The following is a 72089-nucleotide window of genomic DNA, read 5'->3' on the forward strand; positions in this document are numbered from 1 at the left end:
AAGGATCTCTCTGTACTTTGCTCCGTTCCCCACGGCATGACGCTGCCACCACCATGCTTCACCATAAGGATGGTGCCTGGTTTCCTCCAGACGTGACGCTTGGCATTCAGGCCAAAGAGTTCAATCTTGGTTCCATCAGACCAGAGAATCTTGTTTGTCCTTTAGGTGTCTTTTGGAAAACTCCAAGCGGACTGTCAAGTGCCTTTTACTGAGGAGTGGCTTCTGTCTGGCCACTCTACCGTAAAGGCATGATTGGTGGAATGCTGCAGAGATGGTTGTCCTTCTGGAAGGTTCTCCCATCTCCACAGAGGAACTCTGGAGCTCTGTCAGAGTGACCATCGGGTTCTTGGTCACCTCCCTGAACAAGGCACTTCTCCCCGATTGCTCAGTTTGGCCGGGTGCCAGCTCTAGAAAGAGTCTTGGTGGTTCCAAACTTCTTCAATTTCAGAATGATGGAGTCCACTGTGTTCTTGAGGACCTTTAATGCTGCAGACTTTTTGTTGGTACACTTACCCAGATCTGTGCCTCAACACAATCCTGTCTCGGAGCTCTACAGACAATTCCTTCGACCTCATGGCTTGGATTTTTCTCTGACATGCACTTTCAACTGTGGGACCATATATAGACAGGTGTGTGCCTTTCCAAATCATGTCCAATCTATTGAATTTATCACAGGTGGACTCCAATCCAGTTGTAGGAACATCTCAAGGGTGAGCAATGGAAACAGGATGCGCTTGAGCTCAATTTAGAGTCTCATAGCAAAGGGTCTGAATACTTATGTAAATAAGGTATTTCTGTTTTCTATTTGTAATACATTTGCAAACATTTCCAAAAAACTGTTTTCGCTTTGTCATTATGGGATATTGTGTGTAGATGTATGAGAAAATGTGGGGAAATGGAAGGAGTCTGAATACTTTCCGAATGCACTGTGCATCTGACATTACATACGGTAGGTACATAATGACACGTCAAACTGTGCAAGGCTGTGTGTAAAGTGTAATATACTATAATGTCTGTCAGACCTGAGGACCTGTCGTGGTAATAGTAGACGTTAGAAGAAGATAAGAATGTTCTTTGTGTTGATCCAGAGGTGTGTCACAGTCTCTCCATCTCTTTCAGAACAGAGGCACATGAAGGGGAACAGTGTCAGAGGCCAGCCAGGGGATTTTGCACCCCCAGATAACAGCTAACAGTCTGGTAGTAAACCTCTGTTTACGAGACGGGAGCTCCTGCCTCTATGGTATATGCCGCTGTATTTTGGATTCGTTCATAGATTAGTTAAAGTATCAGCGCATTTGCACTAGAACCCCCCCCCCCAAAAAAAACAACCTTTGTCACCCTTTGGCCAGTTTGTTTGTTTTGAGTCACAGAGGCTCCACCACACACAAGTGACAGGGTCCCTCACACATACAGTACGTGTATGATAAACAGACCTAAGTCTTTCATCTGTTAGAATAATGTTGCTGTGGGCTGTTGATCATGTCAGTATTTTTCTCGTGTTTTCCAAAAACCTAGTTAATCAATCAGCCGTGGTTATTTATACATGGCTGTGAATTACATTTCCAATGAATTGGCCTGTATCCAAGGACTTTTTACTGAGTCCAAGCAGATGTTTAAAAATATATCTGAGGTAATGTTTTTCGTTCTCGCACGGGCTCTGGAGCTTTTGGAATTTCCCTCTGATGTTTACTTTGCTTTTAGACGCTAGCCAAAATGGACAAGATACTTCTGTGTATCGTCAGTCAAATTGGTCTTATAAGTAAACTGCAGGATCAAAATTATGTGAACACCTGCTCGTCAAACATCTCATTCCAAAATCATGGCCATTTGTGCACACTGAAACCGTAAAGGGCCTTACCCAAACTGTTGCCATAAAGTTGGAAGCACAGAATTGTCTAGAATGTCATTGTATGCTATAGCGTTAAGATTTCCCTTCACTGGAACTAAGGGGCCGAGCCCGAACCATGAAAAACAGTCCCAGACCATTATTCCTCCTCCACAAAACTGTACAGTTGGTACTATGCATTGGGGGCAGGTAGCGTTCTCCTGGCATCTGCAAAACCCAGATTCGTCCTTCGGACTGCCAGATGGTGAAGTGTGATTCATCACTCCAGAGAACGCGTTTCCACTGCTCCAGAGTCCAATGGCGGCGTGTTTTATACCATTCCTGCTGACGTTTGCGCATGGTGATCTTAGCCTTGTCTGAGGCTGTTAGGCCATGGAAACCCATTTCATGAAGCTCCAGACGAACAGTTCTTGTGCTGATGTTGCTTCCAGAGGCAGTTTGGAACTCGGCAGTGAGTGCTCGGACTCGGTTGCAGATGGCCATTGTTTGTTGTCCATTCCTTTCAGAGAGTATACATTTATGTCAGCACCACCATTGTTCCGCTCTGGTAGCTGTGCAGTTATTACAGTCATGTCAATGGATTATTGAACTATCAAAAGAAACATGCAGTGTTTACAATCAATGTCACTTCTGGGCTTTCCTTTCACACTGGGCCATTGGAGCTGTAGTTACTCTGCAATGTCTGTCCTTTCTCTGAAAGCAAATAGGACTGGGTTGCGCATATGCTGGGTCTGTGTTCATGTGTTTTCTCCTGGCCCTCCCTCCCCTCAGAATATCTCCACAACTCAATCTTGTCGACAGCATCTGCTCTGTAAATAGAAAAGGACATCTCATAGATCCCTGTCAATTTGTTTCCTTATACGCATGTTGGAAGAGAGTACTTGTCATCCTGAGACATAATATTCAGACTGACTCAGTCTCAGGGCAGGTTGAGCCACAGGTGCATCCTCTCACCCTGTCGCAGCCTGGTCTCAGCCCAGTCTGTCTGGTGATCCCCCCCCTCTACAGCACACTGAAATTATTTAGTAAAACCCTGAGGCCTCAGGGGCATTGAGACGTTCTCTCCCTGTCATTGTGGTCTGCTCAGTGTGGCTGTGATTTGCTGATGAGGGCTGAATATGTCCCTGTACTGTGTGAGTGGTGTTGACTGTGTCTTAAATCACAGTGGCGGTGTGCCCGTGCAATGTGAAAGGAAACTGCAGGACCGCCGTTAAGCAGCAGCAAAGGCATGCCAACTGTCCAGTCCACCGTCGGCATCCTACTGGGAACCCTGGGGGTCATAGGTAAGAGTAGCTGCTGTTGGATTGTAGACTGAACACCTTTAAGCTACCAAGTTAAAACGGCAAGGTTAATCAATCAATCAAATGTATTTCTAAAGCCCCTTTTATATCAGCAGTTGTCACAAAGTGCTTGTACAGAAACCGAGCCTAAAGTAGAAGCAAACTGGTCCTTTGTGTAATTTTGTGTCACGATGATCTGAGTTTACTTAGGATCTTTTTTTCAGGATCTTACACTTGAGTGAGTCATGGGAGATTTTGGTACGGTTGGCTTGATTTTATCTTTCTTATTTATCCCAGGAATCATTCTAATCGTTGTGTTTGTGAGGCTGTCCTACCAGAACCCCAAACCGCCGTGCAAAACCAACCAGGAGAGAGAGCCCCTGAGGATCTCACTGTGAGGGTACTACCTGCATATGTCTCTGACTTTGCCCTTAGTAGAGCAATGATATAGTGAGAATGTTTATTCAGTAATGTGCATAGTATTTACCTAGTGGGTAGTTCTTGGATTGTGGTGGTATTTAGGCAGTGCATCTGGGGAAAAAAATCTACTTAATTTTTCTAGATTATTTTTATTTATTTACAGTAAATGTATTTGGGTACATCTTCTCAGTCTAAATCAACTAATGGCAGCTTAATGACTTTAAATAATTTTCACAATTATGATAACATTATACCACCAGTAGGAGTAGTAACACCAATGACGATAACACCAATGATACATTTTAGGCAAATGAGGATTTTCTGAAATGGAGGCCACATATACTAAAATCTAAGGTCATTAACCCTTTAAAAATCCCTTACTAAAGAGATATGATTAATAATTCTGCTCCCAATGTAATTTCCCTTCATTTACATAGAGTAACACCAAGTGACACTTTAGATTTATACACACCAAATTATCAATGAAATCCTCAAATGTATGATATACTAAAAGGGTATGATTAGCTTGTAATTGTATTTAAAATAGACCACTCCCCCGTTAACAGTTTGCCACTGGAGGGAATCCGCTTGCGCGTTGTGGACCACACCTTCCAAGTCGTTTATTATTTTGCATAGAACGCATGCCTATCGTTAATCATCCATTATGTAATGAAAGATTTTCAAGGCGGTAACACCAATGACATAAAACTGAGGGACACATTATATTAGTAAATACATTTGTATTTTAATAGCATACTTTGATTTTATAGATCTATACAGTATGTTTAATACTTTTGTTTACTTTCAAGCAGTAAATATAATAGATAGATATCTCTAAATCCTCAAAAACATGTCAGAAAACAACCAGAGTCATACAGTATACTGTATATAGAGTTTGGCCAATGTAATCTCTTTCTGAACGTTCTGAGAGTGCCACTTTTTCCTCCATAGCCATTGCTAAGTGATAATCGACGCATCTACGTCGTAATGTTTATTTGGGATTATTTTTAAAACCTCTGAAGATGTTCAGTGAAAGCAGATATGCAATTGGTTGACACCACAACACAGTAAAGACTCGGATACACATAGTCCTGAATGCTAATCATTAAAAACTTCTGTAAAAATTGCTGCTCTGTTTTGCTTGTTTACAGACCCATCATGAAAAAGTACTACTGAATTACTACACAACTTACTAGTGGTTTATGTAGTAATTTAAGTAGTAATGAGTGATACATTGGGACATTTCACTACTGGTGAACACAAATTATTTCCTACTCAAATCACTACATAATTCTCCCTTAATGACCACTGTATAACTACTGAGCATTTGGGTATCTACTACATTACTGCTGTACAGTATGCCTACTCCATCCCTATTGAATTACTACTGCCATATGTGTGTGTAGTGTTGTGTCACTACGGATCACTACTGAATTGCTCCAGGTCCTTTTTCATTTCCAACATAAACCCTTTGGAAAAAATTGTATTACTGTTTACCTATTCAAAATCACTATTGAGATCTTGTTTCACTACTGTGTCACGACTGTATAACTGTTGTTATGTCATTAAACAATGATATATGCATGTTTTATTTGTATTAGATGAATGACATATTAAATTACACATTTACACTTGTTTTGATAATCCATTTGAGTCTTCATTCAGATTTGCCTCAATTTCTTCAGATCCTCTTTTTTTTGTTGCAGCCACATTTCTCCACCACGTCACCTTTTAGAAAATAAAGAGAAGCAGAAGAGACAACCAATAATAAGCCATTATCAATCATCTGCTAACAGAGGTCACATAAGACAGCACAGAAAAGCATTCTTCTTATGTCAAAAGAGGTAAGTAGAATGAGTAAATATACCGATATGAACATACCCAACATTTGCATACAAACACACATACGGATTAACTAGCATGACATAAACAGGCTACATATCTACGTTTCCATGTGGCTAGCAAACAGCTAAGCTAAACTCAATACATCTCTATGACAACGGCTATCAGCTAATACCGTTTTGGTTAGCAATCTTTTTGATGTAGTAAAAAGTTATAGAAAATGGCTAAGCAACGGCATGAACGTATAAATAAAAATAAAATATAAAAGCGGTGCCAGCATAAGAGCTGTGAAAGACAGAATGACGAAGGATGGGAGAGGATTACATTCGGGATTGTCAAAAACAGTCGCTACGTCTTCCTGTTTTGCCTTCTTCTGAGGTTGCGAAGAACCGGGGTAGTCTGGCTGTAGTGTTGTGATACTTATTTACTACCAACATCAAGTAGTAAAAACTCTACTTGACTGCTATAGACAAGCCTGTGTAGTAAAGCTGTAGTGTTTTGAATACTTATTTAGTACCAACAATAAGTAGTAGTAATCTCTCCATGATTACTCCCGGAAATGCTGTTGTTTTCCTAGGGAATACTACAAAACTCTACTTGTGTATCTTGAGTAGTGCATAATCTACACGTTCACTACACACTCCCTACTACACACATAGGATTTGTGTAGTGATTCAGTAGTACTTTGTCATGAGAGGTGGGTCATTTCATAGGGAATTGTCGGGAGACACTCTCGTATAGTTACATCAACAAAACATTGTGAATAAAGGTGCTAACAAGTATTTTGTTGGATAATGTATATTATGTATAACATGCGTATCCCGTACATACGACTAAGAAAACTTGAAACCAACCATTATAAAAACCTGGCTAAAACTCTCGTAATATATAGCTCTGACTACAACTCTACTGGGTCACAACTAGGACAAGGCCATTTTCTATCCCTAAATACTTTAAATAATGCATAAACATAAGGCAGTATAAATGGCATGTATTATATTTGATCATTGACAAAAACATATTTGAAATGTAACTATTTGTAATTTTAAAGTGTTTTTCATGGTTTTAAATGCCACCTCAATTCAAGAACCACCCTAGTTGTAGACTTTTGGCATTGCTTATCTACAGAATATATGACACATTTGTTGAGTTTAGTTATAGTATCTGTCATAGTTTGTGACACACACAATACCTAGTTGTTCTCGCAATTACAATATTATCATTAAGATTGCGTCATACTGCTATGCATTATGTTACATTTACTTGTTATTTATTTATTTTAGCATGTAGCTATTTCAAATATTGACAAGTAATGATTTGTAAGAATCCGTAGGTTTTTCCTGTTTAATGTTGATTTTAAACCTTGTAATTAAATGCACAACGACAAATTGAATCTATTCTTTGCACCATATCATTCAACTGATTACATTTCACATTGTAATACAGTGCCTTGCAAAAGTATTCATCCCCCTTGGCGTTTTTCCTATTTTGTTGCATTACAACCTGTAATTTAAATGTATTTTTATTTGGATTTAATGTAATGGACATAGACAAAATAGTCCAAATTGGTGAAGTAAAAAAAAAAAATAGCTTGTTTCAAAAAATTCAAAATGGAAAAGTGGTGCGTGCAAATGTATTCACCCCCTTTGCTATGAAGCCCCTAAATAAGATACGGTGCAACCAATTACCTTCAGAAGTCACATAATTAGTTAAATAAAGTCCACCTGTGTGCAATCTAAGTGTCACATGATCTCAGTATATATACACCTGTATATAAAGGCCCCAGAGGCCTTTTAAAGGCCCCAGAGTCTGCAACACCACTAGGCAAGGGGCACCACCAAGCAAGCGGCACCATGAAGGCCAAGGAGCTCTCCAAACAGGTCAGACGCAAAGTTATGGAGAAGTGCAGATCAGGGTTGGGTTATAAAAAAATATCAGAAACTTTGAACATCCCATGGAGCCCTAATAAATCCATTATTAAAAAAATTGAAAGAATATGGCATGACAACAAACCTGCCAAGAGAGGGTTGCCCACCAAAACTCACGGACCAGGCAAGGAGGGCATTAATCAGACAGGCAAGAATGAGACCAAAGATAACCTGTGAAGGAGCTGCAAAGCTCCACAGCGGAGATTGGAGTATCTGTCCATAGGACTACTTTACACTCCACAGAGCTGGGCTTTACGGAAGAGTAGCCAGAAAAAAGTAATTGCTTAAAGAAAAAATAAGAAAACACGTTTGGTGTTTGCCAAAAGGCATGTGGGAGACTCCCCAAACATATGGGAGAAGGTACTCTGGTCAAGTGAGACTAAAATTGAGCTTTTTGGCCATCAAGGAGAATGCTATGTCTGGCGCAAACCCAACACCTCTCATCACCCCGAGAACACCATCCCCACAGTGAAGCATGGTGGTGGCAGCATCATGCTCTGGGGATGTATTTCATCGGCAGGGACTGGCAAACTGGTTAGAATTGAAGGAATGATGGATGGTGTTAATTACAGAGAAATTATTGAGGGAAACCTGTTTCAGTCTTCCAGAAATTTGAGACTGGGACAGAGGTTCACCTTCCACCAGAACAATGACCCTAAGCATACTGCTAAAGCAACACTCGAGTTGTTTAAGGGGAAACATGTAAATGTCTTGGAATGGTCTTGTCAAAGTCCAAACCTCAATCCAATTGAGAATCTGTGGTATGATTTAAAGACTGCTGTACACCAGCGGAACCCATCCAACTTGAAGAAGCTGGAGCAGTTTTGCCTTGAAGAATGGGCAGAAATCCCAGTGGCTAGATGTGCCAAGCTTATAGAGACATACCCCAAGAGACTAAAGGTGTATCTACAAAGTATTGACTTTGGGGGGGTGAATAGTTATGCACGCTCAAGTTTTCAGTTTTTTGTCTTATTTCTTGTTTGTTTCACAATAAAACATATTTTGCATCTTCAAAGTGGTAGGCATGTTGTGTAAATCAAATGATACAAACCCCCCAAAAATCTATTTTAATTCCAGGTGGTAAGGCAACAAAATAGTAAAAATGCTAAGGGGGTGAATACTTACGCAAGCCACTGTAAATCTACTGAAAAGAGAAGCCTACTGTTCATTCACAATGCTTTTTAGGAGGCTTAACCACATCGAGGTTGATATATTGTTAAAGCAATCCCAGGTTTAATACCCTGAACATACCTTTACTTTTACGGTTTTCTAATAAAACTGTATAAAATAACAGAAATAGCTTCTTAGTAAAGCAATTTCTCAAGCAAGCATTTTGCTAGGGCTGTCTGGGAGTGGTCTGAGTGGGGAGGGGAAAACTGAAAACTAGCTATTATTGGCAGAGAAGTTTGGAATTTTCTTTCTGATTGGTCTATTATCTAATTCACCGCCTGGTGATGTCAGCAGGCAGAACAAAGCTCCATCCCATCAAAACAGGCTGAAATTTCAGGGGGTCTTTTTAAACAGCTCTAGAAACCTCTAAAATGGCATTATCAGAATTTTCACAATTTCACAGTATTTTTCCAACCTCATAGTGTTGAAATGTATATAAAATACAGGAAATCACGTTTTTGACTGCACCGCCAGGCCTTTTATCATTCCATCCCTTGTGGATCTATAATAACCACCTCAAAATGGTTGCACATGTAATAGGACAGCCATGATTATCCAGAGAGCAGTCTTAATCACATTTAGCAATGTGCCTCCAATTTACAGGATGATGACAATAGCTTAAGTGACCTTGATTGACCTGACAAGCGTGCTGGGCTATATATACACCCAGGGGATGCCATAAATAGCCCAATGCTCAAGGTCCTCTGAATGACGCCCAGCGGCAAACCAACACAATTTTATTTAAAAAATGATGTTTAGAACCAAGTTGATGCATTCTGGTTTTCTAATGGTACATTTACCCTTGGATGAATTGGCCCTAGCTCCATTGGCGGCCCTATAAACAAAGACCAGCAGCCACATTATACCGTTTCATTCATCTGGTTTATGTGAACGCTGAGATTATAGCTATTCATGTATACATCTGTGTGCAGGTTAGCAGATGGGTTAGCGATGTCATCTCCCATGCAGGGTTAAATGGGCTGTGGTGTATCAAAGCAGAAAGGAGCTCTCATCCACAGACGCTCCGCTCAGCCGTGTTCCACAAGCGTGCTAGGCTGTACTAGGAAGAACGCAATAATAATAACAACAACAGGAAGCATTAGGACATATAAAAATAACATTTAAATCCAGTATACTATATATATAGAAAGGGCAGGCAAGTTGCTCCTTCCTCCATGTCGTCTTCTGATAGTAGCCAACAGTACATGTGCATGGAATCATACACAAGGGAATTACATTGGAACTAATACACACGTGACCCAGCTAAAAACAGCATAGGCTTACGTACTTCGGAAGCAGAATAACCGCAAAGGCCCCGTAGAAAAGGCCCAACGAGCCTGCTTTTTGACATAGGGTCAAGCATTAGTATGGCTGTGAGGGACTGTTGCTCTATATTTAGCCTCTCTGGGCCCATATTCTGTGTCTCTGTGGACCAGAGTAGTTAATCTGGCTATGGGGCAGGGACACGTATGAAGGAGACATTATCGACCCTGTCCCCGCCAACTGGCTCAAGGAAAACGAGAGTTAATGTACCACATATGGATGCTCTGTGACTTTGCTTGCGTTCCGTACTGTTTCCATTGCTGGGTCACTTAACATTGTTGTGTGTTTTCTCCTCTGAAAAAGCATATTTTGAATTCTCTCTGTGAGCAATTTGACTTGATCATGATCATGTGCTCATCTGTAATGGGGGTTATCTGTATATCAGCAGCATGTAGGGAAGTTCAGGGCTTGACTCAGGCAGGAGCTCACCGGAGGTGGAGTACCGGTCCCTCATAATGTTCTACTGCTTGAGCTCCTATTCCTCTTATAGAATATTAGCTCAAAGTATTGTGGAGCTCTTGCACCTAAATATAAACACTATCGTAGCCCAAAATGAGTCCCGGGAACCTATTTCACACCAAGTCAAGCACGGGGAAAGTTTGACATCACAGTAACCATTTTAGAACCTAGCAGGAGTTCCTGAGACAGTTTAAAAGCGGCCATACTGAATGTTTCGTTAGGGAATCCCTGGGGTACCTCTGCTGGGCTTGACCGTGAGTAGGGGACCCACTTCTACTGTCTATCTGCAGCTGGTAAGGGCAGGAAGTGAATGACCTTAAATTGATGCCATGCCAGCCTTGGCAGCAGTGTGAAAATTAGCTGCTCTCACTGCTGCCAGTTCTGACAAAACTCTGGGCAGATAGAAAGTTACACACTTGGAAGGAATTTACCATCACCTCCAACGCCTATTTATAAACCCACTTAATATCTCAGAAGGAGAGGGCCGTTTCACTGCCTTGATTAATTTAATAGGGCTTTGGCCACTTAGTCCCTCTCAACCTACCTCCATTGCACCGGCCTGTTTACAACGGGCAAGATTACAGAAGTCGACTGAAGGTTAGAAGACAGAAAATTGGAAAAGCCTTCCTCTCTCTACCAGGAAACCTGTCATTTCCCTGATCTGAAGTATATTTAATCATATCGAGCATTACTATCTCCTGTGGGTTTGGGAAAGGGACAAGCATGAAATCCAATTTTGGGGTTGTGATTTGGGTCTGCTCTGCGACACACAGAATAGGTCTGCCGAAAATGACTTCTCTCCTTAAATGTGTCTGCGTCTGTCTACATTACCCTCGTCGGAAATTCAAATGCAGAGTCTCATTTGAATCAAGTTTAAATCAAGAAACAGGGTGTCTGAATTGAGCATTTTGATTACAACATGATTGGATTCGCTGACAAAACACATAGGTAGGATTTATTTTATTTTATTCCTATTAGTGTTCTACCTATGAAAAGCCCTGGCTATTCAAGCTCTTTCCAGATGAACTTGTAAGCAGACTCAGTGACAGGAAACATTGAAAAAGTGACTGAGGCATTGGGATTGCATGACAATGAACCCCATGCTCCAGCTGGCTGCCTCTGCTCTGTGGTAGCCTAACTGTGCTACATGGAACTATGTATATCCAACTGTCCCCAGCTGCTCCTCGTGACGTCATAGCCTTCCCAGAAACAGAAAGGCATGGTTTGGCTCCAATAAGGTCCCATTTAGTGACAGAAACGGATCCTGCCGAAGGGGGCTGGCACAGACGTGGGAGGGGTTTATTTCAGAAACGGTGTCGCTCCACTGGCTACGCTGAGTGGCTTTAAATCCCGTGTTTACTATAGCCATCACGTCCTAGAACTACAGGAGAGCATTCTCAGCACTCGTGTCCTGCCCTCACACATCAATAGAAAATAGTAGCCTAAAACCATTGATATCACCACTTCTGAAGAAAACAACAGGCTAAATAATATGTATACTGCAAGAACGTGTACACTACAAATGATGAATTTGTATTTCATAATGATTTTACAGTCGTTTCCACGGTACATGTTCACGTAACATCACATGTGGCATTTGCATTGTGCTCCAGCAGGGCAAGGTCATCACTTCATCAAAGCACAGAGGTGTGTAAAGTAGGCAGCTAAATAAAAGGCACTCTCCAGTCTCCAGACCCACTTCAGGCATTGTTTGCCAAGCAACAGAGTATGAGCAGAAAGTCCTTTGAAAAGAGAGAAGTACATTACTGCCTGTTAGACTGCTGAACAACACTTAGGAACAGCTTGTTCCGAGCTTTATGTCTGAGTTCATCTGATTTCGTGTCACTCTTTTTGTGTGAAAAATAACCCTTTTGGATGTTTGATACTGTAAGTAGAAGAAAAAGAAACGCACACCTATTAAGACGAGGTGCTGGCTAGCGGAATAGAAACTTGAAAATAAAAGAGAGCCGCACACTCTAGGAGCTCAGATGCAAAAATGTTAATACCAACGTTTCGACAGCCAAGCTGTCTTCATCAGGGTATAATCACAAACACTGCGGGATGACTCGTTTATATAGTGTCAAAAGACACAGGGGTCTGTAATCATGGCCAAGAGTTGCCTAATATCATTGGTTAATAATCAAATATTAAAATGTCATACAAAGAACAGCATACAAACAACAAATGGATAGCATACGATCATATATTAATTTGACTACACAAGTTTACAAACAATTACAATGGCAAAGTCACAATAATCACAAGAATGGCTTCAGATCAAAGTCTACGTTGAGACCGAAGGGCGCAAGGGTCTTTAAATTAAAGATCCAGGCAGCCTCTCGTTTTAACAATAAATTATCAAGGTCACCCCCTCTCCTAGGGAGGGTGACATGTTCGATGCCAATATAACGCAGAGACGAAATCGAGTGGCCTGCCTCCAAGAAGTGGGCCGCAACTGGATAAGTAAAGTTTTTACACCTAATGGTGCTACGATGCTCTGAGATACGTACTTTTAATTCGCACTTTGTTTTACCTACATCATTTTTACCACAAGTTATAAGATAAATAACTGCCTTAGTGGAACACGTGTAAGTAAGCAGCAGGTTGGACCAGGTCTGTGCGTCACTCATGCTATCTGCTGGATGGCGATGCGGTGCGCGAGATGTGGATGGTGCTCTTAATTCATTTGGACCTTGAAGCCTTGTGACGTAGTACACAATCATTCACAGAGGCACCGGCGTTTAAACTCACGTAGCAGCTAATGGGCTCTGCATCTTCCCTATCAAAGTAGTGTTGCAGGCGTGGGCTTTGGAATAGACCTTTGTGTGATTGCATTAAGGCAGTCAGTATTGGCTGCCCTGTAAGAATGCTACCGCTTGGCTTTGCTAATACATGAAAAGCCAACTGACATTTACTCCTGAGGTGCTGACCTGTTGCACCCTCGACAACTACTGTGATTATTATTATTTGACCATGCTGGTCATTTACAGTGCCTTGCGAAAGTATTCGGCCCCCTTGAACTTTGCGACCTTTTGCCACATTTCAGACTTCAAACATAAAGATATAAAACTGTATTTTTTTGTGAAGAATCAACAACAAGTGGGACACAATCATGAAGTGGAACGACATTTATTGGATATTTCAAACTTTTTTAACAAATCAAAAACTGAAAAATTGGGCGTGCAAAATTATTCAGCCCCCTTAAGTTAATGCTTTGTAGCGCCACCTTTTGCTGCGATTACAGCTGTATGTCGCTTGGGGTATGTCTCTATCAGTTTTGCACATCGAGAGACTGAATTTTTTCCCCATTCCTCCTTGCAAAACAGCTCGAGCTCAGTGAGGTTGGATGGAGAGCATTTGTGAACAGCAGTTTTCAGTTCTTTCCACAGATTCTCGATTGGATTCAGGTCTGGACTTTGACTTGGCCATTCTAACACCTGGATATGTTTATTTTTGAACCATTCCATTGTAGATTTTGCTTTATGTTTTGGATCATTGTCTTGTTGGAAGACAAATCTCCGTCCCAGTCTCAGGTCTTTTGCAGACTCCATCAGGTTTTCTTCCAGAATGGTCCTGTATTTGGCTCCATCCATCTTCCCATCAATTTTAACCATCTTCCCTGTCCCTGCTGAAGAAAAGCAGGCCCAAACCATGATGCTGCCACCACCATGTTTGACAGTGGGGATGGTGTGTTCAGCTGTGTTGCTTTTACGCTAAACATAACGTTTTGCATTGTTGCCAAAAAGTTCAATTTTGGTTTCATCTGACCAGAGCACCTTCTTCCACATGTTTGGTGTGTCTCACAGGTGGCTTGTGGCAAACTTTAAACAACACTTTTTATGGATATCTTTAAGAAATGGCTTTCTTCTTGCCACTCTTCCATAAAGGCCAGATTTGTGCAATATACGACTGATTGTTGTCCTATGGACAGAGTCTCCCACCTCAGCTGTAGATCTCTGCAGTTCATCCAGAGTGATCATGGGCCTCTTGGCTGCATCTCTGATCAGTCTTTTCCTTGTATGAGCTGAAAGTTTAGAGGGACGGTCAGGTCTTGGTAGATTTGCAGTGGTCTGATACTCCTTCCATTTCAATATTATCGCTTGCACAGTGCTCCTTGGGATGTTTAAAGCTTGGGAAATCTTTTTGTATCCAAATCCGGCTTTAAACTTCTTCACAACAGTATCTCGGACCTGCCTGGTGTGTTCCTTGTTCTTCATGATGCTCTCTGCGCTTTCAACGGACCTCTGAGACTATCACAGTGCAGGTGCATTTATACGGAGACTTGATTACACACAGGTGGATTGTATTTATCATCATTAGTCATTTAGGTCAACATTGGATCATTCAGAGATCCTCAGTGAACTTCTGGAGAGAGTTTGCTGCACTGAAAGTAAAGGGGCTGAATAATTTTGCACGCCCAATTTTTCAGTTTTTGATTTGTTACAAAAGGTTTGAAATATCCAATAAATGTCGTTCCACATCATGATTTTGTCCCACTTGTTGTTGATTCTTCACAAAAAAATACAGTTTTATATCTTTATGTTTGAAGCCTGAAATGTGGCAAAAGGTCGCAAAGTTCAAGGGGGCCGAATACTTTCGCAAGGCACTGTATGAACATTTGAACATCTTGGCCATGTTCTGTTATAATCTCTACCCGGCACAGCCAGAAGAGGACTGGCCACCCCTCATAGTATGGTTCCTCTCTAGGTTTCTTCCTAGGTTTTGACATTTCTAGGGAGTTTTTCTTAGCCACCGTGCTTCTACACCTGCATTGCTTGCTGTTTGGGGTTTTAGGCTGGGTTTCTGTACAGCCCTTTGAGATATCAGCTGATGTAAGAAGGGCTATATAAATACATTTGATTTGATTTGAAATAATCTGTATGTAAACAATTGTTTAAAAAATTACTTGGAGTGGTTGAAAAATGAGTTTTAATGACTCCAACCTAAGTGTATGTAAACTTCTGACTTCAACTGTAAAAGGTTGCAGATAATCGTGACCCATAATTACATAGGAGGGATGAAAACATGGAGAGCTTTTTGGTTTGTTGTTTGATTATTGTAACCCTCCTGAAGATTGCCCTATGCCTCAATTGTATGACATGGCAAGCCTTTTTCTCCTCAGTCAACTACTACATAACTCCAAGAAGAGTATCATTCATCATTCTTCTTTGAATGCGTGACATTTTCACTTCACAAAAGAGCGGCGTGATTACATGGCAGGGAGGGAAGAAAGTAGGCCTACCCGTGTGATTCACAGCTAGGTGGAGAGAGAAGAGGAGAGGAGTGGATGACTGTGGAGAGAGGGAAGGTTGTTCAGGGACAATGGTTTCATTAAATCAAATGGCTCACATTAAGATGGGGGACATTGAGAGCCAAGCAGCTTTCTTTGGGAAGCCAGAAAGATGCTTCTGAATAGGTGCTACGAAAAGAATCAGGAGCATGAGAGGACCTCTGCATCGCTGGCTTTTGCCGGCACGTCCAACACATGGGGCGGCAGGGTAGCCTAGTGGTTAGAGCGTTGGACTAGTAACCGGAAGGTTGCAAGTTCAAACCACCGAGCCGACAAGGTACAAATCTGTCGTTCTGCCCCTGAACAGGCAAGTTCCTAGGCCGTTATTGAAAATAAGAATTTGTTCTTAACTGACTTGCCTGGTTAAATAAAGGTAAAATAAAAAATAAACATGCAGTATCTGTATGATTTTTCTCTTATAGTAAGATATTTACGGTCTGTCATTTAGTGATCTCTGCACCCAGAACCATATAGCATGTGCGCTGGTCTGGCCATCTACTCAATGTTGCTGTCTGTCAAGAAAGAATCGTAATTTAGTGAAACAATCCCCAGTAAAACAGAATCTCCATTTTAGATTCCTCTCATCTGCTCCTATAGTAACTGACAGAGGTTTGGACTTCACCAGAAAGGAAAGCAGTCAGTACAATTCATCATAACGAGAGCATGCTGTGGGAACACAACAGATGTGACTGTGCACTATCACTCATAAAATGCTGCACTCTGCATGGCCTGCTGCTGTTCTTTTACAACACTGAACAAAACCTATAATTGTCCCACATTACTCATAATGCTTTTTTTTGTCTCCAATTATGAATAACCATGTTAATTACTCTTTTTTTTTGGTTTTTACATATAATTTCCATGTAAGTGCCTACCATAACCCAAATGACCAATTTGTCACCCGTCATTGATAATTGCCAACAACGAAACAACAAAACACAGCACATAAATTGACTTCAAACACTACAAACACCCTGAACAGTCACTTGCTGCCTACACAACCTGCCTACACAAACCCCTCTCTCCTACTCCCACGCATACTCCTTTGCAGTGCACTGTCACACACAGAGTCAGCCTCCACAGTCACTCACATCGCCTCTCAAGGCTTACTGATGGCTCGACTCAACTCAGCCACACCGCAAAAGAGCAAGAGTTGCTCACTTTATCCAACATGGCCGCCCACTCTTCCCAGCACTTCCAGCTCACTCGTTCAGTATGCGATAGTGGAAGAGTAACACCTCGAACTAAGCTGCTCCACAGTCACACTGACATACAGTGGTATCCCACATTATTCGCCCACTGTCTGAGTCTGTGGAGTGTGTAGTGGAGTGCCAACGTGTAAGGTCACCAGCAGAAGCAGCCTTGAGTTGTGTGGGAAGTGATCCTCTGTCTCTGTGTGGGCGATTCCACTAGGAACAAGGCACAGGCAGTCTGTGTGATATTTAATCTCCTACTGCAAGGGAAATGCAAGATAGACCAGGCATAAGGCTTCAAGGTACATGTTTATCAGCACCTTAGTATGCGTGCAATCAACGTATACACTTTAAACAATACCCCTGGCTACATGAATGTGATATTGCTCGATATCATCAGAATGGGAGCTATTGTAGGTCAGTCTGTTTTAAATCAAATCAACGACGCCAACAGAGAAGAGAGCATTTTGATTTTAAATTGGTGAAATTAAAAGATAATCATTACTAGACTGTCTAAAGAATATTAAAAGCAAAGCAGACAGCTAAGAATTCCTTACTCATCTTTTTGTTTTGGGATATGAGCGAGAGACAGAACCTACTATAGTGGCGTCATTTGAAATGACAAATGCAGGTCTTGAACCCACTTTTTTCCATTTACACAAGCCCCCTCTTTAAACTCATCGCTCCCCTCACCCTCTGACCCTCTTTCCAACGGCTCTTTCATTTGAAACACCGAGCTTCATAGTACCTCCCACGGTGAGGGGACTATCAATGGTTCTAATCTGACGCTTCTGTCCCAGTAACAACAGAGGCACAGATAGCTCCATTAAAAGTTGAGCCTGGCAATTGTAAAGGCTGCCGCTGCTCAGAACTCCTGCACATCTTTCTCCCTCTCCTCTGCTGACATCATGGAGCTACGCTGGTCCTGAAGGAACCTCTCCCTTCACAGAGCCCTGTGGGCCACAGAGCCTGTGCACATCCCAAAAATATTATAGGCTTTTAAAACAACTGAAGAGCAGACGGACCAATAATGACAACAACAAAATGAAACGGAGACAAAACAACGCTGAAGGCTACACAAAATAAAACTATTACAACGAGCGAGATTTCACCTAGAGTAGCCAATGTCGGGTTACATGTCCACAAAGCTGCTTTGCTTTAATTGTTCTCCTTTACCAGAGAAGTCACATTTGAGATCTCCATCTCTTTTTCAAGTGAGCCCCCGGCCAAGAGAGCAGCCTACATGTATTTACACAATAGAAACAACAACACATAAAAGGTAACAATTAAATGGAAGTTAAAACAGTGCAAAGTGCATAGGAGAGATTAAAAGAGCAGGTTTAAAAACACGTGCAGTCAGTCGTCAACAGCCCTCCAATCCAGGATTTAAAAATCATCAATCAGAAGGAAATGATCTCATTTTTAAGTCCTTCTGCAATGTGTTCCAAGATGATGGGGCAGCAAAGCCAAAAGCACTCTTAAAGCCTGTCATATGGATCCCAGTCGGAAACATTTTGCGCATATACACTGGATTAGGATGACATTTTGTGACGTTTTTGTTTGTTTTGGTGTTCGGCAGGTTTTTTTCCCCCCGGCTGTTCACCCACACAAAGCATTTTTTTTTAGGCAAATCGAAGTTCAGTAGCCGAAGTCTACGCCCCCATTGTCGGTGATTGGCCAACAGTACTACTCCAAGTAGGAGTGGGAACTATGGATGGGATTCTTCAATTAATTGTTTGTTGTCATTCACCGAGAGACAACTAGTTTGCATGCCCATTTTGTTTCACTCAAGAAATACTGCAAACATTTTAGTTATGTGTAAAATTACGTGACTAAGACCTCCTTTGCTAAAATGTCAAAATGAATGACAGATTTATAGATTGATTTTAGATTAATTATGACTATTTTGAGGATGTGTTACTGGGTATGTTGTTGCTTCAGCGTCTCAGAAGGGACAAACAGTAAAATTGACGATTTTTTCTAGTTTTTCAATGAAAGGTCTTTTAAGGGAGTATGCGAGGCACAGGCGTTCGCTTCGCCTAGCAGAGCAAACCGAACCTAGAATGCGGGTGCCATTATAGTCCTGTGATCTCAGACAGTATTGTCCATGACTCTTTAGGGTGAGTAAAGTCCTTAAATATATTGGCAGACGCCCTAAAATGGCCTAATAGACAAACATTGTTGTAACATGCATATAACCCTATTCCATTTCTTGTTAACTGATCTGCAATGCTATATAGGCCGTAATGTGGACGTGATATAACACACTACCCAGGGTGCTGCTGGTGTCTGATCATCAAGTTTAAACACTACTACACGAACTACATCAAGCACTTTCAGTGTGTCGGCTGGGCCCTGTGGATCTCTCAGGATTAACCAATCATCCACTCCCGTACTGGGTTCCATTCAGGAATTCCAACACCTGGCCTCCTGTCATCCTGGCTGCGGTGGGGCTTAGCCTCTACAACCTCAGGTCAGCTGACCTCTCCCTTTGTTGCCATGGCAACGAAGCACCAACGCAACATATCAAATCGACTCTATGGCGTTAATTAACACAGTTGTCACGTCCAGAGTCTCCACTTTCTCCACTTAGTGATGGTGGATATTGTCTCTCACATAAGTACAGCCACTGAATTGCTATTCCAAAACGAGCCTGCTGCTGTCGCCTTATCAAGTATGTGTCCTGGAAACTTGAAGAGGGACTTTACATCCCCGTCCTCAGGTAAACAGGCCTGTCAAGGCTCCTGGGTGAGTGTTAGGCAGTCATTGGTGCCAGTCCTCAGTGCACTCCGCAAGGCCAGCCAAAGGCTTCAGTCGTTTCACTCACTGAGCACAAAGCACTCAGAGGGGAAGTTCAGGGCTTTATTTTGTTTGACCTTGTTTTGACTGTAATGGAGTCATGGCAATCCTTTCTTCGGGACATTGCTTCTCCATAAAGGCATAGTCCAGTCAAACACGTGATTTACCTGTGTTTTTTATATATATTTCCACACTATGAGGTTGGAATAATATTGTGAAATTAATGATAATGCTATTTTAGTGTAAGATCTATTTGAAAAGACTGCCTGGAATTTCAATCTGTTTTGATTAGATGGAGTTTTGACCTACCGGACAGTAAATTCATTAGCTGACTAATAACAAAGAGAGTTCCAAATCTCTCTGCCAATAACAGCTAGTTTTTCTTTTCCCCCTCCCCACTCAGACCACACAGACAGTCCTAGCTAAATTCTTGATTGAGGAATTACTCTTGCTAAAAAGCTATTTTTATTTATTTATGACCATTTTGATTGAAAACAATCACAGTAAGGTACTTAATTGTTACCCAGAAATGATTTGATATTGTGAAAAAAAACAGCTGCATTGGGCCGTTCACATTAATTTAGCATATTTAGAGTAATAGATATCAGACAACGGATACACAAAGTTGCATAGTCATGGTAAATCACCTATGGAGGGATTTTATAGCCTTTATTTAAAATATACTGAACAAAAATATAAAACGCAACATGCAACAATTCCAACAACTTTACTGAGTTACAATTCATAAGGAAATCAGTCAATTGAAATTAATGAATTAGGATCTAATCTATGGATTTCACATGACTGGGCAGGGACGCAGAAATACCCCTCAGTTTCATCAGCTGTCCGGGTGGCTGGTTTTAGACGATCTCGCAGGTGAAGAAGCCGGATGTGGAGGTTCTGGGCTGGCGTGGATACATGTGGTCTGCGGTTGTGAGGCCGGTTGGACTTACTGACAAATTCTCAAAAATGACATTGGAGGCGGCTTATGGTAGAGAAATTAACATGAAATTATCTGGCAACAGCTCTGGTGGCCATTCCTGCAGTCAGCATGCCAATTGCATGCTCCCTCAAAACTTGAGACATCTGTGACATTGTGTTGTGTGACAAAACCGCACATTTTAGAGGGGCCTTTTGTCCCCAGCATAAGGTGCACCTGTGTAATGCTCATGCTGTTTAAAAAGCTTTTTGATATGCCGCCCCTGTCAGGTGGATGGAGTATATTGGCAAAGGAGAAATGCTCACTAAACAGGGATATAAATAAATGTATGCACTACATGAGAAAAATAAAATTTTTGTGTGCATGGAAAACTTCTGGAATCTTTCATTTCTGCTCATGAAACATGTTGCGTTCATATTTTTGTTCAGTATAGTATACATGATAACCATAACACTGTCAAACATGTTTTTACGACAGAGGAGGTGCTTATCTCTCATCAATAAAGTACCCTAAAAAAGGCACGTCGGTGAAAAGAAGTTGAGAACAAGAATATTGCTAGTGTAATAATGATGAGAGCTATAGCTGCAGGCAGTATTGCTGTAAGGCAGCCCGGCTGGCCTGTTTTCAATAGACGGTGCTTTCAGCAACGAGGGCTTACCGACATGTGACCTATTGAACAGTGACTGGAAAGCTTGCAAGTGGTGCTGTCAACAGCAGGACATAAATAAAGCTAAAGATAAGGCAATGTGGCTGCTGGTCAGCTAATGCTTTTTATAGACAAACTTTGATTTATAAAAGGTGATGGGGACTATTTTAGAACCTGGATCTTGGAAAATTTAGAATGATCTCTGGGTGCATGATTGACCCCACCTAAGCGTGGTGGGTTCAGGAGACAGCAGGTGTGGCGAGTGACGAGCCAACCTTAACCATGTTGGTTGGAGTCCATGCAGTAGGAGATATTGTTGCTTCTCCATTTGATGACTTTCTTTGAACCCAGAGGCAGGCCACATTGTCTGATGGTCACATACAGTTGAAGTCGGATGTTTACATACACCTTAGCCAAATACATTTAAACTCAGTTTTTCATTCCTGATGTTTAATCCTAGTAAGAATTCCCTGTCTTAGGTCAGTTAGGATCACCACTTTGTTTTAAGAATGTGAAATGTCAGAATAATAGTAGAGAGAACGATTTATTTCAGCTTTTATTTCTTTCATCACATTCCCAGTGGGTCAGAAGTTTACATACACTCAATTAGTATTTGGTAGCATTGCCTTTAAATTGTTTAACTTGGGCCAAATGTTTCGCATAGCCTTTCATAAGCTTCCCACAAGAAGTTGGGTGAATTTTTGCCCATTCCTCCTGACAGAGCTGGTGTAACTGAGTCAGGTGTGTAGGCCTCCTTGTTCGCACACGTTTTTTCAGTTCTGCCCACAAATTTTCTATAGGATTGAGGTCAGGGCTTTGTGATGGCCACTCCAATACCTTGACTTTGTTGTCCTTAAGCCATTTTGCCACAACTTGGAAGTATGCTTGGGGTCATTGTCCATTTGGAAGACCCATTTTCAACCAAGCTTTAACTTCCTGACTGATGTCTTGAAATGTTGCTTCAGTATATCCACATAATTTTACTTCCTCATGATGCCATCTATTTTGTGAAGTGCACCAGTCCCTCCTGCAGGAAAGCACCCCCACAACATGATGCTGCCACCCCCGTGCATCAAGGTTAGGATGGTGTTCTTTGGCTTGCAAGCCTCATCTTTTTTCCTCCAAACATAACAATGGTTCTTATGGCCAGACAGTTCTATTTTTGTTTCATCAGACCAGAGGACATTTCTCCAAAAAGTACGATCTTTATCCCCATGTGCAGTTGCAAACCATAGCCTGGCTGTTTTATGGCGGTTTTGGAGCAGTGGCTTCCTCCTTGCTGAGCGGCCATTCGGGTTATGTGGATATAGAACTCGTTTTACTGTGGATATAGATACGTTTGTATCTGTTTCCTCCAGCATCTTCACAAGGGACTTTGCACCACAGTACGTTCATCTCTAGGAGACATAATGCGTCTCCTTCCTGAGCAGTGTGACGGCTGCGTGGTCCCATGGTGTTTATACTTGCGTACTATTGTTTGTACAGATGAACGTGGTACCTTCAGACGTTTGGAAATTGCTCCCGAGGATGAACCAGACTTGTGGAGGTCTACAATATTATTTTCTGATGTGGCTGATTTATTTTGATTTTCCCATGATGTCAAGCAAAGAGGCACTGAGTTTGAAGGTAGGCATCCACAGGTACACCTCCAATTGACTCAAATGATAACAATTAACCCATCAGAAGCTTCTAAAGTCATGACATAATTTTCTGGAATTTTCCAAGCTGTTTAAAAGGCACAGTCAACTTAGTGTATGTAAACTTCTGATGCACTGGAATTGTGATACAGTGAATTATAAGTGAAATAATCTGTCTGCAAACAATTGTTGGAAAAATTACTTGTGTCATGCACAAAGTAGATGTTCTAACTGACTTGCCAAAACTATAGTTTGTTTAACAAGAAATTTGTGGAGTGGTTGAAAAACAAGTTTTAATGACTCCAACCTATATATTAGACTTCACCTGTATTAGAGAGGAGGTGACTAGGTTCATGTGGAGTGAAGGAGTGACAGGTTTACTAATTGAAACTCTCAATCTGCGGTAATATTTCAGGCTAATTGCTGAGTTATGCAATCCTGTTGTCTGGTGTTATTGCTAGGGTCATGGATCAACATATTGGCATGTTCAAGAGGGATCCTTTGTCATACTGTAGAACAAAGACCAAGGACAAGCATTTCTGTCCAGACTGGAGTCTGGTCGAGTGGGTAACACTCCTGCCTCTGGAACCTGTTCAATCCCTGCATGAGCCCTATGGTTTTCTTTGTCCTCTACTCTGTCTCTCACTTCTACTCCTATAATGTCATAAAAATGTGTAAGGAGTTCGGAATTCTGTTCTCATAAAAATAAAAAGAGGCAGCTCTGTGGTGGTCACTAGCTGGCATATTCATATAATCTGATTTTAAACTGGACCCTAACCTTAACCTCACATCTAACCCTAATTAATGCCTACCCCTAACCTTAAATTGTACTGAACATAATTATAAAACGCAAAATAAGTCGCCTCCAATGTCGTTTTAGAGAATTTGGCAGTACGTCCAACCGGCCTCACAACCGCAGACCACGTGTATGGTGGGCGTTGTGTGGGCGAGCGGTTTGCTGATGTCAACGTTGTGAACAGAGTGCCCCGTGGTGGCGGTGGGGTTATGGCATGGGTAGCCATAATGCACAGAGATAACGTGACGATATCCTAAGGACCATTGTTGTGCCATTCATCCGCCACCATCACCTCATGTTTCAGCATGATATTGCATGGCCCCGTGTCGCAAGGATCTGTACACAATTCCTGGAAGTTGAAAATGTCCCAGTTCTTCCATGGCCTGCATATTCACCAGACATGTCATCTGTTGAGCACGTGTGGGATGCTCTGGATCGACGTGTACGACAGCGTGTTCCAGTTTCCGCCAATATCCAGAAACGTCGCACAGCCATTGAATAGGAGTTGGACAACATTCCACAGGTCACAATCAACAGCCTGATCAACTCTATGTGAAGGAGATGTGCTGCTCGGCCTGAGTTAAATGGTGGTCACACCAGATACTGATTGGGTTTCTGATCCACACCAGATACTGATTGGGTTTCTGATCCAAGCCCCTACCTTTTTAAAAAGGTATCTGTATTCCCAGTCATGTGAAATCCATAGATTAGGGCCTAATGAATATTTCAATTGACTGATTTCCTTATATGTAGTTGCATATTGCATTTATATTTTAGTTCATTATATGAACTAAAATTGCTCAGTTCTGCATCCAGGACAAGACTCGTGACAAACGTCAGTTTAACATTTCTCTGGATGGTATTCACGTTGGGGGTGGGGCATGGAAAAAAGGCAGTTTCTGTACATCTCTCAGGGCTCTTGGTTATTCTCTCTGGGAAGGAGAGGGGAAAGACCATTTCCAGCATCAGCCCCGTGAGCATGTCATCTCTCTTAAACTAATCATGTGGAAGGCATCTGGCTAAACATCTCACTCAACCTTGGCACTATTTCACATGTCAGTGCTCCCAGTCAGGACTAGCTCAGCATAGCAAAGAGCAGACGTGGACAATGAGGAGTAGGCTACTCATGTTCTGTTACCAGTACTGTTGTAGCAACACTATGGAAGCAGATCCCCATGCACTGAATCAGTGTGCATTTGAGGTCACTCCGTCTCCCTGTTTCCGGTGGTTCCCTGAAGGGTGTCTGTGTAGTTTCTGCCAGCCTGCATAAGCCGTTTGTGACCTCACACCAGTGGTGTCACATGATGGGTAGGTGAATGAACCATAGAGACCAAGGTAAAGTGCTTGTGCTCCATTTTGCCAATCTATCCATGATGGGACAGGGACACACAGACACAAATGATTGTTGTGTATTAGACCATTTTCCAATTAAGATATTTTTTGGGGGGAGAACAATTGTCCATAAATCGTCCTGTGAGTTCTTTATGTCTGCTGCCAGGGCCGGTTATGACGTTCAGCGTAGGTTGTGTGAAGAGGGTACTCACCATGAGCTTTACACTATTTTGATATGGGACACTGCAGTCAGGTGATCACACTTAGGACGTCCTAGTGGGGATGGAGCTGTGGTGGCTGAACCACAGGGCCGGCTCAAGGTTATGATATGAGAGACCCTGGAGTCAGTGGAGCTGCACTTCTATAGGAACCCTACACTGAGCACCACACATCGACGCCTACACACCGCTAAATATAGATACCAACACATACTGTAAAACACGTGTATTTTAGGAGGCGTCGATGCAGCGTTCCCAAGTATTTTGGGAGGCAGGCGTAAGATATTTTGGGACGGCATCCTTTCTTTTCTGGCGCGTGACAGCGACAGATCACTTGTTCAGAGGCAAGTGGGGGAGATACAAGACGGGGCTTGTGTTGTGTTGTTTGTCGCCATGGTAACTGCAGCATGTCAACTGATGAAGAAGCGATAAAGCTAGTGCCTATTATTGTCTAAGACAGTCTTCCAGGCCTGACATTGAGTAACAAAACGTGATTTAGAACCCTTTTCCACTTTGCTGATGTCATTTGAGAATGAAATCAGATAAAACAAACAAATGTAGTCTGTGTAGTACTCACTGTAAGGGCTGTATAAATAAAGACATCTGAGATAAGACCGTGCTCTTGTACAAACAAACAAAAATGAAACGACATTAGTCCAATGTGTAGCGAAGGAAAAGTCTTAACTAAACTGCTAAACTACATTACTATGCAATCAAAGTAATTACCAAAGAACTATGTCATGGTGTTACTATATAATTACGGCGGTAGCACACAAGTATACAAGCAACTTAATGTAAAGTGTTGCCTAAATGGTCAATAAAAAGACAACCTGGCCGTGTGCTCAAACACAAAAGGCGCATTGTCCTACAGATAGAAATATGAACCCCAAAAATCTGTCTATTAATTAAGGCTGGTCAGATGCTGCCGTGTCAGAGAATCATCAGTAGGAATAACAGACATCCTGATGCCAAAAATAGATCTGACAGGATCTATTTAGGAAGACTAAAATGCAGTTTCAATTACACGGCACATTGATTGCGCTCATCAATGACACGCTTGCTCAGGTATCCTCAGGCTTAAGGAAGCTCATTGGATGCCATCTTTGGCAAACGATATGTTAAATATACACTACGCACCCGGTTTCATTCATTATTCAGGTACCTGCAAACAAAATAATTTCCCATAGATGTTACTGCTCAGGTGACAAGTGAGACCAGTTAAGAAACACTGGACAGTATTCAAATTCTTCAAATCAACAAAATGACTGTCCGGCCATTCTTTATGTGAAATGAATCCAATATAGCCTACTTAGACAAAGACACGTCGATTTAGAGAAGTACTACCACTACCAAATAGTTTGACGTTGGTCAAGTAATAACCCCTACAGAAAATACTGTACTAAAGCATGTCAGTTCTAGCAACGGACTACATACTCTCCATAAATGAAATGTATTTATAAAGCCCTTTTTACGTCAGCCGATGTCACAAAGTGCTGTACAGAAACCCAGCATAAAACCCCAAACAGCAAGCAATGCAGATTGTGAGGCCGTTTATTACAGTTTATTTGTGGTCCATTTATTTCAGACAGTTGTCACGGTTTCCAATACTGGGGTATAAGACATGTTCATGATGCAGTGAAACCTGAGGTTAAATATGGTCTCTTAGTATAAAGCTCAACATGGCATCACAGGCTCTTCAAATTGAATCAGTCTCAAAGTCATGTTGGCGCACTCCTGTTGTATGTGATGGTAAATGCTGCCACCTTGTGGGCATCTTTGAAGTTGAATACAGATGTAGTGGTAGGCTGCTGGGTTCCACGGATTGCCTCCCACAATGTCACCAATGTTTCAGCATACTAGTGTGGTTGCCCTAAATCTGGGATTCCAGAGATTAGGTTCCCATTGCAGCCTCTACTGGTAACTGGATGTAAGTCGGGAGTGGTGTCACGATGGTCATAACGTAGTAACAGGACAGAGGCACCCTGCACCATGATCATTATCAGTGCACCCCTGTAGTCCACACAGACCATTGCAGATGCCTTTTAAAAAAAGGTACATGGACACTCTTTTCCCCAGGAAATATACATCTATTGTTATCTTGTCGCTGCAACTCCCCAACAGGCTCGGGAGACGAAGGTCGAGTTATGCGTCCTCGGAAAACTGACCCGCCACACCGTGCTTCTTAACACCCACCAGCTTAACCTGGAAGCCAGCCACACCAATGTGTCAGAGGAAACAACGTTCACCTGGACAACAGAGGTCAGCCTGCAGGCGCCTTGCCCGCCACAAGGAGTTGCTAGAGCGCAATGAGCCAAGTAAAGGCCTCCCCTAACCTGGACGACACTGGGCCAATTGTGCGCCACCCTATGGGACTCCCGATCACGGCTGGTTGTGATACAGCCCGAGATCGAACCCGGGTCTGCAGGGACACCTCTAGCACTGCAATGCAAGGAGGCCTATGGTGTGTTAAATACGCTGTCCTGCCTTGAGTCTGGTGCATCTGAAGTAGTGGTCCATGGTTGTTGTGCAACGCTGGTTATGGAAATGAAGGTGGCAGCCTGGCTCAAGGCAAACAGTTAAGAGTCCTCTCAGTACATTCATTAGCAGGTGTCTGGGAGAGATGAAATGAGCCTTGGGGTGATTACTAACTGGAGGGCCTGAGTGTTTTGAATATCCCTCACACAGCACAATCACTCAGGAGCAAGCTCTTGGCCAGATGGCTCTACCAGCCTAGAGCTACGCAAGAAATCACAACTGTGTGCTGTGCATCACCGCCTGGTATGGCAACTGCTTAGCATCAGACCATAAGGCGCTACAGAGGGTGGTGCTTACGGCTCAGTGCATGGGGCCAAGCTTCCTGCCATCCAGGACCTATATACTAGGCGGGGTCAGAGGAAAGTCTCCAGTCACCCAAGTCATACAGTTCTCTCTGCTACCGCACGGCAAGCAGTACCTGAGCGCCAAGACAAGAACCAAAAGACTCCGTAACAGCTTCTACCCCCAAGCCATAAGAGACTGCTGAACAATTAATCACATTGACCCCCCCCCCAATATTTGTTTTTACACTGCTGCTACTCGCTGTTTATTATCTATGCATAGTCACTTTACCCCTAGCTACAGGTACAAATTACCTCGACGAACTTGTACCCCCACACTTTGACTCGGTACCGGTACCTCCTGTATATAGCCTCGTTATTTTGTTAATTTAGTTTATTTGGCAAATATTTTAAGTATTTCTTGAACTGCACTGTTGGTTAAGGGCTTGTAAGTAAGCATTTCCCCGGTAACCTGTTGTATTCGGCACATGTGACTAATAAAGTTTGATTTGATATATCAGTGAGCAAGCACGTCAATCGCTGACCGGTGTCTGTTCTCTCACCCCTGGGCTGAGGAGCGCACCGATTACATTTACGTATCCGCACAGCTTCTGATTAGTGAGACCGAGTTTAAGCATGGAGAGTCTTGAGAAGCTTCATCTTTGAACACGTTCACATACATTTGTACCCAGTTCAAGGTTCATTCCATACTGAAATGCCTCAGAAATCAATGGCTGTCAAGAAAATCAGTGATCATGTGTACTGTTACGTTTACTGATTTCAGTGGACTGACTGACATGTTTCCGCGGCGTAATGAACGGACAGCAAAAACCATACGTGTTGGTGTTTAAAAGTTATCCACTGTAATGCATTTTGAACTTGCTCGGAGCTCATTGGGAACTTTCTCAGAACGCTTACTTCTCAGCTCTCTGTTAGACCACATGGTGGCAGCAGTGACAACTAATTCTGGGACCCACACTTTAACTAGTCATAAACAATACATACTGTTTAAGTTAATCTGTATACTCCACACACACGCGCGCCTTTTAATGGTAACAAAAAGTTTGATACATTCTTTCAACACATCTTTTGTTTCTGAAACAAAACAACAGTACTGAATCAATCTAATATTTTTAAGAGCTAGAATTCACACACACAAAAACACGAGTCAATTAAATAGTTACCAGTTCACGCAAAATGATTCACATAGTAAATATTTCATAAATAACGCTTCTCATATTGTATAATATCAATTGTTGGAAATAGATAACTATTAACTAGTACCAAGCCTTAATTCCCATGGGTAGGACAAGGCAGAGCGTGTCCGCCTACCAGTTTGTCCATATTGGTAAAGTCCACCTCTTATCTATTGAACAGCATTTACGTAAAACAACCATAACGCAAAACACACCAAGAGGACAGAGGAGCAATTTCTCTTACAGCTGCCTGGGGCTCTATTAATTATTATGACCCTCACTTTCTGAGACCCTCCATTATCGCAAAAGAATTGGAGCATCACCCTGCTTGGAACAACACATCGTACAGTAGTGTAGGAACGGACTGTGGGGAGGAGGGCTGTTCTGTGGCACAGGAGAAATGAGCAGCACAAAGACATGGACATAAACCCATTACAGAAGTGTCTCATTGACATACAGTAAATTCTGTATGTGTACGCCCTCTCTTTCATTTCTCGAAAGTGGAACTGTTTTAACCCAACATGAGCTCAATCCTCTATTCAGTGTATACTTGGCATCTTTAAAGCTGATGTACAGCTGAGAGAGTGCCCTAGTGCCATTCCCTCAATCACTGGGCTGCCAGGGCACGGGGAAAGTACGGTGTAAACTCTTCCATTTACAGTTGAGCAATTGAGATTTGGCAGCCGCTCGCTACTCCAATTCCGCCCACAGTTGAGGGTTGGGTTAAAGGATCCACGGCAACTAGGATGAGGTGGATCCAGTTAAAATAGCCAAGCTAAATATGGATCAACATAGGTTACCACCAGGATTCAGACATCACTGGCGCCATCTTCCAATGGTGTGGCTAAACCCCTGGGAAGAAGACATAGCACCTTGCATAGAAACACTAGCAGCCTCAACAACAACAATCAACTGGATGGACAGAAAATGTTGTGTGTGTGTGTGGAGGGGGGTTGTTAAACGCTTTTCACGACACCCATTTGAGGTCACGTTGTACATCTTCAAACAAAATTCAAATCAGATCAATTATTCGCTACAGAGTTAGATACATTACGCTGTTCGGTCAAGGAAATGCCTGAATGGCTTTGTGAGTAATATCTTTCACTTCATACAAAATGTTACAGATGACTACTATGTTTAAAAATATAGAGCTGTGCAGAGGGCACATAGTAGACATAATGACTGATTCAAACGTTGATATCTGCTTCTGGCATTCAATTAAAGTGTGGTTGAAAACAATTGACCAGTAGAGGGAGATGTGATGTTTCACACCCCTGGTTCTATGTTCATCAGCAGTAGTAAAAAAAAAACTCAGAACAGGATATTCAAAGTTGAGAATAAACGCTACTCAGACATTCACTCTGGCATATAATAGACCACATGTGGTCTATGCCACCTGGAGGTTATTTGCAGTCACGTTAGTCAAAGGATGCTAGCACCTTCCTGCCTTTCAGGGGTTGAGGGGGTCGGAAGTTGTTCTCCATGCATTTCCTGCTCGCTTCCTCTTCTCCGCTGAAGAGCAGCATCCTGAACTTTCCCATCTGTGGAGAGATGTTTGGAGACAGAAATAAACACCTTATATCCCCTGGCTGCAGTGTCTGAGGGAGGAAAAACATAATAAGAAGGGCTTTTCCCTGCTGAGTATCCCCAAAGAATTTCACAATTAAAAAAGGCCAAAACGTTTCCATCCATCATGTTAATCAGCTCCCAGGGATCAAAGGATTGTGCCCCTGGAGTCCTACACTAAGGGCGAGGGAGCAGGCCCGTGCTCCCAGGCCCAGTCAGCCAGGCCAGGAACAGAGGTATGCAGACCACATGCCCGATGGACCAAAGCTGACTTTAATTACTTTTCCCAGTGCCATTGCAAAAAAGCTGAGAACACAAAACAGGGTCAGCCCAGGAGGGGACCTGGAAGGCATGCAGTCACCTCCCTGGTAAACAGCCTGTTATGATGGCAGTGGCGTAAAGTATTAAGTAGTACTTTAAAGTATTTTTTACTTAGGTTGTTTTTTTGGGGGGGTATCTGTACTTTAGTATTTATATTTTTTTACATTTTCTTTGACACCCAGAAGCACAAATGCACACACTTATCAACAGAACATCCCTGGTCATCCATACTGCCTCTGATCTGGCGGACTCACTAAACATGCATGCTTCGCTTGCAAATTATGTCAATGTTGCAGTGTGCCCCTGGCTTTCCTTACATTTAAAAAACAATGCCACCTGGTTTGCTTAATAAGGAATTTGAAATGATTTATACTTCAGTATATTTTAGCAATTCGATTTACTTTTGATACTTAAGTATATTTAAAACCAAATACTTTTAGACTTCCACTCAAGTAGTATTTTACTGGGTGACTTTTACTTGAATAATTTTCTATTAAGGTATCTTTACTTTTACTCAAGTATAACGGTTGGGTACTTTTTCAACCAATGTATAATTAGAACAACTACAGTGCATTGCGAAAGTATTCGGCCCCCTTGAACTTTGCGACATTTTGCCACATTTCAGGCTTCAAACATAAAGATATAAAACTGTATTTTTTTTGTGAAGAATCAACAACAAGTTGGACACAATCATGAAGTGGAACGACATTTATTGGATATTTCAAACTTTTTTAACAAATCAAAACCTGAAAAATTGGGCGTGCAAAATTATTCAGCCCCGTTAAGTTAATACTTTGTAGCGCCACCTTTTGCTGCGATTACAGCTGTAAGTCGCTTGGGGTATGTCTCTATCAGTTTTGCACATCGAGAGACTGAATTTTTTCCCCATTCCTCCTTGCAAAACAGCTCGAGCTCAGTGAGGTTGGATGGAGAGCATTTGTGAACAGCAGTTTTCAGTTCTTTCCACAGATTCTCGATTGGATTCAGGTCTGGACTTTGACTTGGCCATGCTGCCACCACCATGTTTGACAGTAGGGATGGTGTGTTCAGCTGTGTTGCTTTTACGCCAAACATAACGTTTTGCATTGTTGCCAAAAAGTTCAATTTTGGTTTCATCTGACCAGAGCACCTTCTTCCACATGTTTGGTGTGTCTCCCAGGTGGCTTGTGGCAAACTTTAAACAACACTTTTTATGGATATCTTTAAGAAATGTCTTTCTTCTTGCCACTCTTCCATAAAGGCCAGATTTGTGCAATATACGACTGATTGTTGTCCTATGGACAGAGTCTCCCACCTCAGCTGTAGATCTCTGCAGTTCATCCAGAGTGATCATAGGCCTCTTGGCTGCATCTCTGATCAGTCTTCTCGTTGTATGAGCTGAAAGTTTAGAGGGACGGCCAGGTCTTGGTAGATTTGCAGTGGTCTGATACTCCTTCCATTTCAATATTATCGCTTGCAGTGCTCCTTGGGATGTTTAAAGCTTGGGAAATATTTTTGTATCCAAATCCGGCTTTAAACTTCTTCACAACACTATCTCGGACCTGCCTGGTGTGTTCCTTGTTCTTCATGCTTTTAACAGACCTCTGAGACTATCACAGTGCAGGTGCATTTATACGGAGACTTGATTACACACAGGTGGATTGTATTTATCATCATTAGTCATTTAGGTCAACATTGGATCATTCAGAGATCCTCACTGAACTTCTGGAGAGAGTTTGCTGCACTGAAAGTAAAGGGGCTGAATAATTTTGCACGCCCAATTTTTCAGTTTTTGATTTGTTAAAAAAGTTTGAAATATCCAATAAATGTCGTTCCACTTCATGATTGTGTCCCACTTGTTGTTGATTCTTCACAAAAAAATACAGTTTTATATCTTTATGTTTGAAGCCTGAAATGTGGCAAAAGGTCACAAAGTTCAAGGGGGCCAAATACTTTCGCAAGGCACTGTAAGTGTATTGTAAATATTTAAAGATGAATGAAATGGTATATTAGCCAACTACGCCATTGAGTCTATTATCTACTCTAATCTTTTTTTCAAGCTATATGAGCACCTGCAAAGGGAGAATCTAGCCTACAGTAATTCAGAGAATATGCACTGCACAGCTACATAGTAAAGAATCTGGGTGTGTGCGTGACTGTCACGAGCTCCAGGGTAATGACCACTGTTTGAATGGAGCTTAACCTGTGACTTGTGACACCTGGATCCACAAAGAGTTCTTTCAAATCTAGGGTTCCCACTAGGATTACAGCAGGCCACTGCTGCAGCCCTCTGAGTCCCCCCACACACAGAGGGACTGCATGGCATCCAAACCACACATGCAGTAATCCACTCAAAGCCATGGCTGAGCCTACTGCCCTGGCACCCTCCAATCAAAGCCCTCCGTCTGGAGAAAGCCCAGCCACAGTAACATCAAAGATGGCTCAAGGACAGCCCCAGCTCAGTCACTGGTGGTCATAAAGCCTTCACATTGATGTTTCAAATCATTAACCATGAGGTGAGGGGAGAAATGAATTGGTATATTGTAAAAACAGATAGGGTTCGTTTACACAGGGCAGCCCAATTCTGATTTTTTTTTTTTTATCACTAATTGATATTTTGAGCCATCTGATCTTTTTCAGAGCTGATCTGAAAATATCTGATGTGATTGGTCAAAAGACCAATTAGTGGGAAAAAAATATCACAATTGGGCTGTCACAACGCAGCCACAGTGTTGCAAGTGAGCCATCAAAGTGAACCTTGACATACTTTTACTTGTCAATTTCAGTGTTACAGAATAATTACTTCAACAGACACTCCCACATAAATCAGTGTAAAAACCTCAGTGCCTTTTTCTTTCTTGAACATTTGGAGGAAGGGCAGAGGAAAGGCAGAGCACCCACCGTCAGGGCAGACGGCGGTCATTCAAATGGTTCATCATTTACATCACGACAAAAGCAGTGGTTCACTGTGGTTTCCCTAAGCGGAGACCCCACATTTCCATAAGCAGAGATATCTCCATATTGGTAGTACCGATTCACCCCTATCAGATGGCGAGGGCTCCCACCTGTTTCTCTGAAACTACGATTGGCTCCTTCAGAACGATCCAGGTGACACTCTCGTGAAGAGGCGGCGTGGTCAGTGAACCCGGGTAGGTCCAGAAGTGGAGGCTGTTCGGTAGGAGGCACTTGGGATTGAAACCTTTGAAATCTGCAACGCTTCCCTGGGTGCAAATAGAACAAAGAATAGGATGAGAAAAGTGGATTATGAAACACTTAAGATTAGTCTTTTATCAAATGCCCTGTTGAATCATCCGAGACACTCGTTAGGTGAATCATTCTTTTGCATTATGTCAGACTTACCTTAAACTTCACCTTGTATAAAGCATCTGTTATCTTGTGTAAACCTCTGTGTTCACCTCCGATCTGTAAACAAAACACCTTCCTTTTTTTAGCTCAACATTCAAACATTTGCCCAAACAGATTGTCATATCTGAGAAAATATGATGCTTTCCATAAACCTAAATATCTTACAAATGTTTTTTTTTTTTTACCATCACGCACTGTATGCGTACTCTGAGTGTACAGGAACACCTTCCTAATATTGAGTTGCACCCCCTTTTGCCTCCTGGCACCCACTGCCATACCTCATTCAAAGACACTTCAAATATTTTGTCTCGCCCTTTCACCGTCAATCGCACACATACACAATTCACGTCTCAATTTTCTCAAGGGCTTAAAAATCTATTTAACCTGTCTCGTCCCCTTCATCTACACTGATTCAAGTGGATTTAACAAGGGACAATGTCTTTCACCTGGTCAGTCTGTCATGGAAAGAGCAGGCGTTCCTAATGTTTTGAACAGTCTGTGTGTACGTCAATGTTGTTATCAATAAGATATTTCATAGACGCATACATTTTATACTTTGCATTATGTCAATACATTGTCTATAGAAGTGTGCCACATATGTTCCACATGGTACTGGTATGACTGAACAATTTTCAACACAAACACGGGTAAAATGTTTTCGTCCACTCTGTTCAGACCAAAATCATAACATGTTTTTACATTGTTCCTTCAGTGATTGCTGATCTTCAGTCTAATCCCTGTTAAAACAGAACTTGGTGGAGCAGAAAGAGATTACATTCCAAAGCAATTTACTGGCTGACAGATAAACAGCTGCTGGCTGATGCGGGGGGGAGGTGGTAAGCGGGGTACCCCGGGGGAGATCCTCTCACCTCTAAAAAGATGCCAAGGACAGCCAGGCCATCGGGGGCTGCCGCTGCCTCCCCAAATGTCTTGTACTTGTCTGCGTTCCAGTGCACCAGATGAAGCTGCAGGAGGAAACAGGGAGGAGGGGCAGCAGGGTTAGGGACAAGCCTGTGCCAAGCACCCACATTCAGGGAAACACAGCTTTGTCTCAGGTACTAAACAAACCAGTTGCCTAGTACAGAGGTCAACCGAACCAGAGAAGGGAAAACTACTTATTGGCAAATATAGATGCAGATGTACAGTGCAATCGGAAATGATTCAGACCTCTTGACTTTTTCCACATTTTGTTACGTTACAGCCCTATTCTAAAAATGTATGAAATAATTTTTTTCCCCCTCATCAATCTACACACATTACCCCATAACGATAAAGCACATTTTTGCAAAAGTATTAAAAATCAAAAACAGAAATTAACTCAGCAAAAAAAAAAACTCTCACTGTCAACCGCATTTATTTTCAGCAAACTTAACATGTGAAAATATTTGTATGAACATAAGATTCAACAACTGAGACATAAACTGAACAAGTTCCACAGACATGTGACTAACAGAAATTGAATAATGTGTCCCTGAACAAAGGGGAGGGGGGGGGGGGGGGATCAAAATCAAAAGTGACAGTCAGTGTCTGGTGTGGCCACCAGCTGCATTAAGTACTGCAGTGCATCTCCTCCTCATGGACTGCACCAGATTTGCCAGTTCTTGCTGTGAGATGTTTACCCCACTCTTCCACCAACGCATCTGCAAGTTCCCGGACATTTCTGGAGGGGAATGGCCCTAGCCCACACCTTCCGATCCAACAAGTCACAGACGTGCTCAATGGGATTAGGATCCGGGCTCTTCACTGGCCATGGCAGAACACTGACATTCCTGTCTTGCAGGAAATCACGCACAGAACGAGCAGTATGGCTGGTGGCATTGTCATGCTGGAGGGTCATGTCAGGATGAGCCTCCAGGAAGGGTACCACATGAGGGAGGAGGATGTCTTCCCTGTAATGCACAGCGTTGAGATTGCTTGCAATAACAACAAGCTCAGTCCGATGATGCTATGACACACCGCCACAGACCATGACGGACCCTCCACCTCCAAATTGATCCTGTTCCAGAGTACAGGCCTCTGTGTAACACTCATTCCGTCGACGATAAACACGAATCGAACCATCACCCCTGGTGAAACAAAACCGTGACTGGTCAGTGAAGAGCACTTTTTGCCAGTCCTGTCTGGTCCAGCGACGGTGGGTTTTTGCCCAAAGGCGACGTTGTTGCCGGTGATGTCTGGAGAGGACCTGCCTTACAACAGGCCTACAAGACCTCAGTCCAGCCTCTCTCAGCCTATTGCGGACAGTCTGAGCACTAATGGAGGGACTGTGCATTCCTAGTGTAACTCGGGCAGTTGTTGTTGCCATCCTGTACCTGTCCCGCAGGTGTGATGTTTGGATGTACCAATCCTGTGCAGGTGTTGTTGTTACAAGTGGTCTGCCACTGCGAGGATGATCAGCTGTCTGTCCTGTCTCCCTGTAGCGCTGTCTTAGGCGTCTCACAGTACGGACATTGCGATTTATTGCCCTGGCCTCATCTGCAGTCCTCATGCCTCCGTGCAGCTTGCCTAAGGAACGTTGACGCAGATGAGCAGGGACCCTGGGCATCTTTCTTTTGGTATGTTTCTGAGTAAGTAGAAAGGCCTCTTTAGTGTCCTATGTTTTCATAACTGTGACCTTAATTGCCTACCGTCTGTAAGCTGTTAGTGTCTTAACGACCGTTCCACAACTGCATGTTCATTAACCGTTTATGGTTCAATGAACAAGCATGGGAAACAGTGTTAAAACCCTTCACAATGAAGATCTGTGAAGTTATTTGAATTTGGAGTTTACCTTGTTTACTTTCAGTACCAGTCAAAAGCTTTGACACCTACTCATTCAAGTTTTTTTATTTTTTATTTTAAACTATTTTCCATGTTGTAGAATAATAGTGAAAATAGTGATAATAGTCAAAACTATGAAATAACATATGGAATCATGTAGTAACCAAACGTGTTAAACAAATCAAAATATATTTTATATTTGAGATTACCATCCTTTGCCTTGATGACAGCTTTGCATTCTCTCAACCACCTTCACCTGGAATGCTTTTCCAACAGTCTTGAAGGAGTTCCCACATATGTTGAGCACGTGTTGGTTGCTTTTCCTTCACTCTGCAGTCCAACTCATCCCAAACCATCTCAAATGAGTTGAGGTCGGTAATTGTGAAGGCCAGGTCATCTGCTGCAGCACTCCATCACTCTCCTTCTTGGTCAAATAGCCCTTACACAGCCTGGAGGTGTGTTGGGTCATTGTCCTGTTGAAAAACAAGTGGTAGTGGGACTTAGCGCAAACCAGATGGGATGGCATATTGCTGCAGAATGCTGTGGTAGCCATGCTGGTTAAGTGTGCCTTGAATTCTAAATAAATCACTGACAGTGTCATCAGCAAAGCACCCCCACACCTCCATGCTTCATGGTGGGAACCACAAATGCAGAGATAATCCGTTCACCTACTCTGCGTCTCACAAAGACACAGCCGTTGGAACCAAAAATCTCAAATTTGGACTCAGACAAAAGGACAGATCCGGTCTAATGTCTATTGCTCGTGTTTCTTGGCCCAAGCAAGTCTCTTCTTATTGGTGTCCTTCAGTAGTGGGTTATTTGCAGAAATGCGACCATAAAGGCCTGATTCACATCTCCTCTGAACAGTTGATGTTGAGATGTGTCTTATTACTTGAACTCTGTAAAGCATTTATTTGGGCTGCAATTTCTGAGGCTGGTAACTCTAATGAACTTATCCTCTGCAGCAGAGGTAACTTTGGGTCTTCCTTTCCTGTGGCGGTCCTCAATGAGAACCAGTTTCATCATATAGATCTTGATGTTTTCTTGCGACTGCACTTGAAGAAACTTTCAAAGTTCTTTAAATTTTCCGGTTTGACTGACCTTCTTGTCTTAAAGTAAAAATAGACTGTCGCTTCTCTTTGCTTATTTGAGCTGTTCTTGCTATAATATGGACTTGGTCTTTTATCAAATAGGGCTATCTTCTGTATACCACCCATCCCTTATCACAACACAACTGATTGGCTCAAACGCATTAAGGAAAGAAATTCCACAAATGAACTTAAGACACACTTGTTAATTGAAATGCATTCCAGGTGACTACCTCATGAATCTGGTTGAGAGAATGCCAAGAGTGTGCAAAGCTGTCATCAAGGCAAAGGGTGGCTACTTTGAAGAATCTAAAATATATTTTGATTTGTTTAACACTTTTTTGGTTACTACATGTTTCCATATGTGTTATTTCATAGTTTTTTATGTCTTTACTATTATTCTACAATTAAATAAAACCCCTTGAATGAGTAGGCGTAGTAGGTGTAACTGGTACTGTAAGCATTCAGACCCTTTGCTAGGACACTTGAGGTGCTCCTTGTTTCCATTGATCATCCTTGAGATGTTTCTACAACTTCATTTGAGTACACTTGTGGTAAATTCAATTGATTGGAGATGACTTGGAAAGGCACACACCTGTCTATATAAGGTCCCACAGTTGACAGTGTATATCAGAGCAAAAACCAAACCATGAGGTTGAAGGAATTGTCTGTAGAGCTCCGAGACAGGATTGTGTCGGAGGCACAGATCTGGGGAAGGGTACCAAAAAATGTCTGCAGCATTGAAGGTCCCCAGGAACAGTGGCCTCCACAATTCTGAAATGGAATGAGTTTGGAAACAACAAGACTCTTCCTAGAGCTGGCCACCAGGCCTAACTGAGCAATCGGGGGAGAAGGGCCATTTTCAGGGAGGTAACCACGAACTTGATGGTTACTCTAACAGAGCTCCAGAGTTCCTCTGTGGAGATGGGAGAACCTTCCAGAAGGACAACCTTCTCTTGCAGCCAGATGGAAGCCACTCCTCAGTAAAAGGCACATGACAGCCCGCTTGAAGTTTGCCAAAAGGCCCCTGAAGGACTCTCACGCCATGCCAAGCGTCACGTCTGGAGGAAACCTGGCACCAATCCCTACGGTGAAGCATCATGCTGTGGGGATGTTTTTCAGCAGCAGGGACTGGGAGGCTAGTAAGAATCGAGGGAAAGATGAACGGGGCAAAGTACAAAACGATCCTTGATGAAAACCTGCTCCAGAGCACTCAGGACCTTAGACTGGGGCAAAGGTTAACCTTCCAACAGGACAACGACCCGAAACACAAAGCCAAGACAACGCAGGAGTGGCTTCAGGACAAGTCTCTGAATGTCCTTTAGTGGCCCAACCAGAGCCGGACTTGAACCCGATCAAACATCTCTGGAGAGACCTGAAAATAGCTGTGCAGCAACGCTCCTCATCCAACCTGACAGCGCTTGAGAGGATCTGCAGAGAAGAATGGGAGCAACTCAGCAAATACAGGTGTGCCACGTTTGTAATGTCATACCCAAGAAGACTCGAGGCTGTAATCACTGCCAAAGGTGCTTCAACAAAGTACTGAGTAACGGGTCTGAATATTTACGTAAATTGATATTTCCTTTTTTTTATGTCAAGACATGTTTTTGCTATGGGAAATGATGTGTAGATTGATGAGGGTAAAAACATATATATATATTTTTTTTTACATCTATTTTAGAATATGGCTGCAACGTAACAAAATGTGGAGAAAGTCAAGGGGTCTGAATACTTTCCGAATGCACTGAATGTCGGGGAAGATGTGGTTACCTAGGCTCCGTCTGGGTGATTAGGAGGGGGAAAACGCTCACCTCTGAAGCGTAGGTCTTCCCTCGGACGGTGTGCTCAGAGCCTTGGCTGCCCTTCCCGCCCCAGTGGAAGTGGAACTGTTTCAGCCGGTAGGCGTTGTCAAGGGGGCCTGCCCTGATTACTGTCAGGGCAGAGGACGAGAGTCAGCCAGCCAGCCACTGCCATGCCTCTATGCGCCTATGCCTGGCACAACACACTAGGCAGGCAGGCAGGCAGGAAACACCACATACCAGGCCTGGAAGAGCGACTCAACCTGGCTACACCTGCCACTGCTCACTAAATCACTCTCGCTAAGCTGATACAGATCAATGACACTCTGACAGACACAAAAGGCACCTTGCCTCGCAACCACACGGTTTACTACTCCTCCTAATTTGGCTAAACCGGTAATTTATTACAACAACTATGTCCTCATGAAGGCCTTACTTTCCCTGACATAAAACAAATGAGTGTATTGTGAGGATGCGTCCTGATATGCCTAGGATTTGTCCTGTAACTAACTGGTCTAATTGGGGTGGTGCTGGGGATAAGGGCCCCAAGATAGACATTGTCTGGGCTGGGCTCAGTTAGTGACAGTGTAGGACAGGGCAGTAAGTGACTAATTCTGTCTGATACCACTGGAGCCAAGCCATGCAAAGCACACACAGGTGCACACAGTGTACCCATATACACACACACACAGCGAGATCTTTGTGATGGCAGATGAAGAGAATGCCGGAGATCGGAATGTCACAAAAAGGTTTCCTTCCATCTAATTGGTGACAGATTTTTTTATGCTAATATTCTGAAATAATTTTCAAACCAGAGATGGGTTTCCATCAAACAGACGTATTGTGTGCATGATGACATGGTGCACATTAAAATAACTTTTAGAGTGAAATTCACATGTACCTAATAAAATAAAAACAAGTTAAATGGGTTTCCATCGCATTTTCAACAAAAACTGTTGCATTATATAGCAAATGTGCCCACTCTGGTCTTGTCACGTGTGCTCTAGCCAACAGCTGGCAGACACAGTTCTGGCAGTCTACCTACATGAGCTTATTATGGATAAGAGCAAGGTTATTTGTATTTGTCCAAGGGCAGCCAAACGTCGACCATGATGTCACCAAAATAAGACCCTCGATATTTATTGGAAAGGAGCATCCAGCGTAGTGTTGCAAAGGCAAGTAATATTACCATTAAACTACCGGAACGTGTATCTTGCAAGGATTTGATGTAATCTATCTCAAGACATCTAGCGGCCATTTGAGGTACTTCTGATTTTTTTTTGAGGTGTCTAATTATCTCTGGCCCTCTGTGTGGCCTTTTCATATATTTTACATGTGATATAATTAAGATGTTCAAATTAAACATACAATTACAGAGCAATAAAACATCCTAAATATAAACCATCAACTTTGTGAATACCATTGGTGTTAAATAGGAGGGTTTCAGCAGGAAATATCCTTTATAAAAAAACAAAAACACTCATTTATTTTGCTATGTCAGTGTGTATTTCTTGTCAATGTAATTATTGTCAAACTGGTGGCAGTTGTAAAAGAAAGTCAATTGTTGCACTTGCAGAGTACATAAAAAATAATGGCATTGCTGATTAGATGTTTGTTTTTTCCTTCTCTTGAACCATATGTATATCTACTAGAAATTCATGGACAATATGGAGGCATATATAGTAATTAAAAATAAATATCCAAAACTTAAAAATAAAAAAAACATATTAATATAAAAAAATACAATAGATTGGCCTATATTTTCTGTTATTTACAAAAATTGTATTCTTGCCTTTTGTGCTGTTGTCTGTGCCCAATAATGTTTGTACAATGTTTTGTGCTGCTACCATGTTGTGCTACTGCCATGTTGTGTTGCCATGTGTTGCCACCAAGCTGCGTTGTCATGTGTTGCTGCCATGTTGTTGTCTTAGAGCTCTCTTTTTATGTAGTGTTCACCCTTGCCCTATATTTTGTTTTTAATTCCAGCCCCCGTCGGAGGCCTTTTGGTAGGCAGTCATTGTAAATAATAATTTGTTCTTCACTGACTTGTTTAGTTAAACAAAGGTTAAATAAAAATACTGAAGATTCCGGTAACTTCGGTAAACTTTGCAACCCTAATCAAGCGCATCACTGTGCACTTTACCACCCTGTGAAGATCATCGTAACTTATTTCATCAGTAGCCTAACAAACTGCATGCTTTCCAGAGTCATTGCGGGAGGACCACACGTGACTCCACGTTTGCTTCGATATGATGGTTATTAGATCAATATTTGCACAAAGACGTTTCCGCCATTTCTCGCATAATACATTTTACTTCCAAAAAATGATCACACCATGTCGAACGGACAAATTGTCTGTTGACATTTATCAAATTGATCTTGCATTTCAATTTCCATTAGCCCGGTCGTGACTTTATTAATGCGTCTAATAATTCATCCTCATGAAACGGTTGGGTGGATAAGAATGGCACCTGGGTAATGTGTGCTTTAGAGCATGTTCCTACGTTTCCTGAGTTACTGATACACTAAGCATGTACACACATGTACAAAAAAGGTACCCACACCATAAATCACACAACCACAAAAGGGAAACAGGACAAATGGGCATGCATAGGTGATGGAACTTCCAACCAGCCCGATGGTGAAAGTATAGGGAAGTCTATCGATCATAAGACCATGTCATGCAGAATGGAACTTGTTTGTTTGGTTCCTGTGAATTCGTTTTCATAGTGATCTACACCTTAGCCAAACAAGCCACACTTTGTTAAGACTGAGAAAAATCAGTCGTGGCTTGTATTTTCCTTTTGTGGAGGGCCTTTTTAAATGTATTTGTTACATGCTTTGTAAACAACTGGTGTAGACTAACAGCAAAATGCTTACTTACAGGCCTTTCCTAACAATGTAGAGAGAGATTTTTTTTTTTTAAGAATTAAGGAAAAAAAATACACAATGAGTTTACGTTAACTTGGCTATATACACAGGGTACCAGTACCAAGTCGATGCAGGGGAACGAGATAATAGAGTTAGAACACCTTTTTGTTGTAGGCGTTCAGTTAACACTTTTCAAAATACAAGCCCCAACTTACTTGGTTGTCATTCTATTCAGACCCTTGGTTCCAATGACCTTTTGATGCCACAGAAGCAAAGCAGCTCTCCTCATGTTTTATTTGTCAATGACTTTGTTTACTTGGACTATCAGTTTAAAAACAGATATGAGGCAACTATAAAGATTACCTGATGTGGTCAGATGTCTGGTCTGGCAGAAAGACACTCCTACAGTTAAATACTGGCTTCACTATATCCACAAAAACACATCTCACTGAATCATACAGTCCAGTAGGAGGGGCCTTAATGATATACAAATTGAAGTGGTCTATCCATCAACCACATTTTGATGGCGGTTGTGATGAAGTCTGCAAATCTAAAACATATTTTCAATGGATAATATTGAACATTTGAAGTTTCCTGGCAATAAAACTAAATGCTGTGTCATTTAGGGCATTAGGCTTCCACAATCTACTACACTGCTCAGAATGGACGACGGTGGAGAATCTGCTGTCAGTGAACTTTGAAGCATAAACAACAGTGACTAAGACCATGCAAAGTGTAAGCTAGACATTGTAATAAACGATTCATCCGCATACTGCACGTAGGTAGAATTGCATCCACTAAATAAGTGTCACATGTGCATGCAAGGGGGGGTGATTGTAGCATGATAGTACTACTACACAGTACCCGTAACATAATGGTGTCCCCTTACCAATACAGTGGTTGTGTTGGCTAATGTCATAGTCATGAGTGATGGAGGTGTCCAGAAACAACCACCCACCCGTCACAATGATATACATCAGTGATTAAAAAAAAACGCCTGGGCTGGCTGACTTTCACACTCAGTCAAAGTTGAAGGGTTGATGATCGAATCTGAAACAATACTATATCTCAATATTGCTTGTATTCAGTGGTGTAAAGTACTTAAGTAAAAAATACTTTAAAGTACTACTTATGTAGTTTGTACTTTACTATTTATATTTTTGACTACATTTACTTCACTACATTCCTTAAGAAAATATTGTACTTTTTACTCCGTACATTTTAGTTGACACCCAAAAGTACTCATTACATTTTGAATGCTTAGCAGGACAGGAACATGTTCCAATTTACGCACTTATCAACAGTACATCCCTGGTCAGCCCCTGACTGCATCTGATCTGGCAGACTCACTAAACACACATGCTTCGTTTGTAAGTTATGCTTGAGTGTTGTAGTTTGGCTTAATATAAGAATTTGAAATTATTCATACTTTTACTTTTGATACTTAAGTATATTTTAACAATTACATTTTACTTTTGATACTTAAGTATATTTTAAACCAAATACTTTTAGCCTTTTACTCAAGTAGAACTTTACTAGGTGACCTTTACTTGAGTCATTTTCTATTATAAAGGTATCTTTACTTTTACTCAAGCATGACAATTGGGTACTTTTCTCACCACTTCTTGTACTTCTGTTTGCATTCTATAGGATCTATAGCGATATCTTCCCCTCTGTTGCCGTTACCTGTTTTGTCATCGGTGTCATCAAACTCCACTGTCACAGAGTGGCCGTTGTTGCAGATGTTGATTGAGTTGCAGTGGTCGTAGGAGACGAATATGGGAGGCAGGCTGGCATCGTATACAGTGTCCTCGGGAACTATGTCTATGGGAGACTGGCGATTGCCATGGGCGATGGGAAAGTTTTTGTGCCATGCATCTGGACCTTAGAAACAAAGATGGTCAGAGCTGGACATGACAAAATGTAATGTAAGAAAGGAGATCCAGTCATTCACCATTTTACAAAAACTTTTATTAAATTTGTTTAATCAGCCAATCTGTCGCTTCATAATAATAATGTCAGAGGTGACATAGTTCAAAACATGAATGTGGTTATAGCCTATTGCCATCAGAAAAGTATAATCAAATATGCATTCAGTCTTGCAGAGAAAAATGCCCGAATGCCTGTCACTCGCAGCGCACGAGCGTCCCCAAACAAGGTCAGCGCTGAGATGCGGTGTGTTCTACAGTAGCGTGCATAGTGATGCTCTCCCAGGTTGGTAGGTTTTACTTACCGTCCTCCTCTCCGTATCCCCAGTGACGCCCTGTCATTTCGATGATTCCGCTTAGATTCACCTTATCGATATGCTGACCAACTCCGCCTCACAGTCCAGACTGCACGAACTGATGGGATAAATGGCGTGACGAATAACAAGTGCTGGCGTGTGAGCAGTGTTAATGAAGTCTGGGAGTTGAGGTTGGGAAGGATGATCAGGTGGCGACGAATGGCAATCGTAATGATCCTTCCTTGCCACGCCCTCTTTTAAATTCCACTGCTTGATTTATGTTACTGTACTTCAAAACATCTAAAGAAAGACCCCCTTATTTATGATAATTAGACCTAGTACAGCAGCCAATTAAGATACACTTTCCTTTGGACTAACAAAGTAGCATGTTTCACAACATGTTTTAATGATAATGCGTTGCACATATTTCAATGGATAAAGTGTTGTTTTGCATTTCCAGTTTAAACGCATACCTAATATGTAAGCAATAGGGCACGAGGGGGTGTGGTATATGACCAATATACCTGGCTGTTTTTATGCACGACACAATGCGGAATGCACAGCCCTTAGCCGTGGTATATTGGCAATATACCTCAAACTCCTGAGGTTCCTTATCGCTATTATAAACTGGTAACCAACGTAATTAGAGCAGTGAAAATAAATGTTTTGTCATACCCGTGGTATGTCTGATATACCACAGCTGTCAGCTAATCAACATTCAGGGCTCGAACCACCCAGTTTATAATAATGATAATATAACCAAGATTTTAAAAAGTTGCATCTAAGTGAACACATCTTATTATAACATGTCATTCAAAATGTATTAACAACGTCAAGGTATCATTTTTTTCCGCAAACCAGCCCGTGCAGCACGATGGCACCGTGCAGCACCCATATTATAAAAGTGTTGTAAATCAAATTCCTTGATTAGTTTGAATGGGTGGTGGCAACTGTGGCAGAAATAATTAATAACATTTTGCGCAGGTTTGAATCGATTGAATACTCTCTATTACGCCATCTGGTGGTCAACTGTAGTTAAATCGAAAGTGCAGCTTTGAATTTACAACTGCGTTCACCCACTTGTCTCTCTATCGAATCAGCGAATAGAGCTATCAAATTAACTGGTGGGATTCTTCTCCAAGCGGACCATGGCAGCGACTAAAACTGCTAAAGAGCAGAAATACGATAGACAATTGAGGTATGTAAGGATAGAAATAATGTGCAAATTGTACAATTATTTGTTAAACGTATATCGTTGCACGAGTTAGATATATATCCACTGACAAACTGCAGCTAGCTAACGTAGCAAGCCCAGTAACGTTAACTCTTTATGCTTGGTAGTCTATGCTTGACAGTCTATTCTCTTGGGCTAACGTTAACTCGGCCAGCTAGCGAACTATCATGCTTTACAATTATAATAGCTAGCTACTGTAGCTAGTCTTCACTGATATACTAGCTAGCTAGCTGTACTATTACAGTCTGCTAGTTAGCTTCTAGCCTCGTCATTTACTATCAACAACACCAGCCAGGATTGGTGTCGTTTACTGACTTGAATCTCAAAAAGGTTTCCTTGTTCTCATCTATTTACCATACCAGATGAGATAACAGCTAAATAACAAGGCATTGGAGATTGGCAACATGGTCGTTGACATGATGGCCTGTTATCCATTTCAGATTGTGGGGAGACCATGGCCAAGAAGAACTTGAAAATGCACACGTATGCCTGATCAATTCCACTGCATCCGGGACTGAAATACTCAAGAACCTTGTGCTTCCAGGTAAATATTTCAATATTTGATTCTAGAAAATAACGATGACCAGGAGTGGAAAACACTGCTCTACGGGAATGCGCCATGATAGGCTAGCCTACCTAAGCTAGTTGCTCTCTTCATCAGGAATTGGAGCATTCACTATTGTCGATGGACACAAAGTCTCCGGGGAAGACGTCGGGAATAAGTAAGAAAGTGATAGGCTTAGTGTTATCACCTCATTGATGCGCTTTTGATCTTAAAATGTTTTCTACAATAAATTGTCTTTACCTTCAATTAACTTTTATTTTCTTTTTCTTACTCAGCTTTTTTCTTAGCAACAACAGCATAGGAAGGGTAAGCGATTATAACCTAATGATATTCTACTCTATCAATATCTCAGCTCTACCTGCATGCATAATGTCATAACAAGTCATCTGAGATGATGTGGTTTTCCAGAATCGAGCCCAGGCTGCCACAGAGCTGCTACAGGAGCTGAACACTGATGTATCTGGCAACTTTGTGGAGGAGGTTTGTTTTCAACTATGAGCAGTTCAGCAGTTCTCCATGAAGAGGGCTTTCCCTGGCACAGATTTTGTCATATTGTCAGAAAAACAAAAGCCTAGATTTGACTTCAGGATCCTCAGGGTATTGAGTTAGATCTGTGTTAATTCCGATCCAGGTGTGACTTCACCGTAACCCTGCACCAGTTCAGTAGCCGTTGATGTCTCACTGTCCACAAAGTGCACGTTGATTGTATTGATTGCTGAGTGTTCTATAACAAGCAGGGCACTTATAGCAGATACAAGTCTTGTTTGTTTGTCTTATTGTGATCTGGTCTTTCATTTTCCATTATAGAGCCCAGACAAGCTCTTGGACAACGACCCAGAGTTCTTCCACCGGTTTACCCTGGTGATTGGTGTCCAGCTGCCAGAAAGGTGTGATTCATCCTCATAATCCTACACATTTATCTATCGACATACATTTCAATATAAATAATTTGTATTTGATATTTATGATAGTCTTACGAAGTAACATCAAGTATGAAAACATTCTCTTGTCGTGTAAATTATAATTTTTTGTTTTATTTTCACAGCACGTGTTTGAGACTGGGGTCGGTGTTGTGGAATGCAAATGTACCTTTCCTGGTGTGTAGAACGTATGGCCTCGTCGGTTACATGAGGCTAGTAGTGAAGGAGCACACAGGTATGGTACACCTTGTGAGTCATGCGTGTATTGCTGAATCTGTAGTAATGGTGACAAGCACTGTGTTCTCTTGCAGTTAATCTCAAACACTCAAACAAGTTGTTTGCGATCACTCCCTCTAGTGATTGAGTCTCATCCAGACAATGCCTTGGAAGACCTGAGGCTTGACCAACCTTTTGCAGAACTCAAGAGCCACATCCAGTCCTACGACTTGGAGGGAATGGGGAAGAAGGTGTGTTTGGGCTGTCGTCCATGTTTGTTGGCCGTTTTCTTTAGGCCACTGTTGCAATTTGGTCCTCCCTGGTTCATGTATTTTCTTATGCTCTTGTGTTCTGCAGGATCACGGTCATACACCATGGATCATCATTGTTGCCAAATACCTAGAAAAGTGGTTCAGTGAGGTAATACTTCTGACCAACAACCAAAGGCACATTCTACAGCACCCTATGATGTACAAGAGCGCTGACAAAGAATATATATATATTTTTTTTCTAGCACAATTTTCAGTTACCGAAGAACTACAAAGAGAAGGAGGCCTTCAAACAGCTTATTCGGCAAGGTATTTAACTTGACAGATTTTTCTTGACTTAAATTTGTAATTTACATTTTCACCTAATTTTAGTTGTCTACAGACACTATCTTATCCAGATTATGCCTCTGTAAATGGTTTGTGTTCTCATGATGCTTGGTTTCTTTAGGAATCCTGAAGAATGAGAAGGGAACTCCCGAGGTTGAGGAGAACTTTGAGGAGGCCATCAAGAACGTCAACACAGCCCTTAACCCAACCAAGGTAGCTCTTCTCATACCTCACCCCTAACCCCCCCCCCCCCCCCCCCCCCCCCCCCACACACACACACACACTCCTTTCAGACGTATTATGTTAATCCGTGCTGCTGGTTGCATGAGTCCACTGGAAGTTGCTACTCTGTCAACTTTTCTAACTCCTCTCACATCTCTGTAGATTTCGAGCGGCGTTGACGACCTCTTCAATGGAGAGCAATGCAATGACATTACATCACAGGTTACTCAAAACATGACACGTCTACTCAGGCCATGATTGAAGCATCCTGTGAAGGATTTATTTGTACGTTTAATACGTGGCTGACTGTTGTTCTGTCTTTCTCTGCTATACACAGACTCCAGGCTTCTGGGTGATGACTCGAGCAGTGAGGGAGTTTGTGCAGAACGACGGTGGCGGAAACCTACCTGTACGTGGCTCCATTCCAGACATGATTGCGGACTCGGAGAAGTTCATCAACCTCCAGAATGTGTAGGGAGTGATGATTATATTATTCATGTACAGTGCCTTGCGAAAGTATTCGGCCACCTTGAACTTTGCGACCTTTTGCCACATTTCAGGCTTCAAACGTAAAGATATAAAACTGTATTTTTTTGTGAAGAATCAACAACAAGTGGGACACAATCATGAAGTGGAACGACATTTATTGGATATTTCAAACTTTTTTAACAAATCAAAAACTGAAAAATTGGACGTGCAAAATTATTCAGCCCCTTTACTTTCAGTGCAGCAAACTCTCTCCAGAAGTTCAGTGAGGATCTCTGAATGATCCAATGTTGACCTAAATGACTAATGATGATAAATACAATCCACCTGTGTGTAATCAAGTCTCCGTATAAATGCACCTGCACTGTGATAGTCTCAGAGGTCCGTTAAAAGCGCAGAGAGCATCATGAAGAACAAGGAACACACCAGGCAGGTCCGAGATACTGTTGTGAAGAAGTTTAAAGCTGGATTTGGATACAAAAATATTTCCCAAGCTTTAAACATCCCAAGGAGCACTGTGCAAGCGATAATATTGAAATGGAAGGAGTATCAGACCACTGCAAATCTACCAAGACCTGGCCGTCCCTCTAAACTTTCAGCTCATACAAGGAGAAGACTGACCAGAGATGCAGGCAAGAGGCCCATGATCACTCTGGATGAACTGCAGAGATCTACAGCTGAGGTGGGAGACTCTGTCCATAGGACAACAATCAGTCGTATATTGCACAAATCTGGCCTTTATGGAAGAGTGGCAAGAAGAAAGACATTTCTTAAAGATATCCATAAAAAGTGTCGTTTAAAGTTTGCCACAAGCCACCTGGGAGACACACCAAACATGTGGAAGAAGGTGCTCTGGTCAGATGAAACCAAAATTGAACTTTTTGGCAACAATGCAAAACGTTATGTTTGACGTAAAAGCAACACAGCTCATCACCCTGAACACAGCATCCCCACTGTCAAACATGGTGGTGGCAGCATCATGGTTTGGGCCTGCTTTTCTTCAGCAGGGACAGGGAAGATGGTTAAAATTGATGGGAAGATGGATGGAGCCAAATACAGGACCATTCTGGAAGAACCTGATGGAGTCTGCAAAAGACCTGAGACTGGGACGGAGATTTGCCTTCCAACAAGACAATGATCCAAAACATAAAGCAAAATCTACAATGGAATGGTTCAAAAATAAACATATCCAGGTGTTAGAATGGCCAAGTCAAAGTCCAGACCTGAATCCAATCGAGAATCTGTGGAAAGAACTGAAAACTGCTGTTCACAAATGCTCTCCATCCAACCTCACTGAGCTCGAGCTGTTTTGCAAGGAGGAATGGGGAAAAAATTCAGTCTCTCGATGTGCAAAACTCATAGAGACATACCCCAAGCGACTTACAGCTGTAATCGCAGCAAAAGGTGGTGCTACAAAGTATTAACTTAAGGGGGCTGAATAATTTTGCACGCCCAATTTTAAAAAAGTTTGAAATATCCAATAAATGTCGTTCCACTTCATGATTGTGTCCCACTTGTTGTTGATTCTTCACAAAAAAATACAGTTTTATATCTTTGTTTGAAGCCTGAAATGTGGCAAAAGGTCGCAAAGTTCAAGGTGGCCGAATACTTTCGCAAGGCACTGTATATAGCAAGTAGCCAGCCCCCAATTTCCATTTTAAAAAGTCAATGATTTGCTTTGGGTTAATAGCAAGCACAGGTCAATGCTTTTGAGTTGGGGCATATCGTGGAGAGGACAGTCATTGCATAATAAACCAATGTCCATAGCTAAATGGTAAAATTGTATGTGCCTAACCATATGACGCTGCGATTCCCACTGTTTACGATTGACTGGGCCTTAACCTTATTTCCACGAGGTATGCTTTTTGCTGGCATAATCATCATAGTTCTGACCTAGGCATTAATGCAGGTATATGTTTTCAGTTATAGAGAGAAGGCAATGCAAGATGCTTCTGTCGTGTCTAAGCATGTAGAGTCTCTCCTGCAGTCTGTTGGAAAGGTATGTGGACCTTATTCTTCAGTCTCTGGGATATTTCATCTTATGTAATGTCAAAAACGCATAATAACTCTCCTGCAGTAATACTTATGTAGCAGTAGTGCTGCATTAGTATCAACATTGTATTACCTTTTTGATAGATTGTAAAATAAGGTTTGATTTCTGATATTATCTAGCTAAATGGGGGTTGATTTCTGTCTTTTTTTTTTCCCTTGCCAAAGCCCTCAGAGAGCATATCTGAGCAGGACATCAAACTATTCTGTGAGTATTCTGACGAGCACACAAACAATCATATATATATATATATAACGTGAAGAGGACGTATAATATGGCAGGAATGTAATTTGAATACTCTTAACTCGTTGAACAATAACTCAAAGCGCCATGTTTGCCATACAATAGTGTGGCTGCATTTTGATGAACCCATGATGAAAGGGAACACTGCAGTAGGTTGAGCCCTGTGCTGTGTGTTTCGGTCTGCAGGCAAGAACGCTGCCTTCCTGAGGGTGGTGCGCTGCAGGTCTCTGGCTGAAGAATACAGCGTGGAGACGGTCAATAAAGATGCGATCAGTAAGTCCAACACCGTGCAGACTCCCTCCTTGATTTGGCCTTTTTGTTTCGCTTTTGCGTCCCTTTAAAAAAAAAATAATAATGTGTGTTGGTAGTGTGTACTAAGATGCTGCTCTCTCTCCTCTCAGCCTGCTCCATGGACGGTGCAGATGGGGAGATGGTGTTGTACCTTATGTTGCGCTCTGTGGACCGTTTCTATCAGCAGCACTCCCGCTACCCAGGTACGGCTCGGCTGGCGTAGCTCTGCCCCCTCAACACAACTGTTTTGTCACACCACAGCAGAACGAAACGGTGTTCTGCCATGTTAACCTGCCCATCTCCAGACAGGTGATATGTTTTTTTTCCCTCTTTTTTTGTTTTTGTTGAAGGTGTCTACAATTACCAAGTAGAAGAAGACATTAGCAAGTTGAAGCTGTGTGTGAACAGCCTTCTGCAGGAGTACGGCCTCAACGTCAGTGTGAAGGATGACTACATCCACGAGTTGTACGTTTTTGTGCGTAGTGTCCAGTCAGCTGTTCTGTGCAGAGACGATGGTCGTTTTAACAATTCATGAGACATACAGCCCACTGAAAAACCTCACTACAGTTTTTTGTGTTCAATAGTTGTAATTTTGCCGCAGTATTTCCATGAACCGTAAAATGGCTATAAGAGGTTATCAATCAAGGAGAGGAACATGATTTAATAATCTACATGTCATTTCACTTTGCTCTTCCGACAGCTGTCGCTACGGTGCTGCTGAGCCACACACAGTGGCATCTTTTTTGGGAGGTGAGTTCTACAGGACTTGGATCCTATTATGGTCTAGGATCCTCATGCTGTTCTGTTATGGGTAAACATTTTAGTTTTCTTGGGAGTTGGAGCAAATGTACCGTCTTCAATATGCTTTCAATGCGTTTCCTTAGGATCTGCTGCACAAGAGGCCATCAAACTCATCACTCGTCAGTTTGTTCCCTTCAACAACACGTTCATCTACAACGCCATGTCCCAGACAACTGCCACGTTTCAGCTGTAGAAAGCTGTTTTCCTCCTCAATGACATGCACTTAACCCCTCTGTAAAATATATGAATGGAATGTTGCAGTGTAGCAGCAGCGATAACTGAAAGTTTGGGTAGATGGAGCACTTTGTTTGTACTGTACGTTTCCACATATTATGTGATAAACTGAGTGACTGTTTCCGATATACTTTTCAATGTTCGTGTCCTGGCTGTTTTTACTGTTCGCTCACATGTTGTTGCGCTTATTAGGACATCAAACATTTATTTGTATTTTTTTTTATCTGCCAAATTCAAACAATTCATGAAATGTCCCGGGGTTTGAATTATTTCCTCTAAAGATATCCTGCACTAAACAGACAATGAAGTTTTGAGGTAAATACATGTGGTGTATATTAGATCCCCCCCCCCCCCCCCCCCCAAGGAACTCTTATTGTGCTCCAACGTCTTGTGTCCTGATGGGCAACAGTCTGGATATGGTCATTTATATTGCCAGCAGTAGGGGTCACATGGGCCTGTCCAAATCAAAATGAGCTGACTATCATGTGAGCTTCATGATAAACAGGCACAATTCCCAAGACAAATCGGTACCTGTTGACTGGTAGAATAACCCCAACATGACACAAGTGTCTAGATGTAAAAATAAAAAATCACTAAGCTGTGTAATATATTGTTGGTTTGGTTCCTCTCCCAGTTCAGACTATAGAGTGTGTGTGTGTGGAGTGGCGTTGGTCACAATGCAGTGTGTGTTCTGTGGTGAGCAGGCACTCTACTGACTCCACACTTGGACCAGAAACTCACCAAAAAGATGTCTTGGACTACAGCTGTTCCCCCCCAATGAATAAAAACGCTCTGTATTTTGTTGCAGTACATAAATGCCTGCACAGTTCGTGATATGAAAAAGTGAGACATTGGTGTAATATCATTCCGATTACATTCAGTAGAGGGTGCTCTTTCCCATGTTTGCAGGGTGAACATGTTCGGGTAGGCACACTCAGGATTATTGTGTTGGGTGAATAATTCCTGAATGCTGACTATATAGCTCACGCTGTACCAGACATCATTAGCTATAAGACGTTAATGAGAAGCCTGCCTCAACCAGTTATGTTGATTAGTCACTATGTTCTTGTTCAATGTCCCAGTTTCTGGAAACATTGCTGCTGCTCAGTAACATTGAGAATAATTATGGCCACTTCATTGCCTACATATGATCTGATTTGTGTTGCAGCCAACCAAGGCCCTAAAACGAGAGTTTGTATACTGAAGGCCACTGTTACGTAATTGTGGGCTGCTTTTGAGTATGCGTTGGTTGGTTGCTTAGAGGGCACTGACATGTTTTTCATTTGTTGTGTTTTTGCCTGCAGGATTTAGCTGAGTGGAAATTTGCCCTCTGCAGATTTTTTTTCCTTGTACGACCCCCGCCTCCTTCCTGAGGAGGACGGTGCAGATCACGGTGTTCGAGCGGCCTGCCAAAATGTACTTAGGCCATTTCCCAAACAGAAAGTTTCATCTTCTAAGATGATTGTGTTTGGAATGCCAGTTTTATTTAACCAGGCCTGAATCTAATCTACACGCACAGTTGGGGTTGGACTGCATGGGCTCTCGGCAGGAAGCAGGAGCACTAAGGGTTACTTTCTGACCTTCACCGCTCCATCTGTGGATGGGACAGACTGTTTGTAAAATGGCTTGGCTCCAACTCTAACTCCAGAGACCATTTTTGTCTCTTGTAATCCTGACATTTTGGGATATTTCAATGTTGCGATTTTATCTCATCTCTTCATCTGAGTTGCTAATCGCCTGTCCCATAAGGCCATGTGTCTCGAGTACAAACCTGATTTTTATCTCACCCGGGTTTCATGTCACTTGCCAATCTTCCCCGGGCTACGCAGCTCGGCTGTATAATCTGCCACGCTGCTGATGTGATGTCTCTGGCAGTTTATCTCTCTTCAAGTCCCTGTTTCCCAGCTCCGGTGACCACATGAGCCCAGCTGAGAACATCAGTCAAACCTAGCTGGTGTGTCCAGCGCTCTGCACAGCTGTGTCAACACGCCCGCATGACGGTGGAGACCATTTCAAACACACAGAGATGGCTTCAACTCCCTTTTTCATGCTCGTTGTGCGGCCTTTGTCTCACTGTGTCGGGGCCCGCCAGCTGCTTGTGTCTTGATGGGTTGGCGCATTGGGACAGCCTGTACTGGAATTAAACACAGACCTGATCCATGTACAAGATGGTGCCATTGTGAAACATTTGGTCTTTGTTGTGTAACTATGTGACATGATGTGTGCTTGATTTAATCGTCCTGTCTTACTGTCACCATGGGTGGCAAAGGGAAGCTGTGTACGTCTCCGGCATTTTTCCTCTATGTGCAACTGCAGTGTAAGAAATCTTGTTTGAGGGTTGTGCGTTATGTTAAAACTTTGCAGAGGGTACTGGCTTGCCAAATGCCAATTCATGTTCCAAATAGCCTTTGAACACGACATGATTAATATGATGTTTATCCTACTGTCAATCATCATACTAATATCAATTGAATGAATTGATTTTAGAGATTGAGATACTTGGAAAAGCCAGGTAAATGACTAAAACGCAGTAACATGTTTTCCCTCCACTGTCCTTATCGAGCGGTGCATGTCCTTTTTTTCATTTGGATTGCTCTATTGGAACAGGGCATCAATGGAGCAATAGTCATGTCTCCCACCTTCCCCATGGATAGAATACGACTGCAGGACAGCAGTTAGTGTTCATTAATATGGATGACCGTACGCAATAGCTCTCGGGACGCGGTTACACAGAGGACAAAACTACCAAACCCCCTCCCTCAGACGCAGAGCTTTCTTATCTGACACAAACTAAGGGAATCCAGACTAAAAGGCTCGAGAAATCTTAACTCCAGTCAGACCAGTGTGACCCAGTTGACGACAAATGGACTGGGTCAAAGTGTTTTTATGATCTTCGACAGACCATTGTCTAATAATATACTTGGATTTACAGTTTAAAGAGACAGTAACTCCATATCACTGCTATGGCTAACCATCCAAACAAACATTCTACAATGAAACTGTGGGAACTGGGAATTATATCAGCGGTAGAAACAGGTGGTAGGATGAAGGTAATGCCAATTTTATGAGTAGTTCCCTTAAAATAAAATGTTGTTCGTCGCATGCTTCGCAAACAACAGGTCTAGTTTGACAGTGAAATGCCCTTCCCAACAATGCGAGAGAAAGAAAATAGAGAAATAATAGAAAAATAAAACACTTAATAATAAATACACAATGAGTAACAATAACTCGGTACCAGTACCGACTCAATGTGTAGGGGTACGTGGAAATTGATGTAGATATGTACATATAACTGTAAAGTGACACATAATAAACAGTAGCAGCAGAGCATGTGATGAGTCAACGTTAGTGAAAAAAGGGTCGATGCAGATAGTCCGGGTAGCTGTTTGGTTAACTATTTAGCAGTCTTATGGCTTGGGGGTCGAAGCTTTTCAGGGTCCTGTTGGCTCCAGACCTAGTGAATCAGTACCACTTGCAGAGAGAACAGTCAATGACTTTGGTGACTGGAGTCTTTGAACATTTTTAGGGCCTTCCTCTGACACCGCCTGGTATAGAGGTCCTGGATGGCAGAGAGCTCGGCCCCAGTGATGTACTGGGCTGTACGCATTACCCTCTGTAGCACCTTGCAGTCGGATGCCAAGCAGTTGCAATACCAAGCAGTGATGCAGCCAGTCAAGATGCTCTCAAAGGTGCAGCTGTATAAATCCTTTTGAGGATCTGAGGGCCCATGACATCTTTTCAACCACCTGAGAGGGAAAAGGCGTTGTTGTGGCCTCTTCACAACTGTGTTGGTGTGTGTGGACCATAATAGGTCTATAATGATGTGGACACCGAGGAACTTGAAGCTTTTGACCCGCTCCACTACAACCCCGTCGATGTGAATGGGGGCATGCTCGGTCCTCTGTTTTCTGTTGTCCACGATCAGTTCCTTTGTCTTGTTGACATTAAGGGAGAGGTTATTGTCCTGGCACCACACTGCCAGGTGTCTGACCACCTCCCTATAGGCTGTTGCATTGGCATCGGTGATCAGGCCTACCACAGTAGTGTCAAACGTAATGATGGTGTTGGAGTTGTGCGCGGCCACGCAGTCGTGGGTGAACAGGGAGTACAGGAGGGGACCAAGCACGCACCCCTGATGGGCCCCCATGTTGAGAGTCAGTGTGGCAGATGTGTTGTTGCCTACTCTCACCACCTGGGCGTGGCCCGTTAGGAAGTCCAGGATCCAGTTGTAGAGGAAGGTGTTCAGTCTCAGGGTCCTGTATGGCATTTGGTTGTTGAACGCTGAGCTGTAGTCAATGAACAGCATTCTCACGTAGGTGTTCCTCTTGTTCAGGTGACTGAGGGCAGTGTGGAGTGCTATAAAGACTGTGTCATCGGTGGATTTGTTGGGGAAGTATTCAAATTGGAGTGGGTCCAGGGTGTCTGGGATGATGGTGTTGATGTGAGCCATGACCAGCCTTTCAAAGCATTTCGTGGCTACAGATGTGAGTGCTACGGGGCGATGTTCATAAAGACGTGCTCCGTAACTTTGGCAACTACTAAGTCTTTTTTTAATGGGCTGGATGTGTCAATGTCTAGTTCATACATGCATAATCTATAATCTTACTGTTTCAGCCACGGAAACCCTAGTTTGAAAGCAACTGTTTTTCTGGAAGCTATGCTGCGCCATTTCCACTACATTTTCCCCCAAATGGGCCAGCCTCCTTGCAATTTGAGTTTAACCAATGAGCTTCAGCCCCTCGCCAATGAGTGACAGCTTGCAAGATGCACGATGCACCATTTTTGGCTCACGACCGCTACTTTCAGAACTTCTGGCTAAAAAGTATACAAAAGTACCAGAGAATCCCTTTAATGGAGTTGTGTATGCTCTGATGCTTCCTGTAGAACACATGCACGTCCTATGTAGCTGTACTGATTAAATAGACACACAACCTCTGGCACGTTTCCCATAGATTCATCCTCCTTCAGAGGTGAAACGTTGAAGGTATTCGGAGGTTGAAGCCGCATCTCTGAGACTGAGACTCTGTTCCATCCTCTGCCTTTCTGGTGACACGAACAGCCACCCACCCACCCGCTCACTCACCATCCTACTCACCCTCCCACCCTCTTTCTTTTTGCATGCACTATGCACACACACCCTCGCTCACACACACACACACATACTGTACACCCACACCCATCTGGCCTTCTGGTACAGTCTGTCTATTCCATTCACGCTTTATCGAGGCTCCAGCATCCCATCCTGAGAGCAGCTTTATCTCCCGTCACAGGTGAGGCCGGACAATAGAGGAGTCCGCTGCTTTACTGTGGTCTGGTCGTTAATTCAAAAATCTATCTGTGAATCAGAAACATTGACTCTGCAGAAAGGCTACAATGCCAGTGATGATTTGCTATATTATTTTATTAGAGAGAGAGAGAGAGAGAGAGGGGAAAAAAAGAAGGGGGTGGTTCTGTTCTGCTGATCCCTGGTTATTATAACTTTGGATTTTGGATATTTGTCTGGCTTGGCTCCAGCGCTGTGCTCTCTTCCCTGGGGCCAGTATTTAAACATGGCTGTTTGAGTAGAGCTCTCAGTTTGTTTACTGTAAGACTGCGGGGGATTTGGAAGTGTTAACCCTCACATGAGTCTTTCAGGGAGTTCAGAAATAATTCTGTGGACTGATAGACGTGGATTTGTCGTTTATTCACAGAGGTACAAGTTCCATCAACGTCAGAAAGGTTCTAATGCCTCTGAGGCTGTATTTCACCCCAACGCTCAGCATATACTGTACCTCCCAGACATGTTGTGGTGGGATCGTCAGTGTGTACGTTAGAGCCCATACTGAAAGTGAGTATGAAGATAGGCACTGTCCATGTTAGCCCCGTGCTTTATATGGTGGAAACACACAGTTGAACCTCCCTCTCCCAGGAGGAGTTTAGCCTGCCAAATCAGGGCTCATGCACCTTTAACATTGTGGGAAAGCATGTGAGTCGTCCCCCCCCCCCCCCCTTACTAGGATGTGGTGATGAGGATAGACCGTTATACTGTAGTGAAACAGTAAAACAGTAAAAACACACATCGCCCAGCCCATGCAGGTACTCTACACTAACTCTCACCACTCGACCTCTGGGGAAGAGACTGACTGAACATCCACTTCTCTTCATTTCTGTTTTGCTAAGGGGTCTCGTAAAATAAGCACCCTTCACTTACATCAGATTTATTTCTGCTCTCTGCGTTAACTTGTCCTTGAATCGAAAGAGAGTGTTGATTTAGTGAGTGGTGTGTCTACAATACAGCAGACTGATGCAACGGCAAACTAAATGTGGATTCTTAGTTTGTGTTGTATGCAACATGATTTCTTCCTGCCTCTTCCTGTCTCTCTGTCTGTCTTGCTAGAGCTCAGACAGGCCCCAGGTCTTCTTCCCCGTTCATACCCTCAGAGGGGCCTTCCAGACAGGCTCAGTCGTCTCATCTTTGGGATCAGTCCCACAGGTCATGTGGTGGGTGTCGTGTTACACACACACAGTCCATCCACAGGGCTCTCATCTCCTCCTGGTGCCACCAACATGTCTTATGCACATGACTGGAATGTGACTCCTTTAGTTTTAATCACATATATTCTCAAACAAAACCACAGTGTGGAGACGAACAGAGATCCTCTTATCTGAGAGAGATCATCTTATCCGAGAGAGAACATCTTGTCCGTGAGGTTCTTTAGTGTTTTATATAATTTGCGATACGTTCTATACTGTATGTAACATCACAGAGAGACGTTTTAGGAGATACATGCCTTTAATAATATTAAAAGATGTGACCACAGTTTTGGACATTATCATTTTCTAAACATAAATGACTTACATCCAATTTAACTCCTGTAAAACAGTACTATCGTTTACAGATTGTTTACCCTATAGCCTATTTGCTACCACACTATACCTCGAAGGTGTCTCATTCTAAAGTAAGACTGTGTCTACCATTTGCAGTCGCCTTACATAATGACTTTATTTTTTATTTTTTTCCAGGCCTCGCAGTTACAGTCTCAGAGGTGTGGTGTATGTGTACCGGAGGAGGCCGGTGGGAGGAGGTATAAGAATCAATTGAATGGAATGAGGGGCCCCGAGTGGCGCAGCGGTCTAAGGCACTGCATCGCAGTGCTGAGGTGCCACTACAGCCTGGGCTTCGATCCGTGACCGGGAGCCCAATAGAGCGGCACACAATTAGCCCAGCGCCATCTGGGTTAGGAGAGGGTTTGGCCGGGGGGGCTTTCCCTGGCTCACCTCGCTTTAGCAACTCCTTGTGGCGGGCTGGGTGCAAGCTCCCGAGTGGAGCAGTGGTCTAAGGCACTACATCTCAGTGCTAAAGGTGTCACTACAGACCCTGGTTCGATCCCAGGCTGTATCACGGGATGTGATCGGGAGTCCCATAGGGCGGCGCACAATTAGCCCAGCGCCATCCGGGCTGGGCTAATTTGGCCTGGGTAGGCCATCATTGTAAAATAAGAATTTGTTCTTAACTGACTTGCCTAGTTAAAGGTTAAATAAATAAAAATAGAAAAGCTGACTTCGGTAGCCAGTTGAACAGTGTTTCTTCTGACACATTGATTCGGATGACCTCCGGGTTAAGCGAGCAGTGCATTAAGTAGGCAGCTAGGCGGGTCATGTTTCGAAGGCCGCATGTCTCGACCTTCGCCTCTCCCAAGCCCATTGAGGAGCTGCAGCGAATTAGCAACTTGGGAGAAAATGGGGTTAAAAAAACAATGCGTTTGACTCCGTTACATACATTCCATTCCAGCCATTACAATGAGCCGTCCTCCTATAGCTCCTCCCACCAGCCTCCTCTGATGTATACATACTGTATATTCAGGGCAGGGTGTAAGAGGCCCTGATCCTGTTGGTGTAATGTATATATGGTATACTGTGGAACTGCATAAAGTACAGGTGAACATATAAACAGTACAGTACAACTAGTTCTCCTCTCACCTGCTTTGTATGGGGGATTTGTTTGTGTGGGTTGGAGCACTGCTCAACGGGGTGTGTGTATGTGTGTGTGTGTTCTACTGCTGTGTTTATTTCGGTATATGTGTAAATGTTTAATGTATATGTGTAAATGCCAGTGTTTTAATTTTTATTTATTTTTTAACCTTTATTTAACCAGGAAGGGCTCATTGAGATCTCTTTTTCAAGAGCATCCTGGCCAAGATAGGCAGCACCAAGTCATTACACAATTACAGACAGGCAACATCAACAACTATAGGGAATCTAGTAAAAAAAAAACATAACATTCACAAGAGTATTTCAAAATCATAAAACAGCCAATTAAAACATTGACAGGTCAGCGAATCAGCCTCAAAATCCTTCATCAATGATTTAAAAACACCAATCGGGACAAGTTTCCCAGTTTAAAAGTATTTTGTAAGGCGTTCCAAGTGTTGACATGTGTTGTCTGTGTCTAGTGTGTCATTAACTCAGGAACCATATTATAACGACCCTCATAGACAGGTATGCGTGCCTGAGTTATAACATTATCTTATTGTGTGTTGGTGCATTACTAGTTATCTAGGTTTTGTGAAGTCCATCAGGCCAATCCCCCTGCTGTTTGCCCATCAAAGGAATGCCTGGAATGTTTCGGTGCCAGGCGTCCTAATGGTCGGTCGAACAGCGGGGGTCTGGGCACGGGTGATAGATATAACTGTTGGCGATCGTGTACGGATTTATTTGCCTGTTAAGTTTAGTTGCCTGTTAAGAGTTGAACCGTTTGAATCGAGAGCTTGTTGCTATGTCCTGGACAGTTGTTTATTATGAGGTGCCAGTCTAGTCTCCACTCTCTGGCATGGACTTCATCCTCCATCACAAAGATCTCCCGGCGACGGCTCAGAACTCCATTTGAAAGAGCTGACCAGCAGTACTAACAGCACCGCTCTCATACGCTCCCATCTGTGTGCCTCAAATGGGTCGCTCACTCCCTCTCTCCTCACCCCCTCCATTCCTTACACAAAACAAGACTTGTTTCTCTATGTAGCACCTATTCTTTTTTTACTGCAACATTCAAAACACAGAGAATTAAAAAAACATCTCACCAATGCGAGCCATTTAAAGAACTCCCAGGGGAAATTATTTGTGGCATGTCCCGAGGTGAACGACAGGCATTGTTTCAGAGCACTTCGGAAACAATGCCCTTTAACTGGTCTCCCCCTCTCTATAAGCCGTCCAGATGAGCCTCTCTGACAATGTGAGAACAAATGGAAATTCTTTGTCCGACTTAGAGCAGATGGCCTTTGAGGTCAGGGCCTGTTTTGGCCAAGGGCTAGCTCCACAAGGAGGTGTTGATGAGAGGGGCACAGAGAATTCCACAGATGAGTGACATGGCTGGTGCTCCACGAGGTTAGGGAAGGAGGCACAGGAGACAAAAGGCTGACAGCCGTGGATGCACAGTCAGAAAGAGATCTGTGGAGAGAGAGGGATAAGGTTAGGACAGAGCAAGAGTAAACAGAGGAGTCTGAGGCTAACAGGAGTGTAGGGATGTGACTAGGATGAACCAATCAGAAACCGAGATTAGCCAATCAGAACCTGATTGAGAACAGATCGGTGATATTGGCCATGTCCATTCTAAGGGGCCATAGGAAGGGCCATAATCTCAAGAAGAACCGAGACGCAACTCTGACTGCAGGGTGAGGGTCAAACCCCACATGACACAACTGTTTAGCTCTCTCTCTGCCTGGCCCCATGCCCTCCTTCCCTCACATAGAGTAAATTAGCTCCCTCGAATTTGCCTCTGGGTCCTCAAGCTCAGATCCCAGCATTCCAAGCATTCTTCCGTGTAATTAAATTGGCACTTTTATATTGAGCTTTATTTGTGTTGCTCAGAAACAGGAAGAATGGTCAGATTCATCAGATTCATATGTACTGTTAAGTCAGGGAGAGGAATAGATGTGGAGTGAAATCCTTATGAGGGGGTGGTAATGAGAGTCTTATGGCAGAGGGCCTTCCCACTCCCTGCCCTACAGCCACTGAAGCACATCACTTATGTGGAACACAAAGCATTAACCCAAAGCATTATGTGAATGTTTTGTGCTTTTGTGGGTTGTATTGTGTGTTTGTCATGGTCTATGTCTTTGTGCTTTGCGTGTGTGCGTGTGTTTCAGCATCAGCCAAGATGATACACCATGCTAGCTAGCTCAAAGCCGCAGAAACCCACAATGCAGCAGTCAGTGTGACAGAGTAGGGGGAGGGGCTGGAGATGTTGGCGAGAGATGGAGAGAGAGCGGGAGGTGGTATGATGTAGGAAGGGAACATTCTCTGTAAGGGGTTCACGTGCTAAACATTCATGTCCCCCCTCTAACCACACGGGGGAGTACAAAGCAATGTGAGCCGAGGTTGCACCCTGGTACCATCTCATAAGCAAGAGCTTGGCTGATGTCTGGTTAGCATCTCTGTGGACCATCGCTACTGGGGCAGCGATAGAGAGAGAGAGAGAACATTTCACATACATGAGTAAGATTCCTAGAGACTGAGGAACCCAGACACACACACACACACACACACACACACACACTCCAAACAGGGCAACCTGAGAAGATTTTCTGATGCAACAGTTACCCTGTTATGCAGGTATTCTCTCTGTCGCTCTCTCTGTCTCTCCACTCCCCTTCGCTTCCCTCCCCCTCCCTCTCCTTCTCACAGGGGCCCTTTGAAGAAAAACACAGGATGTCTCATCACTACAGCATGTATTGCATTCCATGTAGCTGGCAGTCTTCACCTTGCAAAACGATGGAACGTGAATGAATAGTTTAACAGAACGTAACGAGGCCTTGTTACGAGCAGCTAAGAAGGCGCTAATGATTTGTAAGCTAATTTCACTGTGATTTGAAAGTAAAGCCCACAATTTAAGGGATACTTTGCGATTTTGGCAACGAGGTCCTTTATCAACTTCCCCAGAGTCAGATGAACTTGTGGATAGCATGCTAGCAGATACCCTTTGACTTCCAGTCATTGAGCTAACTCTAGACAGCATTGGCTCACGAAACTATGTCAAAGTTCCTTCGAACTGGACACAGAGACATAAAAATGGTATCCATGAGTTCTCCTGACTCTGGGGATGTAGATGAAAGGCCTCATTGCCAAAACCCCAAAGTATCCCTTTAAATCATTCTAACCCTCTCGCCTTCCCTCAAAAGTCTCAACCAGAGGTCAGGGTAAAGTCAGCCAGTCGAGACAGCTATTATTGCAAAGTTCTGAGGGATAAGTTGTGTTGTTGTTAGGAAAGACTGTTATTGTGTATCTGACTGGGAGTCGGGTGGTTCAGTCTGCAGAGACGTAACCCCGGTCCCAGACACCAGCTGAGATGGCTTTCTGTAGAGTTACATCTAGAGCCAGTCTCTCAGAGAGCCTGTTTTTTTTTTTCCTTCCTCCCAAATGTCACAAATGTTTCAGAGAGCGGTGCCGAGAGACGGGCTCTGACCTCGTTTCCTTGACAGTTTTACATTGGAGATTGAGCTGTGAATTTGGGTTAGGTCCCAGAGAGAGCTGAGTCATGCTAGTTCTACCTGTGCAGGCCCGGGCAATTCCAGTCCTCTGGGGCATGATTAGTGTCACACTTTCCCCCCCATCCCTAGCAAACACAGCTGATTTAAAGTAATTGCATTTTTAACTGAAGATCATGATTAGTTGATTATTGGAGTCAGGTGTGTTAGCTGGGACTGGGGCAAAAGTGTGACACCAATCAGGCCCCCCGAGGACGAGAGTTGCACATCCCTGTGTTAGAGGGACCCGTCGGTCTAGTTCCCCTTATTGGTGGGTGGGAGATACTCAGCCCCTGAAAACGCGTTGCTGCCCTGTGCCTCCCCTCTGTCTTCCCTCTCTCCTACTGCAGGGACATGTAATAGTGCGCATGATCTGTAATGCTGTAGGGAGCTGCTGGGGTCACTGACAGAGTGGTGTTTCTTCTCTGTCTAGACTACCAAAGTGCTTTCAGCCACCATGTCTCTCCCGATCAGTGTAGGTCAGAGAGACGGCAGCCAAGGACAAGGTAGTGAACGGCTGCCTAACTCTCTGTCCTCTGTTACCCTCTATCCCCCTCTCACTCTCATGGCCCTGTCCTTTTTGTTATACCCTCGTCTCATGCCCTCAGTCGGAGCCTTCAGTCCTCTCACAACGGATAGGGCACTGTTTAGCTTCAAATACATTATTTCAATGACTGTGGAATTGTTTTTGCTTTGGCTTTGTGCTTTTTTCCCCCCTCCTAAGTGGCTGTGAAAAGCATTCAAATAAAATGAGTGATTGCTCTCTCTCCACATAGCATTCCTTGTACGACATGGGATGAAACTATGCTAAACAAATTGCCTCTGGACATGTGACAACATGGTGGGCGGTACTCTCCACAATACAAAAACTAAAAACAGATGAAGTCCTCATCTTCTCTCAGTTCTATGTCTCTACTCTCTACAAATGCGAAATCATTATATTAGTTTATGTCGTGTGACTCCGAACACCTTGGATTCAGTCAGAATCTCTCTGTGCTAATGATTACCAGGAGGAAGACAGAACATCACAGGAGGAAGACAGAACATCACAGCCAAATGATTATCTATTCTTTCTAGTGTCGTAGTGAGCTTCTAAAACAACCACCGAATATTTCACATGACAGGGAAATGGTCACCTAAGACGAAGATATTGTAGGTACTCAATTCCCTAATGGCATTGATCTATGATTGCATGCCAGGAATAGATTTTGCATAGCAGGATTAGCTTTTAACACCTTCAAACATTCATCATTGTCACAAGCTTTCATGAATATTCATTATGTCCTTTCTCTTTTCAGTCAGATTTACTCAACTAAACTAGTGCGAGGAATTTGGGGGCATAATGCTCCCATAATTCTCCCATAATGCTCTTCTCCCATATGGACTTGGTTTTCAACAGACTTGTTTTGCATACTGGTTGCAACTCCGCCCCTCAGATAAAATATTCCTCTGCACCATTATTAAGTTAATGCAGCAAAACAGTGTTAGGGGTCAGGCTATTGGGTTACTTGTTACAGCAGGAGCAAAGGCTTGTCAATAAACAAGAATATCCCTCTAGTGGTGTGGGGGCTGTGCTTTGGCAAAGTGGAGGGGTTATATCCTTCCTGTTTGGCCCTGTCCGGGGGTATCATCGGATGGGGCCACAGTGTCTCCTGACGCCTCCTGTCTCAGCCTCCAGTATTTATGCTGCAGTAGTTTATGTGTCGGGGGGGCTAGGGTCAGTTTGTTATATCTGGAGTACTTCTCCGGTCTTATCCGGTGTCCTGTGTGAATTTAAGTATGCTCTCTCTAATTCTCTCTTTCTCTCTTTCTTTCTCTCTCTCAGAGGACCTGAGCCCTAGGACCATGCCTCAGGACTACCTGGCATGATGACTCCTTGCTGTCCCCAGTCCACCTGGCTGTGCTGCTGCTCCAGTTTCAACTGTTCTGGCTGCGGCTATGGAATCCTGACCTGTTCACCAGATGTGCTACCTGTCCCAGACCTGCTGTTTTCAACTCTCTGGAGACAGTAGGAGTGGTAGAGATACTCTTAATGATCGGCTATGAAAAGCCAACTTACATTTACTCCTGAGGTGCTGACTTGCTGCACAACTACTGTGATTATTATTATTTTACCATGCTGGTCATTTATGAACATTTGAACATCTTGGCCATGTTCTGTTATAATCTCCACCCAGCACAGTCAAAAGAGGACTGGCCACCCCTCATAGCCTGGTTCCTCTCTAGGTTTTTTCTAGGTTTTGGCCTTTCTAGGGAGTTTTTCCTAGCCACCGTGCTTCTATACCTGCATTGCTTGCTGTTTGGGGTTTTAGGCTGGGTTTCTGTACAGCACTTTGAGATATCAGCTGATGTAAGAAAGGCTATATAAATACATTTGATTTGATTTGTGCTTAGTGCTATGGCAATTGAAGTAGATATTGATATAAGATATACAGATGTTGCGTAGGCAACTGTCCCTAACATTATATCTGTGCATTGTTTTCTGTTTTCAATCTGTTGATCGTGAACAGAAGCATCACTTAAAGATGCAGTCCGGGATCTTAAGCACAACAAATTCACAACATATTGTACAAATTGGATTTGTAGCATATCATACATATATATATATACACACTACTGTTCAAAAGTTTGGGGTCACTTAGAAATGTCCTTGTTTTTGAAAGAAAAGCTATTTTTTTGTTCATTAAAATAATATCAAATTGATCAGAAATACAGTGTAGACATTGTTAATGTTGTAAATGACTATTGTAGCTGGAAACGGCAGATTTTTTAAATGGAATATCTACATAGGCGTACAGAGGCCCATTATCAGCCACCATCACTCCTGTGTTCCAATGGCATGTTGTGTTAGCTAATCCAAGTTTATCATTTTAAAAGGCTAATTGATCATTAGAACACCCTTTTGCAATTATGTTAGCACAGCTGAAAACTGTTGTCCTGATTAAAGAAGCAATACATCTGGCCTTCTTTAGACTAGTGGAGTATCTGGAGCATCAGCATTTGTGGGTTTGATTACAGGCTCAAAATGGCCAGAAACAAAGTACTTTCTTCTGGAACCTGTCAGTCTATTCTTGTTCTGAGAAATTAAGGCTATTCCATGTGAGAAATTGCCAAGAAACTGAAGATCTCGTACAACGCTGTGTACTACTCCCTTCACAGAACAGCGCAAACTGGCTCAAACCAGAATAGAAATTGGAGTGGGAGGCCTCGGTGCACAACTGAGCAAGAGGACAAGTACATTAGAGTGTCTAGTTTGAGAAACAGACACCTCACAAATCCTCAACTGGCAGCTTCATTAAAGAGTACCCTCAAAACACCAGTCTCAACGTCAACAGTGAAGAGGCGACTCCGGGATGCTAGCCTTCTAGGCAGAGTTGCAAAGAAAAAGCCATATCTCAGACTGGCCAATAAAAATAAAAGATTAAGATGGGTAAAAGAACACAGACACTGGACAGAGGAACTCTGCCTAGAAGGCCAGCATTGATTTTGAGACTGGTGTTTAGATGGTCCTTTTTAAGGAAGCTGCCAGTTGAGGACTTGTGAGGCCTAGTTAAAAATAAATTAAATAAAAATAAATACATATACAGTTGACGTTGAGACTGAGAAATGTTGCAAATTTATAAAAAATCTAAAAATGAAATATATTTAACCTTTTGCTAGGCAAGTCACTTACATAAGTCTTCAGACCCTTTACTCAGTATTTGGTTCTAGCACCTTTGGCAGCGACATCCAGAGGCTTGTCCTGAAGCCACTCCTGTGTTGTCTTGGCTGTGTGCTTAGGGTCATTGTCCTGTTGGAAGGCGAACCTTCGCTCCAGTCGCAGGTCCTGAGCAGGTTTTTATCAAGCATCTCACTGTACTTTGCTCAGTTCATCTTTCCCTTGATTCTGACTAGTCTCCCAATCCCTGCCACTGAAAAACATTCCCACAGCATGATGCTACCACCGCCATGCTTCACTGTATGGATGGTGCCAGGATTTTTCCAGGCTTGAGGCTTGGCATTCAGGTCAAAGAGTTCATTCTTGGTTTCATCAGATCAGAGAATTTTGTTTTTCATGGTCTGAGAGTCCTTTAGGTGCCCTTGCCAAACTCCAAGCGGGCTGTCATGTGCATTTTACTCAGGAGTGGCTTCCGTTTTGCCGGTCTACCATAAAGGCCTTATTGGTGGAGTGCTGCAGAGATGGTTGTCCATCTGGAAGGTTCTACCATTGGGTTCTTGGTCACCTCCATGACCAAGGCCCTACTCCCCCGATTGCTCAGTTTGGCCAGGCAGCCAGCACTAAGAAGAGTCTTGGTGGTTTTAAACTTCTTCCATTTAATTAAGAATGATGGAGGCCACTGTGTTCTTGGGGACCTTCAATGCTGCAGACATTTGTAGGTACCCTTCCCCATATATGTGCCTCGACACAATCCTGTCTCGGAGCTCTACAGACAATTCCTTTAACCTCATGGCTTGATTTTTGCTTTGGCATACACTTTCAACTGTGGGACCTTAGAATCATCTCAGATGATCAATGGAAACAGGATCCACAGGATACATGCTTTTCGAATGCACTGTATATATTGTGCAGGACTTAACATCAAACATGAAATGTACAAGGTAGTACACAATTGGATGACGTAGTACACAAAAAACAGGGACCCCCTTTGGCTCGTTAGCACCATTTTCAAAACGACTGCCTGAAATCATACAAAAGTTATTTGACCATCACTTTAAAGCTAAATGGTTGGTTCAATAATCATCCCATAGATCAGACATTGGGTTCATATTGACAGGTTATTAGATAACCCCAAAGTCATTCCACTGGGCGCAATTCCTGATTTCATTTTGCCTCTTCTAAAAAGACATCAATATTACCTTGTTTAGATGGAATGGTCCTTTTTATTTTTTAAGTGGCATTGCATGTTTGGGGAGGCACAGCAGTACACACTACACAGGCCTAGCACGTGGGTTAGGTCTGCTTTCTCTGAAGGATCAGTCTGCTCAATACTATGTCTAGGCAGGCAGCATGCAGGAAGGCAGAAGGCAGGGCCAGTAATCCTATTGTCTGCTCTCCCAGAGCAGAGGAATATTTAGCCCAGCTCTGCTGTGTGTGACCAATGTGGCCTCCCTTCACCAGAGCAGAGCTCCTCCCTCTCAAGGAGAACGGGCAGCGTGGCACTTGCAGTGGTTACCACACCACACACCCTGGATCTCATTATACCCAGATTACCAGCTGGGAAGGCCAACCGCAAACTGTACTTACTCCAAGAGTTCTCATCAGTTTCCATAATCCAAATGTTGCAGTGTGTTACGTGTACACAATCTATGACCAATAATATAACATATAGGTGATGTGGCAATGTATTTTGAGTTTGTTTCCTCACAGGCAATGCAATTGGCTTCTCCTATTAAGATCAGGCGGAGTTGAGTTTTACCCGGATCCTGTGTCTCTTCCAATACCAGTGTCGCAGGCATATGGCACTGCCGTAGGCGGAGGGTTAGGTGACGGTGGGAGGGCGATGGGTTCAGAATGTGGAGTAAGAGCTTTAATGAGGCACGGAGGAGGGTGAATGAGGGAACCACAGACAGAGGAAGCGCAGAGCCCTATAAAATCTGTTTTGATTTTTTGCCTGATTCCATTTAGTTTTTCCCCCCCAAATTCCATTTTCTCCATTTTGTTCTTCCAGAGTTTCCATTTCCCACAGATTTCTGGTTTTCACTCTCAAAAAAAATCACACTTTTAATATAAAAACAAAATTGGATGTTTTAAGTCCACAACATTGCTTAAACCACATCAGGAGACCACTTTTGAGGTGTAGTTTAATTCCAGTGGCACCTAGCAAGAGGCTGTTTAACAGGTCACATGTGATGGTAGATTTTGCAAAACACTTACCCACTGGACTGATGCAATTAATCATATCATTCTGCCAGGCAAGCATAGGATTGAGCAATGTAATTGAGAACGTTTTCTGGAAAGCCTTTCCATCTACCAGAAGATTTTTCATGAGCATCCTTGAACAAAGTTGAAGCTGCGCGCACTGTATAGAGTGCGCTCATTGCCTCTTCAGAAAGTTGCAGGAAATACGAATCACTGATGCATTCTGTTAATGTAAGGAGTGCGCTGAGAGTCGGGAAGCAAGTTCAGGGAATGAGTTTTTTAATAAATAAAAGAAACAATGAACACGAAACACACAACGCGCCGACATGAAAACAGAGTCAAAACACCTGAGGAAAGAACAAAGGGGAGTGACAGATATAGGAAAGATAATCAAGGAGGTGATGGAGCCCAGGTGAGTGTCATGAGGCGCAGGTGCGCGAGACGATGGTGGCAAGTGTGCGGGATAATCAGCAGCCTGGTGACCTAGAGGCCGGAGAGGTAGTATACGTGACCCCCTCCCCGACGGGCGGCTCCAGCCGCAGGACGCCATCAGAAGGGACGAACCCGGGGATCAGGAGCGGACCGGTCAGCCTTGCTGATGTTCGAGAACCTGTCATGCCAGCTAAGGCACGGGAACCTGTCGAGCCACCTGGGGCGGGGGGAACCTGACAGATCTGTTGAGGCAGGGGAGCCTGGCGATCCGGCTGAGGCATGAGAACCTGCCGAGCCAGTGGAAGCAGGGGAGCCTGGCAATCTGGTTGAGGCATGAGAGCATGTAGCAGTTCCCGGACCCGATGTCATTACTCTGACACAAAAAAAAAAAAAAACACTCCCTGATGCTTCCCTTAGGTGAGGTGTTATTCTGTAACAAGGGCGCTGAGAGTCGGGAAGCAAGTTCAGGGAGTGTGTGTTTTAATAGATATATGAACACAAAACACAGACAACGCACCAACATAAAAACAGAGTCAATAACACCTGAGGAAAGAACCAAGGGGAGTGACAGATATAGGGAAGATAATCAAGGAGGTGATGGAGTCCAGGAGAGGGAGTATAGTTGACAGTTAATGTCTTATGATAAACTTCAGCAATTTTTGACAATTATTTGATACATTTAACTGATTCCCTACTAATTACAAGACATTTTTGAATATAGTTGAATCCCGTTTTGTCTGGATTCCTTGACTCCATCTGCGTTCTCCGTATTGCAGATTTTATAGGGCCCCCACCGTAGCCCGTAGCCATCTGCATCTTGAGGAGGGATTTTTCTGAAGTCCTCTTTCCCTCCAATACCCCCTTTGCCCCTCCCTTGCTGCCGTCTGTTCCCCTCTTACTATCCCGTGGCTCTGTGACTTGTGCTGCGGCCCGGCTGTGGACTGCCCCTAGAGCCTGGCTGCTCTCAGCATGGCTCCCCTAGTCATGAACAGAGACCGGCGGGCTTCAGGATCAACACACTAATCTCTGTTAACACAATGGGCAACTTCAAACGACAGGAAGAGGGAGTCAGCAAGGTGGTTTTGGAGAACCTGGGGCTCTCTTTGTTATGGGCCTATCCCTCGGAAACCATAGCAATGGTGATGTGGAATTCATGTTTGCATGTGCAATCTGCCAAATAAGAAAAGTCTCTAGCTGGTTTATGGTGAAACCACATTGTCTTAGCGTCTTGAACATATAGCTGAACAAGGATGCCAGCCTTATATTATAGAGATCCTTTGTTATGGGTAAATGTCACACCTGCTCCCACTCCCCCTCTCTGGTGATGGGCACCAGG

At 43.0% G+C, this 72089-nt stretch overlaps 2 protein-coding genes and 1 long non-coding RNA gene across 6 annotated transcripts; 2 read left to right on the plus strand and 1 right to left on the minus strand.

Moving 5' to 3' along the window:
• Window positions 1–4271: 4271 nt before the first annotated feature.
• LOC110506340 (carbonic anhydrase 7) lies at window positions 4272–46122 on the minus strand. 2 transcript variants are annotated; one of them, XM_021585893.3, is made up of 8 exons: window positions 45115–45322; window positions 44568–44765; window positions 40023–40141; window positions 35233–35328; window positions 34358–34420; window positions 34063–34218; window positions 30571–30672; window positions 4272–5274 (listed from the first exon to the last, which is right to left on the minus strand). In XM_021585893.3, exons 1-8 carry the CDS (start codon window positions 45149–45151, stop codon window positions 5173–5175), a joined length of 873 nt encoding a protein of 290 aa, XP_021441568.3. In that variant the 5' UTR covers window positions 45152–45322; the 3' UTR covers window positions 4272–5172. The 2 variants fall into 2 exon arrangements, with proteins under 2 accessions (XP_021441568.3, XP_021441569.2); XM_021585894.3 differs by lacking the exon at window positions 4272–5274 and having other exon boundaries at window positions 28943–30672; window positions 45115–46122.
• A 15-nt stretch (window positions 46123–46137) lies between these two features.
• LOC110506342 (NEDD8-activating enzyme E1 regulatory subunit) lies at window positions 46138–53569 on the plus strand. Of its 2 annotated transcripts, none has more exons than XM_021585896.3 (20): window positions 46138–46303; window positions 46780–46883; window positions 47001–47061; window positions 47180–47210; window positions 47313–47384; window positions 47712–47791; window positions 47950–48059; window positions 48182–48291; window positions 48398–48460; window positions 48555–48618; window positions 48758–48849; window positions 49021–49080; window positions 49196–49329; window positions 51268–51343; window positions 51562–51601; window positions 51824–51910; window positions 52039–52131; window positions 52279–52403; window positions 52629–52678; window positions 52813–53569. In XM_021585896.3, exons 1-19 carry the CDS (start codon window positions 46254–46256, stop codon window positions 52647–52649), a joined length of 1473 nt encoding a protein of 490 aa, XP_021441571.3. In that variant the 5' UTR covers window positions 46138–46253; the 3' UTR covers window positions 52650–52678; window positions 52813–53569. The 2 variants fall into 2 exon arrangements, with proteins under 2 accessions (XP_021441571.3, XP_021441570.3); XM_021585895.3 differs by having other exon boundaries at window positions 52279–52393.
• Window positions 53570–65131: 11562 nt separating this feature from the next.
• On the plus strand, window positions 65132–67138 carry LOC149971365 (uncharacterized). Of its 2 annotated transcripts, none has more exons than XR_016492194.1 (2): window positions 65132–65617; window positions 66289–67138. It is a non-coding gene; the product is annotated as an uncharacterized LOC149971365 (long non-coding RNA). The 2 variants fall into 2 exon arrangements; XR_016492193.1 differs by having other exon boundaries at window positions 65132–65613.
• Window positions 67139–72089: the final 4951 nt, after the last annotated feature.

The sequence above is a fragment of the Oncorhynchus mykiss genome, chromosome 26 (assembly GCF_057628025.1).
Source record: "Oncorhynchus mykiss isolate SJ-2025 chromosome 26, ASM5762802v1, whole genome shotgun sequence".
NCBI lineage: Eukaryota > Metazoa > Chordata > Actinopteri > Salmoniformes > Salmonidae > Oncorhynchus > Oncorhynchus mykiss.

Bases quoted from the DNA above. Each gene is read 5' to 3' on its own strand.
- LOC110506340 (XM_021585893.3), bottom strand. From the start codon at position 45,151: ATGACAGGGCGTCACTGGGGATACGGAGAGGAGGACG. The intron at 30,673-34,062 runs GTGGGAGCCCTC...ATCTCTCCACAG, and splicing joins TCGTAGTTTCAGAGAAACAG to ATGGGAAAGTTCAGGATGCT. The intron at 5,275-30,570 runs GTGCTAGCATCC...ATTTTCTAAAAG, and splicing joins AACCCCTGAAAGGCAGGAAG to GTGACGTGGTGGAGAAATGT.
- LOC110506342 (XM_021585895.3), top strand. From the start codon at position 46,254: ATGGCAGCGACTAAAACTGCTAAAGAGCAGAAATACGATAGACAATTG. The intron at 46,884-47,000 runs GTAAATATTTCA...TCTCTTCATCAG, and splicing joins CAAGAACCTTGTGCTTCCAG to GAATTGGAGCATTCACTATT. The intron at 48,850-49,020 runs GTAGCTCTTCTC...ACATCTCTGTAG, and splicing joins CAGCCCTTAACCCAACCAAG to ATTTCGAGCGGCGTTGACGA.